Source organism: Bidens hawaiensis, unplaced genomic scaffold (genome assembly GCF_021521415.1).
Source record: "Bidens hawaiensis isolate Kalapana, Puna unplaced genomic scaffold, B.hawaiensis_p1.1 tig00025659_1, whole genome shotgun sequence".
NCBI lineage: Eukaryota > Viridiplantae > Streptophyta > Magnoliopsida > Asterales > Asteraceae > Bidens > Bidens hawaiensis.
The window spans coordinates 62751-114392 of NW_027494108.1; the positions used below are offsets into that span (position 1 = coordinate 62751).

Sequence of the window (51642 nt, forward strand, 5' to 3'; positions counted from 1 at the left end):
CAAGCACTTTTCATGGAACATGTAGTCTAATTTCTTTTTTATGAATCTACTTCAAATCAATTTTCTTTACACGGGGTTTTTAGTTATAATTGACGTGTCTTGTTGTGTGTACGTTTACATTTCAAGTTGAGAAAATCAATGTGTTTGTGACTTTTACATAATAGCCAATTATTTAAAATATAAATGGCCCATTTAGTTATATCTTATAAAAGAGGTTTTTTAGCTACTTCATTTAAATTTAACAAAAAATCGTCCTAAATCCTAAAGGGAAAAGGGATGCCCCTCTCTCAAGTACCATAAAATCCACCAATCTCACATTTGCGTCATTTACATCATTTACCACCCTAAAATCACCTAAACAACATACAACAATCCACTCAAATACCCTCAACACCCCCCTCCCCCCTCTCTCTTCACGCACACACACATGTCTCTCTCTCTCTTCCTTATTTTATCGGGTAATAGTACTCCAAGTCTCTCTCTCTAACTACCCCCAAAAGGAGGCGGCGGTGTACCCGCATGTACCATACACAGTTGAGGGTACCTGCATACGCCCATTCCCTCCTGAACATGTTATACAACCACAAACCCGTTCTTACAACCTTTAGAACTCAGATACTAAATATATGACTTGAGTTAATCTACTTATGTATGTAATAGTTGATGTTGTCTCATAGCAACATAGCTTATATTGATACTGCATCTTGATTACATAATAACAAAACGAAAACTTTTAGATAACCACGTTTTCATGTTTTCTATAAAAGTTACTCCAATTCTTTGTCCCTCTAAAATCATTTAACTCATATCAAATGTTCTCATCTTGAGAACTTTTTAAAAACGTTATTTATCTTTTAATTAAGAAAGATATGTAGCATTATGTTTATCTTTTTTATGTTTAATTTTTTTTAGTTTTATTTAAAATGAACAATTATGAAACTTAATCATTATATAATGAAATTGCTTTTCTCCTACTAAGTTAATTAAGATATATAATCACTCAATAACACCTTGCAATCTAATGACACAGGACGATGGATAAGGTTTGAGATCTAACTCAAGAGGGCTTTGTATAATTATGGGTTTTCTTTTTAATGATGTTCTTGAGTGAATAAGGCCTAGAGATCAGCATGGTAGACATCTCGTCTTAAAAAGGCTCGCCCCGAGTATCATGGATGATTCCAAATGCTTTTTTTTTGAAGGTCATATTTAACTATAAAAAAATAAACATAATAATTCACAATAAACAATTGGATACGTACATAATAATGATAGTGGAATACATAATGATAGCGGAGCCAGGAGAACTTTTATTTATTTATTTTTATTTTCTTTAATTTAGTGGAATATTGGAGAAACATGATTTCTATCAAATAAAATTGTTTAGAAAAAAACAAAACATACGCTATAAATTTGTATTTATTTACGAGGTAATGCATATTTATCTTTAGAGTATAAAAAGAACTTACTTTAAGGGGTGTTTGGGATTGTTTTTTTCAACAACTTATAACTTATTAATTTTTTAAAAAGAAATAAGGTGTTTAGGATTGCTTATATTTTAAGAGGAAAAGTTTCATAAGTTACAATGTTGTAGCTTGTTAATTTAATGAAAAGTTATAAGTAGGTAAAATAAGGAATCCCAAACACTCCTTAAATCTTGCCTGCTGATGGTAATTAAGTTTATAAATTTTAGTAGTTTTGCATCAAATCATAAACTTATAGTTAGATAAGTTGTAACGATATTTTAGGAAAATGGCTCAAATTTTGATAAAAAAGTTAATAAACATAAAATATATTATTTAACATAAAACGCCCATTGAATACGATAATTTATAATGCATTTAACCTTTGCAAACGAAAAGTTTGACTTTCTTTTAATATAACTGATAGTAGTTAGTTTATGTGTAATTGTGAGGTAAGTGTGAGAGGGGACTCGTCGGCTTGGCTACAAGCCTACAAAGGCACCACGCCCAAATAATATCACGTCCCATTTCGTGGGCGTGTCATGGGTATGGATTTCGTGACAAGGTTCATGAATCCACACAGATAAGTCACGTGCTAGCGGCGTTTATGTTTAATTTTTTATATATACATGTATTATTAAGTATTATAAAGAAAACTAGATTTTACCAAATACATAAATGGTGTGTTGAATTATATGGTATCCACCAATTATTTACATTATTTTTGTTGGTCTCTCTTTAATGAAAAATTAAGTTTAATTGATATATAAAAGGACCACACCTATTTTACTCGTAACTCCCATCCATACTTTGGTTGCAAATGGTAGAGGGGCAATAAATTGTCACAACTACACATATGAATGTCTTTAATGCAATTTCAACTACACTCAAATGAATGATAAGTATCACATTCTAAACTCCTTTCAGCACACAACTTTCTCCTAACAAGAAAAATTTCTTTTGCTTTGCCCTCTTTTGCTATTAACCGGTGATCGAAAATGGCACCCGAAGCAACGACAGAGGTGAAGCGTTTTAAAGTCGAAAGCATAAGCAAAACTCATGTGAAGCCACAAAAGTTAATAGGCAGAAAAGAGTGTCAATTGGTCACATTTGATCTTCCATATATGGCCTTCTACTACAACCAAAAGTTGTTGATCTATAAAGGTGGTGTGGAGGAGTTTGAGGGCATTGTGGAGAAGTTGAAAGATGGGTTGAGGGTAGTTTTGGAAGAGTTTTATCAATTGGCTGGGAAATTGGATAAAGATGATGATGGAGTGTTCAAGGTGGTGTATGATGATGATATGGATGGGGTGGAGGTGGTGACTGCCACCGCGGAAGACACCGAGACCGCGGATTTGTTGAAGGAGGAAGGGACCTTGAAGCTTAAGGAGTTCATTCCTTATAATGAAGTTTTGAACTTTGAGGGGCTTCATCGTCCGCTTTTATCTGTCCAGGTACTTTTACTTAATAAATAATAAAGAAATGTTAACATATAAATTAAATTAATATGATAATTGTAAACATCAAACAGTGTAATTATAGTGTAATTATGTAAATATAATTACACTACTAAAATACTACTAAAATGACGTAGAAATCGAGGTGGTGTATGAAAACTCGTTTTCTTTCTTAAACGTTCCTCACCCACCTCAAATTTACGTCATATCTCTTATAAAGCATCAAGTCAATAGTGCTTTCTTTTTATCTTTTTAAGTGGAACGAGAGAATTATTGCTATTTTGAAAAATGACAAATTGAATGTTAATAATCATAAAGTTATCGGCCGATAGTAATCACAACCGAGAATATTTTTGTTGATGATCTGAACTTTTAAAAATTTTACTTTTATTGGACATCCTTTAAAAAAACTTAACGGTGTTAAGTTTTATCCAAATTTCAAACTAATATTTTAGGGTTTTTAATCGGAAGGAGGATATAAGTCGATTGATGTAAACTTTACCTCGAAACGGTGCTTCAAATAACAAAACAATGATTTAATTTGGGTGTTTGAACTTCCGGTTAACAAAAGTTAAGCCGTTTGGACACCGTTTCAAGATAAGTTTTGTATCAATTGGCTTGTATCTTCTTTCCGATCAAAAGCCTAAAACATCAGTTTGTAATTCGAATAAAAGTTAATGCCGCTAAGCTTTTTTTTGGCATAGGTCCAACGAGAGTAAATGTTTTAAAAGTTTGAACCTCCATGAGCAATATTCTCAATTAGGATTATTATCGGTCAATGACATTAAGTTAGAATTAATAAAATCCATTTTGCCTTGAAAATTAGAACGGGTATAACCATATAACAAATAACATGAGTGAAGTTGAGATACGATTAATACAATACTTTGTATTCGTAATTTGATGTAATATTATATTTACCAACAAACTAAATATCAAATATATTCATTTAAAAATTTATAACAGTTATACCATTCATTTAACTATTGACTTACATAATATGAAAGTTTGGAGTGTAAAAGAGACAAGAAAAAGGTAAAAATGATTATATTCTAAATTATATTTGATAAAATGATTATATAATAAATTTCAAGTGTTTTGTTTAATTAAAAACTTTTTTTAATGTTGTCTTAAACGTATCGCCATTATTTTTGAATACTCTGTTAAATACCATTCAAAGAAGCTAATTATTTTTTTATTTTGTACCAATTAATATATTTATTTTTGTTGAAGATTGGTGAAGTGAATTAATACTCTATTAATACCATTCAAAGAAGTTAATTATTTTTTGTTTTGTAATGATTAATATATTTACTTTCGTTGAAGTGAATTAAATATAATGCATGTTAAATAAATGCAATTCATTAATTACATATATGTTAACAATGACTAGTTTCATGTGGGTCAAATAAATATATTTATTCTATTTTTTAACAACTAAATGTTACACTTAACGATGATTGAACCATTGACATCCTATGCCACAAAACCTGTTTCATAACAATTATTTTATGTTTTAATTAGTTTTTCACCTTTAATACTTATACTTCTATATAAATAACAAACTACATATAATAAAACCGCTTGTTTTTTTTTCCTTTATGCTAATTTAATCAATAATTCTGTTACTAATCATGCACATTAGACAACTAAAAATGTCAGAAAATCATTCTGCTGATTGTAAAAATTGCTAAAATAAAGTAGTGTAGATGCATACATTTTGAGGACTTAGAAAAATTAATGATTTGGATTTCAAAAATCCATTTATGAAATTCCTCAAAATTTAAATGTATTTACCATTAAGAAATTAACTAAAAATATATTGCAATAAATGTGTATTTTGACTTCTCACACCTACTAATTTTGTCTCAAACTAATTGTAATAAATGTCAATTAAAGTTACTTTAATAACTATACAGATAACCAAGCTCAAAGATGGGCTTGTAATGGGCTGCGCATTCAACCATGCAATCTTGGACGGTACATCAACATGGCACTTCATGAGCTCATGGGCCGAACTTTGCACCGGGTCCAAATCCATTTCCGTTCAACCCTTCCTGGACCGGACCCAAGCCCGAAACACACGGATGAAGCTTGACCTCACACCACCGGCCCAAAAAAATGGCGAGGGAGCGAAACCGCCGGCAGCCGCACCGTTACGAGAGAAGATCTTCAGGTAGGGGTGTGTATGGTTTGGTTTGGTTTGGTTATCAGCCTCAACCGAATTAACCAATCGGGTTTTGGTTATTGGTTTGGTTTATTCGGTTAGTTTGTCGATTTTCAGTTCGGTTAATAACCAAAACCAAACTTGGGTTAAGAATTTTTACTTAGAAATATTTGGATGCATAAATATATTAAATGGAGGTATAAGTACAATGAATTGATGCATATATACATAAAATGAAGGTATAAATACATGGAAATATAAATGCATGAAACGAAATGGAGGTATAAAATATGAAACAGAGGTGTAATATCTAGAAATATATGAAAATATGAATGGTTCGGTTCGGTTAATTTCGCAACCGAGTGTACAAAAAAAGAAAACGATAACCATCTGATGTTAATTTGGTTTCCGGTTAATTTTAGTTCGGTGTCATTGGTTTTCGGTTTAGTTAACGGCTCGGTAATCGCTAACCCATTCAGGTTCTCAGAATCGACAATCGAAAAAGTCAAAGCTAAAGTCAACGCCAATCCACCTGACGGAGCAACTAAACCGTTCTCCACTTTCCAGTCACTAACGCTCGTAACTTAAAACCGGAGGATTACACGGTGTTCACCATGTTTGCTGATTGCCGTAAACGAGTGGATCCTCCGATGCCGGAAAGCTACTTCGGTAATTTAATTCAGGCGATCTTTACTGTCACTGCTGCTGGATTGTTGCGGGTAGGGGTGTTCTTCGGGTTTCAAATTTTAAATATATACTTGAAACACGACCGAATCTTTTATTGTTTTTTTTTGGGTTTGGGTTGGTCCAGTTTCGAGTATATAAGAAAAAAAACAACTTGGATTTATAACTACAATATTATAATCGATTATATATAATATACCTGAAGAAACACTAACCGGACCCCGGGCAGGTTACTGGTAACCTGGGGGTTGGAGAGATGTTTCCCACGAGGGGTTAGACCCTTGGAAGATGGTTCTTCTGATAACCTGCAAAACAGACACCGTGAGCTCGTCACTGAGAAGGGGGGGGTTCCTCCTTGTGACCACCCTCCGGCGTGAGAATCAGACTAGATTGCTCTTTAAATATAAAAGTATATTAAGAGATTGCTAGAGCAGATATCAGGTATATATGATGATAATATGATAATGTAATAATGTGTTTAGATGATCATACCATTTGGGGTATTTATAGCCGAAGGTAGGTTTCCAAGGGGTTTAGCCGGCCCAACACGCTACCAACTGTAACCTATGCACGTGCCCTGCCTGTGAGTGGTGGATAGGTAGCGGCTGACACAGAGCAGGCGTGTCGTGCACTCTTCCTCTTCTGCCAACTACAGGCTAGGCACGTGGTATGGCAGGAGTTGGTGGGTAGGCGGCGGCTATTGGTCACAGTGCTGTGGCGTGCTGTCTGCCATGCTGCTGTCAGTGAGCTGTCGCATCTCTGATCAGATCTTTTGCCCATACCTCGTCAGGTACAGTAAAAGATCCTTCAGTATACGGACTGGCTTATTTGGGCGGGAGTATTCCCCCTCCCGCCTCTGTGCGGGATTGCTCCCGGCTTGGCTCATTCCTTCAGGTGACACTGAACGATTGAGAGCTAAGTGCCTTGTGCGTGTAGCCATGCTGCGCGGGTGGCCTTCCCTCATGGCTTGTATCCGAGGCTACGGGAACAGGCGGAGTCCTTCACCATGGGAGGCATTTCCTGCGGGACCAGCTTGCATACTGCGCGTAAGGACGTCACTTCTCTGAGCATGGTTGGTCCTGCGGATCCAGTTGGTCTCTGCGCAGACGTCCCTGTTTAAGGTGAGTCTTGCGAGTCCAACTGGGCTATGCTGGGACCTACCTCTTCAATACCATAATCGATTAAACAGTTAAGTAAAACAGAATATACCATAATCAAATTCAATTGAACCTACTAACAATATTATGTTTTAAACCAATTCATTCGGTGTTTGGCGGTTAGGTGGTTATGTTTGTATTTGGGGATTTTTTTCCCATTTGTTGTGTAGTCTAGCATCTTTCTAGGTTTGTTTTAAATTTTAATCAAAACTCCGCTTTTTTAAAAAAACTAAAAGTTTATTCAGGTTTTTGAGTTTAGGTTAGTCTTTTCTCAGGTAGGTTATTTGGGTTGGGTTAGTTCAGGTTTGGGTTTTTCTCGGGCTGGATTTCGGATAAAAGTAATAACCCTAATTGCAGGCAAACCCGCCGGAATTCGCGGCATCATTAATCCAAAAAGCGATCGATACGCACGACGCAAAGGCGATCGAAGCACGAAACAAGGAGTGAGAGAGTAACCCAATCATATTCCAGTACAAAGACGCTGGCGTGAACTGCGTTGCCGTCGGAAGTTCCCCTCGGTTCAAGGTCTACGATGTGGATTTCGGGTTTGGCAAAACCCGAAAGCGTTCGGAGTGGCGCAAATAACCGGTTTGATGGTATGGTTTATTTGTATTCATCAAAGGATGGTGGAAAGGGCATTGATGTTGAGATTAGTTTGGAAGCAAGTGCAATGGACAACCTTGAGAAGGGTAAGGAGTTCCTCCTATGCCAAGAATAAAGAGGTTGACATTGACATCGTGGAGTTTGATTTTATAAATAAGATGATTTGGTTCTAAAAATGTTTGATGGGTTGTTTGGTTATGTATTGATCTATTTGTATGTAGGTTTAAATTTCGGATTAACTATGCTTATCAAGTTTATATTAGTTTCAACGTGTGGTTAAGTTTGTAGCCAAATCATATCTTCTATTAATTGATTCAATTGTTAAGCTCTTTTAGGCAGTGCTACTAATCTTTGGTGGGATCCTTAATCCTTTTTTGAGCAATTGTTAGTACGCTAATAGTCTAATCTTTACTATTCATTGGTTCATAATATATTACTTTAGTATAATATTATAATGAGTGAAAGTAAATAGAACTTGATATAATTGAGACTAATTGCATTAGAAATTACCCAAGCAATTGCTAAAATAAGAATTGTATCATTGATGAACTCATGAAGCAATAGGAAAGAACAAGCAATGACATGATATCCGAATCCGAAATTTATTATCGGAACCTCATATACTTAAAACTTCAGATATCCGATTTTGAACATCCCTAACTTGCGTAACTAAATATATAAAAAAAGGGGTTTATTTTATTAGAAATAAGATGATAGAATGACTAACGACATACTATCTTGAATCAGCCTCCACACAAAACAACCAACTTTAATGGGACCCTATTAACCTAGACGAACTTCAAACTTGAGTTCGCACCAACTTCAATTAGGCACCGTCTTAGGAACTAAATTGAGAAACAACCCGATGTATTTCTTGACCAACTTCACCCGTCTTTTGAATTCATCCTTAAAACCGCAACATACAAAAATCACTAACGTTTTTTTCCTTTTTTCAGTGTTACTAGTTCTTGTAACTTTTGAAATGATGACTTAAAATAGGATACAAGTAAAACGTAGTAATTACTAAGTGATTACTTTATATTTAACATGAAATAAGTTGTAATTACTAAGTGATTACTTTATATTTAACATGAAATAAGCAATAGCTATAGAAAGAAAAGTTTTTATAGTTAAAAACACATACAAGTACATTAAAAAAAAAACGACAAAACATGGTTTCATTTAGGAAAATTTCCTAAAATAGTAAAAAAAACCCCAAATGACCCTTTAATTTGAATATTCCATATGTGTTCATCCAAATCCTGTCGATGAAGACAAGTTTTGAACCAAATCTGTATTCACTAACGAGTTTTGCTAGAGCCAATCAAAACCATCCACTTGTTTCAAATCCGTCGGCTCAAACAACTTTTGAGCCAAACTTATTAGCTTAAACAACTTTTATGAAAAAACCGGCTGATTTTCAAATTCGTCTTTTTTTAACACGTTGTCTTTGAACAAAGATTTGAAAATTATCTTTTTTTAATATTTCATTATTATAATTAATTTACTCATATTTAGTTTTTTTCATAACTTTTAAAACATACGAAATTTAAAAAAAAAATCGAATATACCGTGAAACAAACTTATTTTTATCGGCGTGTCAATATAAATTTTACTCAAAACCGAGCTGGGCCAAATTTTTGTCGAAACGTTTAATAAAACTTGACCCCGACACGGTTTTGAATAAAATTTATGTCGGCATGTAGATAAACATAACTTTGTCTCATCGATATTTTTAAAATTTTATGAAACTTTATAATTTAAAGTTAGAAATGAAAAATTAAATATAATTATATCATAGACAAGTTACAAACTTCAAAACATGAAAGTATGTTGTGAATGATGAAATTGAGTTCAAAATAGTCCAGGACCCTACCTTTTTATCCGACCGCCTCATCATTAAACGAATCAGAATCTCTTGTTCTGTTTTGTTAATATAACTCAATTTAATTTTACCAAACCAGAATAGAATAAGGGGACTGCTCATCTCCCCATTTAAACTACTAAAACTTTTAAAGCTTCCCACAACCTCCTCTACACACTTTAATCCCACTATTTACTCCTATCAATTTATGTCATCTTTCTCCATTTCAAACAACCATAATAAATTATCCCCTATCTCTTCATTTTATATATTGCATGGAAATATAAAAGGTGTCTTCGTATTATGAGATAAACAGTGGAAGCAAATACGTTGTACTGATTATTACCGTGCCTAAAATTTGGTTGATTCTAAACATTCGTTATGGGGTTTTGTAAAAGAATGGAAATCGATAACCAGAAATCTTTGAATCCAAAAAAAAAGATATTAATGGTCGAAGCAATTATTACTGGCTTTTGAAACTCGTCGCCATGATTGCAAACGCGTTGCTGCCGACAAGATTCGTATCAACATTTTAAGATTTTTTAAATAAAAAGAGACCAATAGGATTTCTTAGGGGGTGCTTGAGATTCCTTATTTCTCTCTTTTAACTTATTAACTTTTATAAGTTAAAAAAGTGTTTGACTAATGTGACTTTTTTAAGCTTTTAAAGAAGAAAAAATGAGTTTTTAATAAGTTAGGAATGAGTGACTTATCAAAAACAACTTATATAAGTTAAAAAGAAGGTACAAATAAGAAATCCCAAACATGGCCTTACTCTTAATATTACTAAAATGAGTTATTTTATGAATTTTTCTTTCCATTTATAATAATAACTAGTGTTTTACCCAGCGTGTTGCGCCGGGCATGACAGTAAACTCGGGCGTTGATAAATCCCAGGTATTGTAGGTCACGGCTTTGAGACGGTAAGTCGACACGAATTCGGTCAGTTTTGGTAATATGTGTTATAGTATCGGAACTAAAACAAAAACAATTTAAAAACTGAGGTGGACTAACAGTGTGCGTCGGTCAATAAAGCTCGAGCATTGGTAAAATCTGAGCGTTGTTGATCCCGGGCTTTGAGGCGATGAATCTACACAAATTTGATCAGTCTCAGTCACGTTCGTTACCATACTGGAAGTGAAAAACCAAAACTAAAAAAAAAAACTGGTATTCGGTCGGTTTTCGTTAACTCTACCAATACTAAAACAAAATCTGATGATTTTATGCAAATTTAGTCGTAAAATTTAACCAAAGCCATTGAACCAAATAGGTAGATCGAGATATGATTGAAAGTAACTATATAAAAAGCAAAAATAATAGCCTTAAAAACCTTTTATGAGACCAAGCTTTGCTTTTTATTAGATTCCAAAAAAGAGAAAAAGAAATACAATGTGCATGAAAAAAAAACTAATAAAAAAACCTATGGCAACATATATTGAGAGGTAACCAACCAAAAAAAAATTTTAAGTCATTATCATATAGACTTGAATATGGGCAAACTTGATCAAGAGAGTTGGAAAAGTTAACCAAAGCCATTGAACCAAATAAGTAGATAGAAATATGATTGAAAGTAATTATGTAAAGGAAAATAATAGCCTTAAAAATCATTTGTGGCACCAAGCTTTGCTTTTTATATCTATATAATAATAATAATAATAATAATAATAACATTTAACAAAAGTTGATAATACTAGGATGTTTGTAAAAGAAAGAAAGCCCCAAATTATCCACAGCCGCCAACCTGCACAACACGTTAAAGTCCATCATCTCTTACCAATAAAAAACCACATAAATACCCAAAATTAAAAAAAAAAAAACAAAAAAAACCCTAGCTTCAATTTTCAACTTCTATCAATTTCCCATTTTCCATATATATTTAAATTTTAAATCATCCTTGTTCACCAGATCAATCTCAATTCAATTGAAGGTATGTATATGTATATGTACGTATGTATCGATTAATTTCATTTTACTTAATAATTGTATCATCCCCTAATATTTTGCCCTAGTTTATTATTATTATTCACATTGTGCCTTAGGGATTTGTATGATTCTACGTCGACGGGATTTAACGGCAGCTAATCACTTACTTCACCAGCCTTATATTATATTATTATATAATAATCATTGTCATTCATTGATTAATTGATTATTATTTGAAGCGCATATTATGGCTATGCTGAAACCAGAGGTATTATTATTATTATTATTATGATTATGATTATGATTATGATTATTATTGTTGTTGTTGTTACTTGCTGTAACAGTTATATATAGTTAGGGCTGTAAACGAACCGAATCGAATCGAACGGGACAAGGTCTTGTGGTTCATGTTTGTTTGTAAAGGTTTTTATCGGACAAATGAACGTTTCACGAACACTTAACTGGATGGAAATTATTGATTGTGTTCGTTCGTGAGCAGTTCACGGACACGAGCGAACAGACACAAATTAACACAAATTCACTGAGCTTTTTTGACATTAAAGAAATTAACGGAATTTATGTGTTCGGTCGTTGAAGAAATCAGGAAATGAACTTGTTGGTTCAGTAAAGTAACGAACTGTAACGAATGGGCACAAATTAATGAGATTTATTGTCTGTGTTCGGTCATTAGAGAAATGAACTTTTTTCACATTCATGTTCAAGTGTTCGTTTTCCATATAAGTTAATCACATAATACTCATATATATTTTTGTTTTATAGTTAATAATTTTACGTAAACAACAAACATTTGCGAACATAAACAGACGTAAAATGAACACAATTGAACGGACATATCTTCTGTTTGAGATCGAAAAGTTTGCTGAACGTTCGGTTTGTTTACAGCTCTACCTACAATATCATGAATTCACTATATGGTTGTGGTTTGTGAAATCTTTTTTGTTGTGATTATAAATGTTTTGCTTGCTGGTTTTTTCAATCAAGATGAAGTCTTTTATTTGGCTGGAAACTTCGGATGGTTTAATTCAACAACTGGAAGAAGAAGTTGCAATGTTTTGTCCGATGATACGTAGAGAAGTCTTTCATAAAAGCATGGGATCTTTCAAAAACCATGCTATAAAACTTCCTGACAGAGTTAGTCCTGCGGTTTTAGGGTTGATACTTGATTACTGCAGGTTTCATCAAGTTGCAGGCCGGTCTAATAAGGTCTGTGAAACCTTTGGTTCGCTCTATTTGTCTTGTTTTTTTTGAGGTTTTTGATGGATTGAAGATTAAATGTTGAATATGTTATTTGTGTTTCTGCAGGAGCGTAAAACTTTTGATGAAAAGTTTATGCGATTGGATGCGAATAAGTTGTGTGATTTAGTGTCGGCTGCAGATAGCCTTCAGGTTAGGCCGCTAGTTGATCTTACTAGCTGTGCAATTGCTAGGATGATTTCAGGCAAAACCGCGGAGGAAATACGTGAGACGTTTCATATTGCTGATGATCTTACGGTGGTAAAAGATAAAATATTTTTTTTCCCCACAAAAGAAGATGAGATTAGACAGTTTTATCGGGCTTAACAGGATCTGTTTATTGCAGGAAGAGAAGTTGGAGCCCATTAAGTTTAAAACGGATGATTCACGTGTCCGTCTTTTGAACAGGTTGTATGCAAGAAAGAGAAAACAGTTGAAAGCTAGAGAAAAATCAAAGGTAAACTGATGAGTTTTCACATTTTGGGTCGACGGTTGACCAGAAAACTGTATTATGACAGTAATTCCTTTTTGTGTGTTACAGAATGTTGAAGTTGAAGAGGAGCCTGTTGAAGATCGGTCTGTTGATGATCTGTTATCATTCATAAACAGTGGAGATGAAGGTGAGTTGCTGTTTTTACATGCATCTTCTGTTCAGTTTTCCATCTGATTTTTTTAAAATAATTTCAGCCGTATGAAATTAATAAACTTTCTGCTGCTTTCAGATTCCAAAGGCGTAAAGCCTGCAAAAAACAAAAAGAGAAATCGTAGGAGAAAGCATCATCGCCAGGACCCTTCTCCCAACACTGAGAACAAGAATAAGTATAAGGTTGGTATCTAATCCTTAATTTGGTAGTAAATAAATTTTTCGTTATATAGTAATGCTTTTTAACACTTTTTAATTGCAGATGGTGAGATTGAAGATGCACGTAATCAAATCATTTGTTCAGAGCTGCTTGGATATGCTTCTGCCGAGTCTGATTTTGATGACGGATTGGATCCTGCACTGAGGGAACAGCTTGACAGGTTTGTTTATATTAAACGAGTCAAAGTTATAACAAGAAACTCGTTTTTTTTAAATTCTTTTCATTACTTTATGAACTGGTTTCTGGTGCGCAGGGAAGTAGAGGATTTTGCTCAAAGACTGAACTCGGTTTGGTCAAAATAGGAACCTTACACCATCTAGTAATTTATTAACAGTTATGCATTTTAATTTTTAATGGTTTAATCATATAGATGTTAGTTTTTATTGTCATTTTCAAGCTCGAAAATACTCTTTAACTGTTCAATGTTATGTTGTTACAGGCGGGTGAGATGCGGGGCCCATCATTCTCATAATGCATCATGATCTACTCATCTAGGGATGTTTTTATTAGGTTAAAGAGGTTAAATTTTGTAGGCATGCAAGCAGAAATTATATGCTCCATTGAAAGCATAGAGGAAAGTTAAGAGCTCGAATACATCTTTTGAACTTTCGTGATTTCTGTGTCGTGTTTATTTAAATGACTTTTGTTTTTTTTTTTGTTCGTTTATTCTTATTGGCTTGTGTTTATCGCGACTGCTAGTGATCGGGCACTTGCTAGTTTATAAGAGTTCAAATTATCCAGACTTTGAAACTCACCATGGAAACTGTAGTCTACTAGAGCTGCAAAACTTTAGTTGAAGTGACAGTTTTGATTCATTTGTTTTTATGTTTTATCTTTAATTGGTAGAATGGGATTACATTCAAATAGCGCGTTATAGTGTTAAATATGTTAGAGATGACACGCTTAACAAGTATCAAACATGAGTACGACTCGTGTAACTAATTTATATTTCATGTCTAGAACGCAGTTTTAAGTTTCATACGCCAATAAGAAAAATAATGGAGCATAGCCTACTTATCTCAATTTAAGAAAATAAAAAATAAAAAAAGTCACAATGTACCTTTTTTTTGAATAACATTCCTATCCGGGGATAAGGGTCCCTAATAGTGAGTGTGCTATTTGTGAATTTGGAAAGGAGATGGTAGTGTGGGATCACTTAAGTCATTGGTGTGAAGTTTATCCTATTTCCGGGTTTTCGGTCAGAGATTTACTTGAGCTTCATAAGTTCATCAAGCTCGGAGAGGTCGAGAAAGAGGTGTTCAATGGGATTGCTATCATTATGTGTTTGGAGTATTTGGAAAGCAAGAAACGAAAAAGTGTTCCGAGGGTAAGATGGTGAAAGTTGAAGAGATAAGTTGGCTTTTTTTGTTTTAAAAGTAGGACAAAGTATAGATCGATATAAAGCTTCTCTAGGGGTTGTGGAGGTCATTGCGGGTGTTTTGCTGTTTATCTGGTGTTGGTTGTTTATAAAAATATGGCTCGAAAAAAAAGATTAATGTAGCCCAAATAAACCGTGGGGCTTGTTACATGTTATGCGAATCTTTTTATTTATGAGATGTACTTTCAATTTGTTACATGTTATTTTCAAACCTTTTTACTTGTAGAACACCCACATTTTGGTGTTGAAAATAATGCTTTTTGTGTAGCTATTTTTTACAAAGTGTAATAACTTCAGTAGAAGTGAGCCAGGACCATGTATATAAATACAATTATGTGCTAATCTATACCATATATAATAAATCAGTGATGGGTAAATGCATAAGGTATATGTTTAACTAAAGGTAAAATTATCTTTTACATACATATCACTCACTTTCATTTGATTTCTATAAAGGTCATTACGAGTATGATACCCCAACTTTATTCTTTTTGGTTTTCTTCTTATTTGATTTACAAAAATGCGATTAAAAAAAATCCGGACGTACCCATTTAAACGGGCTTAATTTTTAGATCAATTTATTTTTTTTTTCAAAACAGATGGACAGTTTAAAATGTAAAGTCATTGCTGCATGGATGAATGTAACAACTTTTTAAAGTATAAATATTAAGTTACCCACGTTCTCATATAATTACATATCCAACCATTTATCTATCCATATTATTATATAACGCACAACTAATGAGCAAAATTAAAAAAAAGTAGATTTTAAGAGTTTTACAACTATAAGATAATTACAAGTATGACATTTCAACTTTATTAAAATTTTGTTAATTTAAAAATCTTACAACTTTGACCTCTTAGCTCAGTACGAAGTTCAAGTCGAGCTAGTTATTTATAAAATATAGATGAACTAGATTTTAGTAATTCAAACTAGGAAAATTGGAAATAAATAATCTCACCTTTTGTGTATTGGCCGATAATAATCCCATTTTTAAAAATCATTAGCAATGGTCCCACCTTTTAACTATTTTTGTCTCACTGGTCCTCCGTTAAAAAATACTTAACGTCGTTATGTTTTTTCCCTAGTTTCAAACCAATTTTTTAGGGCTTTTGATCGGAAGAACGATACGAGTCGATCGATGTAAAACTTATCTTGAAATGGTGATCCAAACGATGAAACAATGTTTCAATTCGGGTGCTTGAATTTCCAATTAACAAAAATCAAGCCATTTGAATCACCGTTTCGAAATAAATTTTATATCAGTCGACTCATATTGTTCTTCCGATCAAAGCCCTAAAACATTGGTTTGAAACTAGGGAAAAAACATAACGACGTTAAGTATTTTTTTAACGGAGGACCGGTGAGACAAAAATAGTTAAAAGGTGGGACCATTGCTAGTAATTTTTAAAAGTGAGAGTATTATCGACCAATACTCAAAAGATGGGATTATTTATTTCCAATTTTTCTTCAAACTATTACCTGACAATTAAACAGATAACACTCCTAATCCCTAACGGAAAAGTAACTCCGTATGCCCTTAAATTCTTATCAAATGAAAATAAATTAACATCATGATCGAACTATATCAACCGGTTTTCATTAGAGAGATTGCCTTAGACAAAGAAAGTGAAGATTAAGACCGTCAATAATCAAATTGCTAGTATGGATTACTATCGCGAATAAGCAATCAAGTTGCATTTTACATAGACCTTGTCTTAAGTTACAATTGGGCAGGTCAACAAACACACTACAAGGCAAACAAAACATAAATGCGCTGATAAAAATGACTTGATGCTACCCAAAAATCAGCGTTATACGACAACCAAACCGACAAAAAGAGAGCACACGAAGCAAAAAACCAACTAAGAAAACATTGCTTTCTCCCTTTTTATGGTAAAATCTTTCTGAAAAGACAAGACCAACCGGTACCTCTGACTAATAACAATGTAAACGAACAGTCTCGAAGTTAATAAATCAAACTACACATCATTGATTTTTCATTGGGTATATAATTTGACCAGCCTAAAAGAAAAAACAATTCAACACCTAGTAAACGGATCTCTGTTTTGGAATGTACTTGGTCTTCATACTCTTGTTCCTAAACTTGGGTTTAGCATTTGCATGAACCGAAGTATCCGCTTGACCTTTTGCAGAATCAGATTCCAGATGATCATTTTGCACCACTGGTTCAGGTGCTGTCGTTAGAACCAACTCCACATGGTCCCCTGTAACCGCCTCTTTCCATCCTTCATTTGTAATCAATCACCAGACATTAATAAATTGATAGAAAAACATAGACCCGAAACATTTTTGAAAAAATAGGGTATAAAAATTACGCTTACTCTGGGAAAGAAAATCTTTTGCTGCATCAACTGAAAGATTCACTAATTTATCACCGCCTTCCACTTGTACGTTAGTGACATTGGTATCCTCGCTGTCGTTTCCATTCAACTCCAACGACTGTTGACAACTCTCAGCAGTCAAAGTTTGGTCAACGCCTCTTGCTGATGTCACATCCTCTTCCAACATTTGACTTTTGCTAACATCTGCCAATTGACCTCTGTTGTCATTTCGGGCTTTCCAAAGCTTACGAGTAGTTCGGTTGGGGCCGTTTTGACCACTTTTTGTATAGTTTTCGTTCTTGTCCTTTTGTTGACATTCAGCAACCGAACTGTTGACGGGCTGCTGACTTGCACTGTTCCTCACAGTAACGGATATGGAACCAATCATCAGATGACAGCTGTTCTCCCCAGTTTGATTATTCGCATCATTGTGAACTCTGGATTTCACATCGCTTTCTGGTTTAGGTTTCTTAGTCCAAATCTTACCACCATTATTATTGTTAACCCTCGGTTCCCTGTGCTTGTGTGCTGGTTCCCATTTAACAAAACTGCCATTCTGATTATTATGACGACCATTACGACCAGCTCTTTGAGACTTCGGCACCTGCCATCTGGCAACAAAATGCTGTGAACTGGTATTCATCTTCTGTTGTTCAAGAGCAGCATGATCTGAATGATCTATGGCTTCTTCGTTGGTTGATAACTGAATATGATCGAAGGGAGAGCCTGTGCTTCCGTCTGGCATGAGAGGATCAATCTCTGGAGAGATCTGAGGGCTGGAATTCTCTGCTGATGGGATGCTCTCAGATAGATCAGATGCAGTGGATAACTCCACCTTCAGGCCATTAGACTGATCCCTTGCTCTCTGTTCTTTCTGCCTAATCTTTCTTTGTCTTTTTCTTTCTAACAACTCAGCTTGCCTATGCCAATATCATCAAAATATAAATCCAGTCTATATAATATTATACTGTACCGGTCATAGAGAATAAAAACACATATACACAAACCTCCTCTGAGCAGCTTCCTCTTCCTCTACAAGCAACTTCTGGCATTTCAATGCTTCAACATCTTTGTCTGCAAGCCATGCCTTTACCTAACAAGATTCAAAATATTATATCAATCATGAAAATATTGTAAGCTTCATTTTGGATCATAATCTTGATAACATATGATTGTCTTAGTGTGCTACTAACAAATGAGAAAATAAAAGAATATACCAATTTTTGTTCAACAAGAAAACTTGTGCAAGCAATTAAATTTTTCATCTCGAGACCGATTTTCCCAGCTTCCCCATCGAAAACATATCTTTTCAACGATTCTGCTGTTCCGGCACATAGGAATGTTCTCTCACTAGCATCATCAAGAACCCTGAATAATTCCAGAGAGGTGATTCGCGGCATGGAAAGTCTACCTTGAATAATATCCTGCAAGTACCCATATAAAGCATTAAAACCGTATAAAACTAGTAAAAGCAGCAGACAAAAAGTTTAAAAATATAAAGAGCATTTTACCACTAGTGCAGAGCCAGCCTTCACATACACTTGTGGAAGAGATAGAAAAATTGGTTTCCGTAAGTTAGCTGCAATATTCTTTACTATAGAAGAGCCTGGAACTTCCTAAATGGCATGGGCATTTAAAAACAATAGCACAAACAGTTAATTTATATAACCAACATGGTCCTATTAATATATAAAAGGCATATTAACAAGCCAAAATTAATAAAGATATAACACTGGAACATGGAAAAATTTTAAAGCCCAATACCTCAAGTGTAACATCCTTGAAAGACATAATATCCTTAGCTTTGTCATCATCGAGCTGCAAAAAACACATTGGTGAGCAAAGTGGAAGTGGGTAAAGACATTTTGAAGCCTTTATACAACAATAAAAGATTACCTTATCCCAAAATGCTCCTAGTAAATCCCTGTACTTCTGAGGCTCCTAAACAATAAAGAAAGAAAACTATATGAATAAGGGACTGCAAGGCAAACAGAACTATAATCAGGTAAGACATATTAGTGTGTGCATTCAAGTAAGACAATGAGACCTTATGAAAGTTCATGGACCGGCGATGCACTCTTATATGTCTCCGATAATTGATCGTTGAGCAGAACTCACGTGAACACTTATCACACTTCTGCAACTGAACCTTCATAGGAGTCAGCAAAGGCCAACCAGGAAGATCTACACATTAAATGGACACCACTGTCAGCTTATAACAATATTTCTTTTCAAGAAATCACAAACTGTAAGCGTAGAGATTATCATAGGTTTACTAATGCATAATAGCAACACATATGAATTATGAACCGCACCCTTTAATGCTGTTAACTTTTAGTGACAGATATATATTTTGTACCTGGCTGATCAAAGGTATGAAGCAACTGTATCCACTGAGTTGGGCTGTCCCCGGTCCTTGAGAATGAAAATAACGGCTCTTTCCCAACAGCTTGCCTGATAAAAGTATCCAAGGAATCGGTACCTTCATCTGATTTCATGGCATCTGGATTACTGGTGCCCAAAAGTTTTGCAACAGGCATTTATGCTAAAGGAACTCTTCTCCACACTGGGACTATATTAAAGAATAACAAGATCATACTAGCAATGTCAACCATGAATACGCTTGACAAAAAGTAATAAAAGATATATTGAACATTAACCAAGATGAGCATAATGTAATCAGATAGAAAAAAAATAAAAAAATAAAACTAAACTATTCCTGTGACAATATTAAGTATTTAACTAGATTTAATCAATTTTGTAGTTTGATTAAGTTACCTTAATAATGGATAAAAATGATTAAACTTGTTCTCAATATAATATAATAAATCATCCTGTCATGTCATGTTCAGTCTCACCAATACCAAAAAAACAAATGAAATAAATGCACATTTACTGTTCAGAAGGTATAGGTGGAAACGAGAGAATTAGGTTCATTTTACAAATGTGCTAAATAAGTACAAGACTAAAGTCCAAATGAGTTGCTGGTCATTTAAGACTGCTGCAGGAATGGATTCCTCCATTTCCCTAAAACAGAAACACAGTACGTGTACGTCGCAGATAACAAAATACATACATCCGCTGTTTACACAAAGAAGACTTGATGATGTCAATCCTATGTACCTAACACTATCACTAAAATACGAATGCCCAAAAATGCAAGCATTTAAAAACAGTTCAAGAACACCACCGAAAGATTTTCAAAACCCGAGTCATCAAACGACCTTAGCATATGACACATTGAAGCATTTTCACAGTTAAACAATTCTCCATACTCTAAAACTATAAACATAGAATATAATCACAACAGAAAGAAATGTGTCCTGATAAATAAAATTTCCCCACTGCCATCTGTCAAAACAACTAAAAACCGACCCTAAAAACGCCTTTCATCCACATCTACAAGACTACAAGCATTATCATTTGAGACCATTTTCATGCCAAGCAAGCACCATTTTATGCACATATGATGGAGCTGTAATGCTGTAAACCTATCCAATTGCACATCCTAATTACAACGCTGAAAAATATCGGATGTCGGTCGAGGACCGATATTTGAGATATCGGTTATCGCGGTGAGATATCGGTGGGATATCGGTAATTCAATATCATGCAAAATTTATATATATATAGCACTTTAACACTAACAATTCAGTATACTCTCCTACTATTAACAAATTATCCTTTTACAACTTGCAAAACACTAACAATTGTAGCAAGTAGGAACTGATTTAAGACTCAAAACACCAACATTAAACACTAAAAGTTGAAAATTCAGACTTAAAACCCTGTTTTCGGGAATATCGGTCAATATCGCCGATATTATCAGTCTAACAGATATTTCACATGAGGACCGATAACCGAGATACCACCGATAACCGAGATACCACCAAGATTGACAGCATAGCTCATTACAACAATTGATTAATTAGCACATTTATCCAACTACACATCCTGCCACTTGAATGCTAATAAACCGAAAAACGTCCTAATTACAATGCTGAACCAACCTAACCGATACGAGATCCTACACTTCTACTTAATTAGGTCCAATATATAGACTCTCATTACAACAATTAATTAATTAATTAATTTGATATAGACTCTCATTACAACAATTAATTAATTAATTTGATATAGACTCTCATTACAACAATTAATTAATTAATAACAAATTAATTAATTAATAATAACAAATTACAATCCAAAATGCTAAGGCGTTGATGAGATCATACAGAAAACAAATAAATTGTAATTTAATTATTCTCTAAGCAGATCAAACTACAAGTGGCGTTAACGAACATGCGTTAGGGTTAGAAATTAGAATCAATCACGTGATCTGTGATTAACAACACGTGAAGAGAGTTTAACGTACCAGTGCAGTTGCTGAAGGCGATCTGAGACGATCGTAATAATAATAATAATAATAATTGCGAAAGCTGTATGTATGTATGAGCTTCAAGCAGTCGGCGAAATTCGAGGGTGAATTGAAACGAGAAAATAATAAATAAATAAATAGAGAAAAATAATATAGAACGAGAAAACAGATTAAAAAGCCTGATATTATAAAATATAATGTGAATCATATGATATACGTTACTTAATTAACAATTACTATAAATTAATGACAAATTGGAAATAAATAATCTCAAAATTTTGTTTGTGTATTGGCTGATAATAATTTCAAGTTTAAAAATCACTATCAGCGGTCCCAACTTTCAACTATTTTTGTCTCAATGGACACCCTGTTAAAAAACATTTAACGCCGTTAAGTTTTTTTTCGAGTTTCAACCCGACATTTTAGAGATTTGGATCTGAAAAACGATACAATTCGACTGATGTAAAACTTATCAAGAAATGGTGATCCAAGCGACGAAACAATGTTTCAATTCGGGTGTTTGAATTTCCAATTAACAAAAATGAAATCATTTGGATCACCGTTTCATGATAAGTTTTACATCAGTCGAATCGTATCGTTCTTCAGATCAAAATCCCTAAAACGTTGGCTTGAAACTCGGACAAAAACTTAACGTCGTTAAGTGTTTTTAACGGAGGTGCATTGAGACAAAAATAGTTGAAAGTTTGGACCGCTGGTAGTGATTTTAAAAGTTGAGATTATTATCGGTCAATATACAAAAGCTAGGATTCTTTATTTCCAATTTGCCTAAATTAATAATACTAATAATTGTTATGGTTGTTTATTTTAACAGCTTATAACATGCAATAATTATAACACTTATTTGGGATTTGGATCAATAATTATTGTACGGTTACGAGTATTTAGAATTTTTTAGTTTGATTTCGTTGGAATTGAGTTATTGACGAAAACTATGCTAATTTATACTAATATAGATTCGAGAAACAACAAAGTAAACCAGTTGGTTTGATGGGTTAACCGGACCTATTGGTTCTACTAGCTTAAACCGGTATCAAAAGCACTCATTTGTATTTAAGTTTTAAGAAAATGACGGTGTTGAGGTTAAAAATATGTATGTAAATCGTTAATGAAAAATATTAAGGTGTTCAAAATCTGGTTTTGACGGTTTTTAGGTCAAACGGATTGCCAAACTATTAGTAAAGGTTTTTTTTTTATCGTTAAAAACAAAAACTGAATTGTTGAAATTTGAAACTCATAAAACCAAACTGTTACTAAGAACATCGATTTTGACCAGCATAGTCAAATAGATCATGTAAATCCTCTCAAAGATCTGACCACCTATTGTAATTTGAAGGTTGATATAATTATAATATAAAAGAAAATTGTAACAGGAGCCCAATTGCCCCCAATTCATTGATGGATATATGATTATATAACAGCAAACCAAACTGTACGTTATGATTTAAAGTTTTTGAAACTGACCAATATATATGAAAAGAACCAACTGTAAAACCAAATCAATGATCGGTTTGGTCGGATTAACCTTCTCAAACTAGACTGTGAAAATCCCTGCAATATATTTAAAGTTCCAAATCAAGTCATACCTTTAAAATGTCAAAGAATAAAAAGGACTTGTTTTTAATCGACGAGTTGAATCAGTTAGTGGTTTATAAATACCCATAGGGCGCGTTCGTTTCACGGAATGGAATTGGAATTGGAATTGGATTTGGAACTGGAGAGAATAGGATTTGGAATCTAAACATTCCAATAAGAATTGGAATTTGAGGGAATTGAAATCCAATTTCATTCTTGGTGTGTTCGTTTGACAAAGGAATTGGAATCAAGTTTCTTTTTTTTTCTTTTTTTTAACGAGAATAATGGCGGAAACATTTTAGTTTTTTTAGATTTTTTATTTTTTATTTATATTTTGTGTTATGATTTTTTTAGAGGTTTCTTATTAAGATCAAAAACCCCTCAAAAAAATATTAAAAAATAATAATAAAAAAATTATAACTTAAAATATAAATCGAAAACAAAAAACTAAAAAAACCAAAGTATTTTATTCTATGTTCTCGTTAAAAAAAAAACTCGAGAAAAGATTCCAACGAATTCACTTGAAATCCTTCACATATTGGAAGGATTTAGAATCCCATCATTTAAAGGAATTGAATTCCAATTCCTTGACAACCGAACGCATCAAAAGGAAATTAAGATTCCAATTCCAACTAAACGAGCACGCCATGTTATGGGATTTTAATTCCAATTCCTTTGAATTCTCACGAATTCTGTGAAACGAACGCACCCATAGAGTATTTGTTAGGTAACATATTTTCACGCTTTTCTTGAGTTAATTTGTTGTCATCTTACTATAAAAAAATTTCAAATATTAGTTATATATTGTATTATTTTATAACATGATAGTCAATTATTGACTGCACACAAAAAATTGGTTTACAAATTAAGAAAATGAAACACATGTTATTTACATACAAAATACATTATTTGAAATCAATAACGAGATTGATGCAACACAACATACGTTATTATTATATGCCCTAAACCTCATTACAAGTTTGATTAAAATGCAATATTATATTTGTGATTGAGCGGGTTTTATTTTTAAGTGTGTGCCTTAACATAGGTAAATACGATTGACATCATCAAATTTTCTTTGTGTAAACAACTGATGTATGTATCTTGTTACGCGTATTGTGTATATGTGTTAGAGAAATAAAGGAATCTACTCCTGCATTTGTGAAACAAATTCTAGAAAGATCTTATTTTTAATGAGCCTTATTTGACTCTCAATATACTCCAAATCATAATTTGACTATTTTTTTTTAATACGAGTCATTTCATGTATTAACTATTTACTATGAACTTTTTTTTAATAGTTATCATAACTTATTAACATAGCTCCATGATAGCAGTAACACATTGAAACACTTTAAAGCGGTTCAAGAACACCGCCGAAACATTTTCAGAAACCCAAGTCATCAAATGACCTTAACACATGACATGTTGCAGCGCCACTTTCAGTTAACTGATTTTCCATATTCTTAAATGCATAAATATATTTCTGATTTTAATTTTATAAGACGCAAAGAGGTTTAGACCGATATGTAAGAACATAGGATATATGGTTATAACTTATAAGTTTGTATATGGTTAAAAGTTGATTTCATACATACATAAACATGCTGACACGCATATACTCAAAATAAAACCATCTCAAGCAGTAACTTTATGAGACACAAAAGGTTTTTGACTACTACCTGACAATAGGTCCTAGCTAAAGAGATTAGCCGCGGCCTTTTTCATCATGGTCTTGACCTATACACAAACACGCACCGTAATAAATATACACTTTAGTAATCAAACATAATATCAAACCATACACACGTAGGAGTAGTGTTTACCTGTTTTGCTGAAAGACCAATTTCCTCTAAATCATCAAGCTGCAAAATGAAAAACATAAGGGCACATAATATATTAAAAGACAATAATTGCAAATGAAATATGAGTTTATATCATATAATTTATTTTCTTACGCATTTAAAAGGTTCGGGAGATTCTTCACGAAGTTCAAGTATGTATGTAGCTCTTTTCTCTCCAATGCCCTGTAATAACTATTGTTTTTAGTACTTAAATTGTATTAAACTGAACAGAAACTTCGACTTTTAATAAAGGTTACCGGTAGTCCCTTCAAGTCAGCCCTATTAACAAAAAAAAGTAAAAATGATATTAGTTTAATGTGTTTTTATCACTAAAAATGTACATTAAGGATGATGCAAACAAATAGAAATTTCAATATGAATATAATTAAAAAAAAAAAATACTAACTTGGTAGCTGAATTCAAGTACTGCAAGTAGTCTTGAACAAGTGATTGCTGCAACCACAACCGAATAAAATATGATTAGCAACTTAGTAAATAAAACTAAATTATTTCAATATGATATTTGTTACATATATAGTTAACTAACCTTCATCCCCGAGTTGTGTTTGCTAAATGTTCCCGAGTGACAATTTGAAAATTCTAACTTGTGTGTAATCACAGGTGTTTTTGGTTCCAGATCAAGAGGTCTGCTTACACTCGCAGACAAAGGAGTTGAAGAGCAAAGGGGTCTTAACTTCTCGCGTAATTCAATCAAACGCGTAGTTAATGATGGTGATTGACTTTCATTTGCGGGCAAATGATTGGCCTTTTCTATGTTATCACCTATAAATCAAGATTTATAAAATATTAAATAAAATATCTAGACAACGGTTATTGTTTTCATACACATCTTCAAAGGTCTTACCATTAACAAGATGAACGGGTTCCGCACAATTATTTGAGGTCTGTATATAAAAATATAATCCATAACTAGTTCTTTAATAAGGAAAATGTGATGAAATTAATAATGATATAACAAAACCATGAGAAAAAAACCTCATTTTTCAATTCAAGTGGCACGATCTCTTCTTTAGCATCTGATTCACGATTCTGAACATAAAAATTATGAAATTGCAATAAGTCTTCTTTTGCAAGAAGTATTGAAAGGTATCAATTAAATTAAAATAATTTGGTATAGAAGGGTAATTACAAAATACAAATTTCATGATATTGCAACTATATTATTGTCACATTTTAGGGGTGTTTGGGATTCCTTATTGTTAAAAGTTAACAAGTCACAATATCCTGACTTATTAACTTATAACTCGCAATATTCTGACTTACCAAACACCTTATGAACTTATTAACTTTTTAGCCTAAATAAGCAAATCCCAAACACCCACTTAATTTCACACTTTGTTTAGATTAGATAGTTATAAAATTATTAAATATAGATAGGTAATTACACAAGATAACATACTATACCTCCTTCACACAAGGTACAAGAATGGAACCACCACCGGAAATATCTGACTTAACCACATTTGAAGGATTATTTTCCTGCATTTACATAAATGCATACAAAACATGATATTAATTTCCTATGCAAAAATAGTACAATATGTGTACGAGATGTGACTAATAGAAGTTTACCATGCTCGATACTTGCTCCTTAATACCATTTGCTTCTTCCGTGCCATCAAAAAGATTCCTTCAAGTCCAAACAATAAAAAACTTTAAGAATCACACAAAAGTCTTATGATTCAGAAGCCATAAAGCATTCATTTTACCTTCCTTTTAGCACAACATTGGTTTTCTTTGCAAACAAAGGAAGCCTCGAGTTTGCTTGTTTTTTGGTTGTAGAGAAGACACTCGCACCAGAATTGGTTTTATTTGTAGATAAAAAGATACCGGTGTTGGAAAATTTCTTTGTAGAAGAGGATAATACGGATGCGGGTTTTATATTTTTCAACCTTGACGCTAAAGTTATTGCATGAATAGAATCTGGGCAAAAAAATGGGTTCTGAAATCAAACAAAAATAGGAATTAATAAATTCGAGCATATACAATACTTAATCAGAAAATTGAGAAGCGATGAATATAGTCTACCAACTTACCAAACAAACAATCATGGATATATGATTATTTCCACCAAGGGTATCTTGTAGCACTCTTGCAAGTTTGCTTTCTCGATAAGGAACACGCGTCTCACTGGCATTGACCGCATGGATAACATTAAGGAAGGCATTCAAAGACTTGTTGATTTGTGTACCCTCAATAAAGCTAGATCCATCGCTGCTATTTCGCCTTGCGTTTTCATAGCCTGACAAATACAAAAATTGCCACACACATGAAAGTAATATAAAATTGAGATCAAGTGGAAAAGACCGGAAAGTAAAACAATTACCTGCTAAGTCAACAAAGTTCATCTTTCCAATGCATTTTGCCTTTTCTCCTTCATTACAAGCTAAAATGTGTATCATTAGAGCTTTATGGCCTTTTCTTGGCAATTCAAGTGTCATCTTTTGTGTTGATTTGTTTGAAGTATCGCCACTAAAGTATAACTTTTGAAATTCTAGGATTGTCTTCACACGTACCTGTCAGAAGTTTTAGATGTTAGAATGTTGATATATTGTACCAATCCTATACATACACAAGTATAATCATTGTCATTAACATGATATTGTAACATTCGACTTGCCTTGGAAAGCCCTTTAAGCATTATTTTCCCTTGAGCACCTTCTAGTACATGAACTTCAGGGTTCTTGGAATTTAATACATCATAAACATGATTGTGTAAAACTTCATAAACTGATACTGCAACTGCATGCCTTTCTCCCACAGTTTTGAGAATTTCACCCATTGCCAGCATTCCCAAACCTGGATTTTCTTCAGAACCCTTTAAAGAACAAAAAAAGGACTTAAGATGAGTACTAACTATAGGTGACCAAAACTAAACATATACAAAATAGAAAACAAGACTATGTTTACTTGTAATGTGCATGTCTTTCCACTGCCTCTTGCTCCAAATGCAATAAAAGTTGAGTTTTCACCATCAAAAACCTTTGCAATTTGAGGCTTAATCTCCTTTAAGAACATAACAGAAGTATCTTCGTTTTGATGATAGCAATAGTCAACCTCATACTCGTGTTTACGGCTGAAAAAAATAACACAAAAAAAACTTACAAAATTGAAAAAAAAACATAAATTAACTAAAAACCTAAAATAGTAAATTTCTTAGCTTCCTATATGAAACAAATACAACTTCAACATAAAGCATACCTAGATGTTTGATCATCAAACGAAAGTGTAACTTTCTCAGAATGTTCACCATCACCAGCTTTATGAGCAGATGTTATAGCCAGGGAAGATGCCAATTCTTGATCCCTAAAGCCTCGAATCCTCGCAACAACCCGGACTTTGCCGCTAGGATTTGAGCTAGGTTTAGTTTGAGTTCTCGAGGAAGAAGCCATAGACACTGCAAATTCTCAAACAAGTTGCAACGTCAAGGTCTCAAATTGGAAAACCATATAACCCTAATCATGTAACTCTCTCATAATATCCTCTAAATTTATCACAAAATTACACAGATTGCATAAAAACCTAACAAAATCACTGTAAAACTACATACACATGGAGAAACAACAATTTCGAATGCTAACTTCAACTAACCGATACCAATACCTAAACAACTAAAGCTAAACTTGCCACAAACATATACATATTGTATAAACACATAACAGAATCACTGCAAGATTACATACACATGGAGAAACAACAACTTGAAATGCTGGTTTCAACTAATCCACATTAATACCTAAACACATAACAAAATCATCCTAAAATAAGAATGAACAGTTTTGAACGCTAATTTAAACTAATCGTTACTAAACCTAGATTAATCGGAGCTAAATTCACCACAAAAATATACAGACTGCTTAAACACATAACAGAATCATCCTAAAACAATAATGAACAGTTTTAAATGCTAATTTCAATTAATCGATACTAAAACCTAGATTAATCGGAGCTTAATTCGTCACAAGCGTACTTATACCGCATAAACACATAGCAGAATCATCCTAAAATGAGAACGAACAGTTTCAAATGCTAATTTGAACTAATCAATACTGAAACCTAGATTAATCAGAGCATAATTCGTCACAAGCGTACATATACTGCATAAACACACAACAAAATCATCCTAAAATAAAAACGAACAGTTTCAAATGCTAATTTGAACTAATCGACACTAAAGCCTAGATTAATCGGAGCTTAATTCATCAAAAAAACTATACAGGCTGCTTAAACACATGACAGAAGCATCCTAAAATAAGAACGAACAGTTACGAATGCTAATTTGAACTAACCGATACTAAATCCTAGATTAATCGGAGCTTAATTCGTCACAAGCGTACATATACTGCATACACATGGAGAACGAACGAACCAACAGTATTCGAATGCTAATTTGAGCGAATGGATATGAATAATAGATAGACTAATCGGATAGTTTAACTTGTAACATGCATACCAGAGTTACGAGATCTGTAAGCGCTCGTTGTAAATTGAAACGAATATTAGAAGGCTGGAGTGTGAAGAATGACCTAACCAGTAACCGTTGGTTATGATTTATTTATGAGTATTGGAATGAAGAAGAATAGAAGCGTGTTGAAGAATGGGAAGCAACCGTTGTGTATTTAAAATTATGAATACGCTCCTGTTTGAAGAAATTTCGATCCCACCGGTTGAGCTTTTTCAAAGCCCGGATTGTATTTAATACCTGGTTCCGGATATGGAACGGGTTTGGTTGGTTTGGGTATAACTGTATAAGCGTGCATTGGAAAATCGAGTAATGGTCATATCTGGGTTAGGTTCGGGTATTGTCTATAAAAACCATACTATTGCATCGGGTTCGGGTTGAGTATATAACCGGGCATTCTAAAACCGGGTATTTGAATATCCTATCGGGCATTGAAAAAGCCCTATTTTCGGGTATTTTTCAAGTATAGATTGAATTTTTTAAGGGGCTACACTTTTGTGGGGTATTTTTTGGATATGTTCTAGGTATTTTTCGGGTATTTGAAAAACCCGGTTTCGGGTATTGGAAAAACCCGGTTCTGGTTTTCGGGTATTACCTGTAACACCCCGACCAAAGGCGGATTATACATCGGGGCGCCACATATTGTTTCATTACTCGTGACACTATTGGGTGTCAATATTTAATAAATACATTCATTCGCGCACGCGCAAGTAGACATAAGATAACATAAATCATCATAAATCAATATATTATAAATCATAATATTCGAACAGTAATAACTTGTCTTGATACATTTTAATCTAGGTCCAAAATAAAGAAAATTTCCTACGTGTCCACAAGCTCCAAAACAGCTACTGCAAACCTGAACATGTGTTAAAATAAACGTCAAACACTTGCGTGTTGGTGAGAAATCAAGTTTAATACAATACATAGATAACCATAAATCTGCGCGCAACACGTGTATGTCTGGTGTTTAACAAGGGTGTAATCAGATTGTGATCAAGCCTAAATAGATCATAGCTCATAGTTCAATCCGTGCTCCCAAATGAGCACAAAAACAAGAAAACATCTGTGCAAGTGTAAACAAAGAAAACCGTAAACGATAGGTCTCCCGTGTTCATCTAATGGATCCATGAAAACTGCGGAATAGGCCGAACAAAGCGGTTAATGATACACACATACAGATAAACAGCCAAGTAAACGTCCTCAACACATGGGATACTGCGCGACTAAAGTTCATAAACAAGTTTAAGACTCCAGTTTGTACGAACACATGAACATCCCAAAACATTAAAAATAAAAAGGGATTAGGTACGAGATTACTCACTTGATAAACGATGCGGTGTAAGATAAAGCAAGAACCAACTCTAAACAAGCACAAGTTAACCTATAAATAAGATTATTGTTTTAATGATTTGTTTTAAGTCTTGATTATAAGTTAGCATAATTAATAAGTAAGTTATTATATATAATATATATTACCGAAAAGCAGGGCAGAACAGGGAGGAAGACGGAGGCAGAGAGGAGGACGGCAGAGAGAGCAAGGAGCAAGAGAGAATAGGAGAGTTTAAGTGCTTTGTGTGTGTAGTGTTAGGAAAAATAACATTATTATTTATAGAGAAACCCTAGGGAACACAATCCCTAGAAAAAGGGGAAAAGATCTCAAAAAGCAAAAGATTCCAAAAGCAAAAGATATCAAAAGATATGGCAGCTGCAGGGGGCAAGATAAAGCTGACAGGGAACAGTAAACAGGCATGGGCGGGTCAGATAAAGGTACTGGTCAGGCATGGAAAAAGCAGATCTCAAAAGATAATGTCAGTCACTTTTTCTGCCAACCAATGGGGTTGGTGCGCATGCTGCGCCAAAAGTGGCTTTTCAGACATAAGATAGGTCAGGTTAGGTCAACAGCACAAAGATAAGATATCAAAAGCAAACAAGCAAGTTAAAACAGAAGAAAGGACACAAGACAGCGCGAGAAAGCTTCGAGCGCGAAGGCAGACACAGAAGGTCAAGAGAGCGCGAGCACGAAGGCAGACAGAACCAACCTTTGCGCGCCGCGGAAAGAACTATATTTCTAAGCGCGCCGCGGGAAGAACTTCAATTCTAAGCGCGTCGCGAGAACTATATTCCTTAGCGCGTCGCGGGAAGAACGGGATCCATAGCGCGCCGCGGGAAGAACTAAAATCCTTAGCGCGCTGCGGGGACAGTTCGTCTCGCGTATCGCAGTAACAGGTGGTCTTCACGCAGGCTTCCTTGTAAGGAGTCTGGCGCGTGGAGCTGCGCAGACAACCTTAGGCGGGAAGGAACAAAGGACGGGTTCAAGGCTTAAGGGCGGGACGGCGACAAGAGGGAAAAGAAGGCGGAAAGAGAGGAGGGACGGAACGGCGGAAAGAAAGAGAGAGAAAGAGGCGGGAAGGAAAATATATTATTATTATTAAAAGTAAAATATAAGTATAAATAAATATTAAATCATAACAGAAAGAGATCGGATCAGAGAAACGGGTACCTGGGTCGGGTCGGATCGGGCAGATGTCACAGTCTCCCCTACTTTAAGGAATTTCGTCCCGAAATTTATCTCGAAGTAGGCTGCGCAGAGAACAGGTGCGGGTACTTGATCTTCATTTGATCTTCCCTTTCCCATGTAAACTCGGCTCCGCGCTTGGACTCCCAGCGAACTTTCACGATAGGGATGCGACTGCGCTTGGTTTGCTTAACCTCGCGATCCATAATCTCAACAGGCTTAGTTCATCAACTTGAAATTCATTGAGTGGAATGTGAAGGTTCTCGTCAGCTAAACACTTCTTGAGATTGGATACATGGAACGTTGGATGCACATTACTGAGCGCGGGCGGCAGGTCAAGTCTGTAGGCAACTTTTCCTACACGCGCGAGAATCTTAAATGGTCCAACATATCGAGGAGCAAGCTTACCTTTCTTCCCAAAGCGGACAACACCCTTCCAGGGCGACACTTTGAGGAGAACAAGATCACCAACTTGAAATTCGAGAGGCTTCCGCCTACGATCTGCGTAACTCTTCTGTCGGCTTCTGGCAGTCAGCAGATGATCACGGATCTTGGCGATTTTATCGGTTGTCTCTTGAACAAGTTCGGGTCCTGTGATTTGAGCTTCTCCCACTTCGCTCCAACAAATCGGGAAGCGGCACTTACGACCGTAAAGTGCTTCAAATGGGGCCATACCGATACTGGAATGATAGCTGTTATTATAAGAGAACTCGATCAAAGGCAGGTGCGAATCCCAATTACCTCCAAAATCAAGAACACAAGATCGGAGCATATCCTCAAGAGTTTGAATAGTTCGCTCAGACTGACCGTCAGTCTGAGGATGATATGCCGTACTCATGTCCAAGCGAGTTCCTAGCGCAGATTGGAGAGATTTCCAAAAGCGAGATATAAAACGGCCATCGCGATCGGATATGATGCTCAAAGGAGTACCATGGCGGCAGACAATTTCCTTGACATAAAGCTGCGCGAGTTGCTCAACACGGTAGTTTTCACGAATGGGCAGAAAGTGAGCAGACTTAGTCAAACGATCCACTATTACCCAAATGCTATCATGTTTGCTTGCTGTCAAAGGTAACTTGGTAATGAAGTCCATCGCTACACATTCCCATTTCCACGTAGGAATTTCTGGTTGTTCGAGCAAACCAGATGGGCGTTGGTGTTCACCTTTTACCTTAGAACAAGTCAGGCATTTAGCTACGAACACAGCAATATCCTTTTTCATACCGGGCCACCAATAAGTAATGCGCAAATCCTTGTACATCTTATCAGCGCCGGGATGAATAGAATACCTAGATTTATGCGCTTCACTCAGGATATCAGCGCGAAGATTCTCATCAAAGGGAATCCAGATGCGATTGAGATAGCAGAGAATTCCACTCAGATTAGGAACAAAGTGCGCTTCCGCGCCACACGCTAACTCGGCGCGAAGATTACCATTACTGATGGATGCGCGCTGCGCGTCACGAATGCGCGATTCAAGGTTGCTTTGAATCGGCGCGAAGTGAAGCTGCGTGCGCGGCAAGATACAGTTAAGCTGGCAGGGTTTTCGGCTGAGCGCATCGGCTACCACATTAGCCTTACCAGGATGATACCGGATCTCACAATCGTAATCTCTGATGAGTTCGTTCCATCGGCGTTGCCTCATGTTAAGTTCCTTCTGATCAAAGATATGCTGAAGGCTTTTATGGTCGGTGTAGAGGATATACTTAGTACCATAAAGGTAGTGTCTCCAGATCTTCAAGGCAAAAACAACTGCGCCTAGTTCGAGGTCGTGAGTTGTATAATTCTTTTCATGAACCTTGAGTTGCCTCGATGCGTAAGCGATAACCTTGCCTCGTTGCATAAGAACACAACCGAGACCTTGGTTAGAGGCATCGCAGTACACGACAAAATCATCATTACCCTCAGGTAGCGCAAGAACAGGAGCTTCACACAACAAACGCTTGAGCGTTAGAAAGGCTTCTTCTTGCTTCGAGCCCCAAATATACGGTTTACCTTTGTGCGTTAAAGCTGTTAAAGGCAAAGCGATCTTCGAGAAGTTCGAAATGAAGCGCCGGTAATAACCAGCTAAGCCCAGAAAGGAACGGATCTCAGAAGGAGTGGTCGGCGTAATCCAGTTCTTGATTGCTTCAATCTTGGATGGGTCGACATGAATACCCACCTTGTTTACAACATGACCAAGAAACTGTATTTCATCAGACCAGAATTCACACTTGGAAAGCTTGGCAAATAGCTGCTCGGCTCTAAGCTTTTGCAACACCAACAGAAGATGTTGCTCATGCTCGGCCTTGGTCTTAGAATAAATCAGAACGTCATCGATAAACACAATCACGAATTTATCCAAGAAAGGCCTACACACCCGATTCATTAGATCCATGAAAACGGCGGGTGCGTTGGTTAAACCGAAGGACATGACCAAGAATTCAAAATGGCCATAACGAGTTCGAAAAGCAGTCTTCGGAACATCTTCATCGCGGATGCGCAACTGGTGATAGCCAGAGCGGAGATCGATCTTGGAAAAACAAGAGGCACCTTGGAGTTGATCAAAGAGGTCGTCAATACGCGGTAAGGGATACCGGTTCTTAATGGTGAGTTTGTTCAACTCGCGGTAATCAATACACATGCGAAACGATCCATCTTTCTTTTTAACGAACAACACCGGAGCACCCCAGGGCGAAGAGCTAGGGCGAATGAATCCTTTAGCGGTCAACTCTTGAAGTTGGCTTGCCAATTCTTGCATCTCAGCGGGCGCAAGACGGTAAGGAGATTTAGCTACGGGGGAAGCACCAGGGACAAGATCAATACGGAACTCGACTTCACGAGCGGGAGGGATACCAGGAAGATCATCAGGAAAAACTTCAGGGAAATCACGCACAACAGGGATATCGCGAAGCTTCTTCTTTCCTTCATCGGGTTTAACCACATGGGCTAGAAATGCAATACACCTTTTCTGCATGAGCCTTCGGGCTTCGGCGCAAGACATAAGTTTAAGACCGCGGGAGGGTTTTTCGCCGTAGATATGAAGATCACCATTCTCTCGAGGTATGCGAATCATCTTCTTGGCGCAAATAACTTCGGCGCGATTATGCGTAAGCCAGTCCATACCAATGATAACATCAAAGCTTCCAAGAGGCATGGGGATGAGGTCGATTAGAAAATCGTTTTCGTTAAGGTTAAGCGTGCAATCCTTAATCACGGAGTTAATTAAAACAGTTTCACCATTAGCCAATTCAACTGAAAAATTTTCTTTTAAGTTATCGCGCGGTCGCGCAAGCTTCTGCTCAAACGCGCGAGAAATAAAACTTCGATCGGCGCCAGTATCAAAAAGTACAGACGCATAAAATCCGTTAAGCAAAAATGTACCATTAACTACGTCATTATTCGCTTGCGCTTGGTGCGCGGTTATGTTAAAAGCTCGTCCGCGTGTCACTTGGTTCGAAATCTGGTTCACCGGATTCGCTTGCGTAATCTGAACTTGTAGCCTTGGGCACGCGTTCCGGAAATGACTGGGATCACCGCAGTTATAGCACGACCTGGGTCGTGGGTTTTGGTATGTTGGTTGTGGGTTCTGCAGGTAGGCTGGTGGTGTTGGCGCAATTGGGTTGGCGGGAGGGACTCTACAATATTCGGCAGAGTGACCAACGCGGCCACATCGGTTACATTGTCGACACGGGGTTTGGGTTGGGTGGTGAAGTCTACAGGTTGGGCAAAAGGGTTGATTTCCTGTGTAAGGTTTCTTAGGTGGCGGGGCAGGGAGTGCGGGATTGGTTAAGGCATAGTTATGGACTACAGGAGGTGTTGGGTAGGTTGACAGTGGGTTAGGAGCGTGTACTAGGGGTTGGTAGGTGGGTTGCTGGACAATGGGCGGGTTGGTAAGCGCATAGGCTTTGCGCCTGCGCTTGAGGTTGTTACGGTTTGAGGGTCCTGGTTTGGTTTCTGTTGGTTCAGGGGCAGTCTTGGTGAGTTTGGTCTTCTCAGTTCCCCGCAGGAACAGGGTTCCTGCTCTGACATGGTTGTCGCTGAGCACAGCGGCCAACTCGATGGCGTCAGAGAGGGTTACTGGGTTTCTGGCCCATCAGAATCTTGAATTTCCATGGGGAGACCCCCAAGGAATTTCTCTATGGCTCGGCGGGAAGGGGTAACAAGGTGAGGGACAAGCAGGCTTAGTTCATGGAAACGCGTCGCGTACTCGCGCGCTTTACCGCTGTATTGCTTAAGATTCCAAAATTCTTCCTCCAGGCGCTTAACTTCGTTGGGAGGGCAGAATTCTCGCGTCAAAATTTCCTTAAATTCCTCCCAGAGCATGCTAGAAGCAGTTTCTGCGCCACGCGCATGAGCTACTCCATTCCACCATGTAAGCGCTCTAGATTCTAGGACACTGGAAGCATATAGGGTTCGTCTGTCTGAAGGGCATTGGGTGTGGAGGAAAGTGTTTTCTATTTTCTCAAGCCACTGGAGCATCACGGTGGCTCCTTCAAGACCTGTGAACTTTGGAGGGTTACCCGCGTTAAAGGACTTAATGTTGTAACCGGAGGTGTTGGTATTGTTTTGGCTCAAAGCTTGGGCTATTGCGGCGGCCATTTCCTGGGAACGTTGCTGCAAACGTCTGCGCGCGGCTTCTCTCCTCTGATGGCGGCGAGATAGCGGAGGCATTCTATAAAAGTTTTAATTTTAGTTAATATCTTGGTTTTAGCGCAAAGTATCATCTTAATAAGCTTGGTTTCGCGGAGTCAGTTACTGTCAAAAGTTAAAGTAAAATAAATGACCCTAAATGCAGACTTAATAAAGGTAACAAATTCGAATCAAGAATCGACAATTCATGTATCACCATGACTTTCCGAATTCCCAGTTTAAAATATACGAGCAAACGAGTATTGGGGATTGACGATTCATGTATCACCATGACTTTTCAATCCTCAATATAAAATATACAAGAAAATGAGTATTGGAGGTTGACAATTCATGTATCACCATGACTTTTCAAGTCTCCAACCTCAGAACATAATCGCAAATGGAAATTGAAAATCAACTATTCATGTATCACCATGACTTTTCGGATTTTCAAGTCCAACAAACGAATATGTAAGTAAAATCAATAAAAATCGAAATTCAACAAAAATCGGAATATCGCGGAATAAAACATAAAATCATATACTGCGTCTGCGCAAGCATATATATAAACAACGAGTAATTAACAATAAGCGTGCAAACATGAGATTTCTCTCATGCGCGAGAAGGGACTCTTAGGTATTCTAGGCCGTTACGTCTAACCACCTATCCTAAAGTCAACGAGCTCTGATACCAACCTGTAACACCCCGACCAAAGGCGGATTATACATCGGGGCGCCACATATTGTTTCATTACTCGTGACACTATTGGGTGTCAATATTTAATAAATACATTCATTCGCGCACGCGCAAGTAGACATAAGATAACATAAATCATCATAAATCAATATATTATAAATCATAATATTCGAACAGCAATAACTTGTCTTGATACATTTTAATCTAGGTCCAAAATAAAGAAAACTTCCTACGTGTCCACAAGCTCCAAAACAGCTACTGCAAACCTGAACATGTGTTAAAATAAACGTCAAACACTTGCGTGTTGGTGAGAAATCAAGTTTAATACAATACATAGATAACCATAAATCTGCGCGCAACACGTGTATGTCTGGTGTTTAACAAGGGTGTAATCAGATTGTGATCAAGCCTAAATAGATCATAGCTCATAGTTCAATCCGTGCTCCCAAATGAGCACAAAAACAAGAAAACATCTGTGCAAGTGTAAACAAAGAAAACCGTAAACGATAGGTCTCCCGTGTTCATCTAATGGATCCATGAAAACTGCGGAATAGGCCGAACAAAGCGGTTAATGATACACACATACAGATAAACAGCCAAGTAAACGTCCTCAACACATGGGATACTGCGCGACTAAAGTTCATAAACAAGTTTAAGACTCCAGTTTGTACGAACACATGAACATCCCAAAACATTAAAAATAAAAAGGGATTAGGTACGAGATTACTCACTTGATAAACGATGCGGTGTAAGATAAAGCAAGAACCAACTCTAAACAAGCACAAGTTAACCTATAAATAAGATTATTGTTTTAATGATTTGTTTTAAGTCTTGATTATAAGTTAGCATAATTAATAAGTAAGTTATTATATATAATATATATTACCGGAAAAGCAGGGCAGAACAGGGAGGAAGACGGAGGCAGAGAGGAGGACGGCAGAGAGAGCAAGGAGCAAGAGAGAATAGGAGAGTTTAAGTGCTTTGTGTGTGTAGTGTTAGGAAAAATAACATTATTATTTATAGAGAAACCCTAGGGAACACAATCCCTAGAAAAAGGGGAAAAGATCTCAAAAAGCAAAAGATTCCAAAAGCAAAAGATATCAAAAGATATGGCAGCTGCAGGGGGCAAGATAAAGCTGACAGGGAACAGTAAACAGGCATGGGCGGGTCAGATAAAGGTACTGGTCAGGCATGGAAAAAGCAGATCTCAAAAGATAATGTCAGTCACTTTTTCTGCCAACCAATGGGGTTGGTGCGCATGCTGCGCCAAAAGTGGCTTTTCAGACATAAGATAGGTCAGGTTAGGTCAACAGCACAAAGATAAGATATCAAAAGCAAACAAGCAAGTTAAAACAGAAGAAAGGACACAAGACAGCGCGAGAAAGCTTCGAGCGCGAAGGCAGACACAGAAGGTCAAGAGAGCGCGAGCACGAAGGCAGACAGAACCAACCTTTGCGCGCCGCGGAAAGAACTATATTTCTAAGCGCGCCGCGGGAAGAACTTCAATTCTAAGCGCATCGCGAGAACTATATTCCTTAGCGCGTCGCGGGAAGAACGGGATCCATAGCGCGCCGCGGGAAGAACTAAAATCCTTAGCGCGCTGCGGGGACAGTTCGTCTCGCGTATCGCAGTAACAGGTGGTCTTCACGCAGGCTTCCTTGTAAGGAGTCTGGCGCGTGGAGCTGCGCAGACAACCTTAGGCGGAAAGGAACAAAGGACGGGTTCAAGGCTTAAGGGCGGGACGGCGACAAGAGGGAAAAGAAGGCGGAAAGAGAGGAGGGACGGAACGGCGGAAAGAAAGAGAGAGAAAGAGGCGGGAAGTAAAATATATTATTATTATTAAAAGTAAAATATAAGTATAAATAAATATTAAATCATAACAGAAAGAGATCGGATCAGAGAAACGGGTACCTGGGTCGGGTCGGATCGGGCAGATGTCACATTACCGGTATAAATCGGGCCCGGTTATGGGTATGGGTCTTGGTACTGAAATGTTCACCCTATCCGTACCCTACAGGTAGGTTCGGGTATTAAAAACCCGGTTTGGGTTCTTTTTTCGGATATTGGAAAAATCCGGTTCCGGTTTCGGGTATTACCGGGTATAAATCGGGTCCGGTTCTGGTACAAGTTTTGGTACTACAATGCATACCCTATACTACGGGTAGGGTCGAGTTCAGATATTAAAAAGCCCGGTTTCATTTTTTTTTCGGGGGTTATGAGTTTTTTTGGCACCTCTAATTATATGCGATACAATTATTAATTAGCATTAACTTTTATTAAAAGCATAAAGATATTCTTCTAAACAAGGATATGCAGTATTGTTGTATAAAAAGTTTTTTGTTCTTTTCATTCTTGTCATGCACTCTTATGCGTGACTTAAATCCCGAGACCATCCAATCAAAAGCGTTTAAAGATTTTGTATTTGTTAATGGACTATCAACCCAATTAATTTATTATTGTAAATGTTAGGTTTTATCGTTAGTGTGCAAGCCAAAGGTGTACATGAAAGGTAATTACAATCGTTTTTATTATTGGTATGTTAATGGATCTGAATTTTACATATATAGTTAATTATGAAATAAAGGTACAAAAATGTATTGGATTACATCGAAACAGAAGGCAAGCGGACAACAAGCTGCGCCGCTACCTCTTTTTGAATCGTAAACATCATTGGTTTTTAGTTTGGAATTTGTTTTAGTTATGTAATTTATTACTTTTTCAACAATATCTTTTCTATATTTCATACTATACAATATTGAAAACTTAATGAAATCAGATCTCCTTTTATGGTAAATATTATGCAATAAACTTTATATTATTATTATTATTATTATTATTATTATTATTATTATTATTATTATTATTATTATTATCATACATTATAAGAAACAATTAATAATTTTCAAAAGGATAGTATATAGAAATAGTTAATTTTCAAAAGGAACATTGAAGACAAATATGTATGCATGATGGCGGTAAAAAAATTTAAAATCCGTTGGTTGCATATTAGAGCATTCTTATCCCCTCCATCAAAACACCCACTATCTTTATAATTTAAAAAAATCATTCAATTACTCACTCCATCCTATCCCCTATCCATATTCTTCATCTCTAAATAATGAAAATATTGTACAGTAACTTTTCATATATGAAAAGCTACTGTAGCACACCCTATCTCAATTCTCAACTGCTATCATATTCTCACCCGCCTCATCACTTCTTCTCCCGCTCATCTTTCTAGGGTTCATCGGCCTTTCTAAGCAAACCAAAGGCAATTGATTCTCTCTGAAGTAAAATCGTCAGCCCTCTTTACCATCTCCATTCCCTTTGAAGCAAATCAAACACCAAAATCAAAGAGTCCTGGTTCGAATCGAAGCAATTGGTGCCCTTGTGTTCACCGATACAAGCTGCAATAGGTACACCTCTCTCTATTTATCGCTCAATTTCATTATATTTATTATAGGATTCCAACTATCTTCATGTAATTTACCCTCACCCTTGTATACACTAGCAAGTTGAAGCCTTTATGCTGCAGATATTATTATTTTCGCTCATAAACATTAAATACACAAAATAGATTAATGCCCAAATTAGGTAAGATCAATTAAGTACCTGCATTTCATTCATTGCTATACGCATAGAGGGGTCAGGTATAATGTCCACTATTAGAATGTGCTCTATCATGTATCCATATTCTCCCATCACCTGATTTATTATAAATAGATAGCTTATATCATTTTAAACCCATATATTGATTATAATGTTTGGTTAAGAATACTTCACGAGTTTGAGCCGAGCTTTGGTTCGTTTAATGTTTAATTCGATTTTTCTAAATATTTAGAAACTTTTTAAAAGAAGAATATAATATGACAAAATAGCAAGTAGTTAATATTGTAAGTGAGTAGAAAGAGAAAAATTAATAAAAAAATAATATAGATATAGATTTAGAGGATAGGATGTGAGGTGTTTTCTAAAATGAAAGGTAAATTTTAAAAAGTAGTGATTTTTTGTTAAATTATAGGGATAAAGATGATGGAGGGGATAAGAATGCACTTATATATTTATATTGTATTAGTATTGGAGTTGAATGTTAAGTTGTTCTTGGTTCTTATCCCAAACAATTATTAAATTATTAAAATTTACAATCATTCAAGATTTATTTGGGCGGGACCCACACTAGATTTATATGGGCCACCCATTCACATGATTTTTAGCCCATTTATTTTGCTAACGATAGCTCATCTACTTTTGGGCTTAACCTATTCCTAAGTCCTAATTCCTGTAAAATTCATTATGAAGCAATTGTTGTATGAAATAAACCAAGATTAATATATATTCCAGCTAAGCCAAACCTCAAAATTGAACATGCGTATTATGTTCCCATGTTCAACGAACTTCCAGCTAAGTAACAGATTCTTTTGAGAATGAGGCATGAAGTGATGAAGCATGTGGAAACTGTTTTTTTACACTTGAACAGTAGCTTCAGTTTCTCAAATACATTGAATTGGTACACATTGGACTTATGGATGAATATATATAAAGAGCAAAATGAATGTACAATGCTAGTTAATAACAATATTATTAGTTGTATTTTCTCAAGTGTCATAAGTTGTCATGTTCTCTTGTCTCTTGCATTGACTTGGAGAAATCCAAGGAGTTCATGTGCATTTACGTGTTTTCTTACCATCCACAATGAATATGACCGATGAAAGAGGCCGCATTGTGTGGGTCCACCATAAAATAAAAAGTGGACTTTCATTTGTGTGGACGAGCATCCACAAACATAAAAGAGTGGGCCCTCCACTTGCAAAATACAATATTCGTTAAAAAAATGGGACATAGTCAGAAAATAATTTAATAACCATAAAATATATGCACTATAGGAGTTTGTCCATAGAATGCAGTGATGTTTAAAAGCTTACATGACAGTGTCATGGACAAAGTTGTCTATAATGTTGTGGATATCAAGGAGTTCATGACTTCATGTGCATATGTGGGCTTTCTTACCATTTGCTAAGCATAGTGACAATTAATTCATAGAAAATGTGTATTGTATTAGATTGTTGTTGTTTAGGGTTACATCATAGTGTTTCTAACTTTCTATAGAACACTAAATTATATGTCTAGTCAATAGACTATATTACATGTCATCATGATCTAATGGTGTCGATGAAAGAGGCCGCATTGCACAGGTCTTTCATGAATAAAAGATTTGGACTTTCATCCATGTAGAAGAACAGCCACAAACAGATAACTATGTGGCTCCTCTAATTGTAAAATACAATCTTTGTTTATATAAAGTGGGACCCCCTTATAAAAAAAATTAGTATTCATCTCATCTTCTAAAGATCGAGTTTTGCAATTTAAAAGAGGCTTACAGCGCAGCTTGTTGTCAGTTTGTCTTCTGTCTCGATGTAAACATTATAATTGTTATAGAAGAATAAACGAGTTTTGAATATAAAAAAAAGAGTATAATTTTAAAGGGTACGCTCTTTTGTTTGTTAACAACACTTTATAATAAAAAGAAGAGCCAACATTTGACAAGGTGAGAGTTTACATTCAAATCTCCACCTTTCTAGCCTTGTGCTTCCCATTGCTTGAAATTCTTAACTAGTTTACAACCCTATTGATCATTGACCTTGCACAAAAGTCCAAACAAAAAAAGAATCTTTTAAAAAAACTGCCAAACTGTAAGTCAAACCTTTTACATTCTTTGCCTCAATAACGGTTATACTTACAACTAGATGCTTGTTCCCCAAACTTGGCATGCTGACATATAAACAAATGAGATTAACTTTATATTATATACATTGTTGATAAAAAAAATCATGTAGTATATGAAAATGGCTCTTGAATAACCGCAAATGCTCCATAATCTCTATGTAAGTTACCCTCTAGATATACGTGTTAGATCATAAAGCACCATTTTTAACGCATTTTATTATAAAAAAGTAAACTAATCAACACGTAAAGTGGGCTGAAAGTTGCATGTCTAAACAAGTAAAACATGTTATATACTCTATATTAATAAAGATAAATCTGAGTTATTGACTTATTGTTATAACTTATAATAGTAGTTACTCATGTATATTGTGTATTATTTAATCAACTATTTATAAATAAAAAGTACCGAAAAATATTATAGAGGTAAAGCTAATGGTCTTTATTTTCTTTTGAACTAAAACTTTTATTCACACAAAAACCAACAAGCCCGCAAAGGGAGAGGAACACACTTCCAAACCAAAGAACTTATAACAACACAAATTTACGCCAATTCAACCATTCTGAAATTCGATATATTTTTAATCTATTTTGAAATTGGATTCTTTTATATTTCTATGAAGGTAATCTACAAAAAATAAGGCAAATCTATATTTAAATTGCAAAAAGCCCAAAAACTTTAAAATAACAAGGCAAAAAAAAAAATAAATCTATTTTTAAATTGCAAAAAGCCCTAAAACTTTAAAATAATAAGGCAAAAAAATAAATAAATCTATTTTTAAATTGCAAAAAGCCCAAAAACTTTATTTCATAGATTATCTCTTCAATCTTAACTTCTTTACCTTCGAAAATATTCTCGTTTCTAGCTTTTCAAATACACCAACAAGCTAAAATAACGGTCTTTATCAACTCATCTTCTACATTTATTTAATACTTAATCATGAGAAACTTATGATCTATGGTCCCATATTATATATATATAAAATGGATTAAGAAATTAAAACTTGGTACAATGGTATATTAAATTTAATTACAGTTGTTATATTATAATCACAAACTCTGTTACAAACTACAAATGGGCTTATAAGTTTCATGCAAACTTAACTCATTTGTTCATCAAAGTTCACCATGCTTGCATCAAAAACTTCCATACAACTGCCTGTTTTTGATGTATCTAAGCCCTTACCGACCTATTGTGTTTCATCCCTATCAGTAGCCTGTGAAGAATGGGGCTTCTTTCACATAATCAACCACGGAATCTCGAAAGATCTTTACAACAAGCTTCGGTTCTTATCGAACGGGCTTTTTGATCTGCCTTATGAACAGAAACTCAAAGCAGGCCCATCATCAAGCATAAAAACTTACACTCCTCATTTCATTGCCTCACCTTTTTTTGAGTCGATTCGTGTTTCTGGGCCTGATTTCTTTGGGTCAGCCCAGAGCTCTGCTGAAGTGTTCTTGAACCAACCAAAGTCAGAATTCAGGTAACTCAATGTAACTAATTAACACATTAATTAGTCATTGTTAGAATGAAAAACAAAAGGATTTTACAGGTCAACCCGGCCCAACATGGCCCAGTCCGGCCCAAGCCCGACCCGTGAACCGTTTTGACATGTTATATATGCAACTCAACATTTTGCAATAGTAAAATGATTGTTAACGGGTCAACCCAACCATCAAGGCCCGTCTCCGGGAATCATGAAATTGGGTCGAATGTGAAAAAATTTGGGCCTTAAATTGGTTGAGTAATTGGGTTTAAATATTAAGAATACATATTTGTTTTCAAAAGAATATATATAATTTAAAAAAAAGATCGGGCCTGTCGGGGTGTTGGGCCTGGGTCGGTTGACCAGCCAGCCAAGCCCAACTCCCCATTTCAACCCATGCTAGAAAAGGCATGTTTTAACCTGAACTGTTTGAACATATGCTTTACAGCTCACTGTCTTGCCACAGGAAAATGATTGTTAGCAGGTCAACCCGGCCCAACCCAACCCATTTTTACGCATGCTAAAAAAAAGACATTTTTCAACCTGAACCGTATTGACATGTTATACAACCCACAGTAATATGATTGTTAACGGGTCAACCCAACCCGACTCATCTCAACATGTTTTAAAAATGACCTGTTTCAACCCGAACCGTTTTGACATGCTATACAATGCAACCCACCTTCTTGCCACCTCTAATTGCATAATATATGTTTAGTGTTATTCTTAAAAATTTTAATATATTTATTTTCTTTTGGTGTTTGCAGTGAGGTGTTGAGCGAATATGGGATGAAAATGAGGACTCTATCTAACAAAATCATTGAGATGTTATTAATGTCTTTAGGAGAAGATTTTGAAAACAAGTTTAAACCCGAGTTTTCAAACTCGGAGGGGTACTTGCGGATTAATAATTACTCCCCACCCAAACCCACTGAAAAAAACCATGTTGAAGGGCTCGGTATGCACACCGACATGAGCTGCATAACAATTGTTTACCAAGACGAAACCGGCGGGCTTCAAGTGAGATCCAAAGAAGGAAAATGGATGGATATTAACCCGTGCGCGGAAACACTAGTTGTGAATATTGGAGACTTGATGCAAGCTTGGAGTAATGGGAAGTTAAGGTCATCCAAGCATAGAGTTGTCTTGAAAGAACGAAAGAACCGGTTTTCGCTTGCTTTCTTTTGGTGTTTTGAGGATAATAAGGTTGTTTTTGCACCAGATGAAGTTGTGGGTGACAAAGGTTTGAGAGTGTATAGACCTTTTTTGTGTGGTGAGTATATGAAATTTAGAGAAAACAGTGAAAAAGGGAAGTTTGAGAAAGTTGGCTTCACTGTTAAAGATTTTGCAAGTATTGGATTTGTCTAAATGATTGAATATCATATTGGTGCATCATGATGATAAATATGTTAATAAACAGGTACTATTATTATTATTATTATTATTATTATTATTATTATTATTATTATTATTATTATTATTATTATTATTATTATTATTATTATTATTATTATTATTATTAAGAAGTGCATGGATATTGTGAAACTGTGATTCTTTGTAACAGGTTCTCTAGTAGTAGCAAAGTCAAAGTAGAACTTGTTTTTTCTTTTTTCTTTTTTGTTCATGTGGGACAGTTTGGTTATACATTTCATGTGCAAAGTGTCCATTGGATTAGGTGCATAAAGAGTATAAATTCTTCAAGTGTAAGTCAGTTGCAACATGTGTAGATTGACCTTCTTGTACTCCACATGATCTACACTGAGTAAACATAATGTTGCTTCTTCCATATTTTATTAGGTGGTTTGTGAGTAGTGACTACTTTTGATGTTTAATGAAAAAGTTGTTATATGTATATTATTATTACTTTTTAAAAAATTTATTTGTTTAATGGCCAGTATCTTATTTCCTGAGTTCCTTGAATTTGAACACGGGACTTTTAGGTGCATGTTTAAGAGGTTTTGCCTTTCTAGGCCACCAACTCTAGATAATAATAATAATAATAATAATAATAATAATAATAATAATAATAATAATAATAATAATAATAATAATAATAATAATAAAACTTAAAGTTAAATGCGGTGCAACTCAAGGGCGAGTATATTGCTTATAATGCCATTAAAGGAATAGGAATATAGGAGACAAATTTGAACAGAAAATAGGTAGGAAATAATAATAATAATAATAATAATAATAATAATAATAATAATAATAATAATAATAATGAAACACATGTGGTATTGTGACTCGAAATATAATAAAAATGAAACACGAGTTAGGGAGCTACATTAACCGTACCACAAATATACGCTAATTTATATCTACTCTGCATTTTCAATATTGTAGAAGGCTCGAAATAAAACATGAAAGTGAATTCAAAATGAAAATAAGTCAATATAAATAAATATTAAATAAACCAAGCCGAAATATTAAAGCGTCAAGCAAGCCTGCTCGAGTTGTCTTAAGTTAAAGGAGGCTAGCTCGAGTTCAATTCACCTCGTTGGAAGTAGGTGTGGAGGTCGTTTGTGGCGACAGATGGTGGTGTGACGACAACGGCTTTTGTTGTTGAGGTGGAGGTGGCTGGGTGTGTGGGTGGCGGTGGTTATTTATTAATTGAGGTTAGGGTTAATAAAAAAGAATATATGAAGTCATGGTGTGGACTTACACATTTTAAAAAAAATATTATATAATCATTCCACATCATTAAAAAAAATGTCATACTAGCAAGAATGCTAACAAGGTTTGTGTTCGAGTGATAGTTGATGATCTAAGTTGAACTAAAGCGTCAAGCAAGCCTACTCGAGTTGTCTTAAGCTAATCAAGCCAACTCATGCTCGTACTTCGCTATATGAATACGTTTTGAGGCATCTAGTTTAAACAAGGTTCTCGTTTGAATCTTTAAAGAATAAACAAGAGAGAATATAAAGTAAAAAAAAAAAAGAAACAAGAATGTTTACTAACATCCAAAAATAATAGGCAAACTCAAGAAACAAGATTAACGCATAGAAAAATAAAAGTGACATGTAAGTTAATAAACTTCAGAAAAAATATAATCTAAAAGAAAAAGATTTTTAATATATTACGAGTAGCAGATCACAAAATGGACTTCTTATGCATTGATATTCGCTAGTAAGTTGATAAACTCCATCACCTGTTAATACCAAATTTATACATCTATTTATTCATTCAAACAATAATAAGGTTTAAATAATATAGGCATGACAACATACAAACCTCTGATGTATCCCTAAGAGAATAATATGCACTGCTTTCTTTCGGAGCAGGAGTCACCAAGATCCCATAACTTGACCACCGTCTTTGAAATACTGTTTTAACGGTTTTAAATAAGATGATTTAGAAGGTTTTATGCATTGAAAATATTATTATAATAATGTTTCTTCATCGGTTCTGTCATCCCCTATGTATATAGGGAGCACATCATCACGGTTACTTAAGCCTGCAAAACATGTCACGTTTAGCTATTATGCTATAAAATATGAACGATTACTTTCATGATAATTGAACTCTTTACTAACAGAGTGATTCAAGTAAGAACTCAACAGCCTTCCTCTTGTCCCACTTAATCACGGGACGGACCTCTAAAACCTTAAAAATATAAAAACAATACAAAAGTTGAGCAAACTCAATTTCATCAAATTTATTCGTTGTTAAGTAGAAGCCTTGTACCATCCGCCCATGTGTCAATCTCAGATGTGGATAATTTTTCATAGTGTCTTTAAAATACTGTGCTACTGTTTTCCAATTTTGTAATTATAAAAAAAACAATTAGAGACTAAAAAACTCTAGATAAGCTAATAATAGCGAAGTGTTACCTTTTCATCCACGTTGCGGTAGTGCACCGAGACACAAAACTTGTTGTCTTCAACCTTTGCTCCATCTATGTTCTTCATTATCTCAACAAGTGACACAAAAACCTGTTTCAAATACGCACGCGCTATAAGTATTATAAAAACCATAAACTATTGCTGCAAAACTTAAAGCAAGCTTGAAAATAGTTGAAATATTAACCTCCTTGATCATTGGTAGAAATTCACTAGCAGGCTCGTACAATCAGTAACCTCGGTTGTTTGATCGGCTGGAGACTGGACTGGACGCAATATGTCCATGCCATGACTGCCCGCATAATATAGTTCTTTCAATCCTACAAAGTTGTATACCTGAAAAAACATATAACCAATTAAAACCAAAATTTTTATTAAAGTTATAAAGCTAATGACTTTAAAGTACGTACCTTTTGCGCGGCTTCTGCCACTAACAATTGCTGTTGGAATGCACTTCGCGACGTTTCTAACAGCAGCACGCATCTGTTTACGAGTAGGTGTTAAAACATTATATTAAATGAACCAAACTAGATATTAGATTCTCACATCATCTGACACAAAGGCATGATCTGGATTGTCCACAATCGGGGCTAACGTTCCATCATAGTCTAGAAACAACGCTATCGGCTTTCCCTTTGCATTAGTCACAATCTGTACGATTGAAGTAAGCGCAGACGGATACTTAACCTACAAAGCAATTAAAAAGAAAGTTAACATGTAATTTATTAACTTGTGTCATATATTAAAAACGAACATGACGAAACGAAGTATGAATACCATCCAGTCGCGGTAAGCAAGTTCATTCGAAAACTCAGAGCTGCTGGTTTTATTAACATTTTTCTTTGGTGAAGAAGATTTCATGGCATCCAACCAGCTAGAAGATGAGCATGGTTTGCTAACGGGTGTCGGGTCGGTTGGTATCGGGGCAATGTGATTAGCCTTAAGATCCATTATGTTATGTAGCTGTTCAATATAAGAATTTAACTAGATGGTAACAACTAACATAACAGCATATGTAAGTATGTAACAATATAATATAGACAAATAAGAACAACACATAAGTTTAATTGAATCAATGGCAAATACCAGAAAAATAAAATAGGTACCGAAATTGTCAGATTCTAACCAAGCAATTGTTTCATACCATTAAAAAAATCCAGGAATAACTCAACATATAAACATTTTATGTTTAGCATATATTTATTACCTTATAGTTATTGATTTACTGTCTCGAAATAATTACATATTCCATGAAACATATATAAAGATACAACCTTATTCTAGCTGGTGGACATATATCTCTAATTATTACTATTATACATAAATACAAAGATATACAAAAATATGTTCTAATAATAGAGAGAACGTGTGATATAATTCAGTATCTACTAAATATATGTCCTATTAATCAGTTCAATATTGTTGAAAATATATGATGTATTATTTTTTATTATACTTTCAATTTGTATCCAAAAGATATTGTGCTTACATGTTTACGTGTGTTTTTTGCATATGGTCTGTTGTGCTTATAAATGGGAGATTAATGGCTAGAAGGATGGTTGGGCTTATGCGCGATATGGGCTTATGGTTTCGCTGAATTGGGCTGAAGCTGAATTGTGCTGAAGATGTTCGTGTGATGGGCCACAAGTTAATAAAAGATACTTGAATTGATTTATATAATTGGACTGCCACAAGAACTGTGTGTGGCTTCTCTCGTTCTTCGTCTTCTTCTTTTTTAGGGTTTCAACATTCTTGATGAAACTCATCTTAGTAGCAGTCATTTTTGTGTAATTGATGTTTGTTTCATTAGTTAATTTCGAGAATATTTGTTGATTGGATCTGTAATTCGTAATATACCATTTGTATTCGTTGATTCTTGATTATTGGTGAATAAACGTTTTTTGGTTTGAGGTTATACAGTATAATTTACTGTTTGTGACAAATATAAACCTACTCAACACAGTAAACAAATCAGGTTAACATAATTAGGGGTGTAACGTGTAAATAGAGAGGCATTTATTACCGAATACGCTACGGTGCCAATACCAACCGAACACAGTCTGTAGCGGTATTGGTATTCTTTTTTCATGTTTTCAGTATCGGTACCGTTCGGTTTAGGTATTTTTAATGGTACCGGTATTGATCTATTCCGTAACAAAGAATCGGTACATATTTGGTAGATGGTTTTACTCGTTTTTTGGTACTAGTATGGATCAGTTTCATCCCTAGGTGTAAACGAGCTTAGCCGAGCTCAGCTAGACTTGAGCTCGGCTTTTTTTGACATACGAGAGCTCGAAGCTAACTAACGCATCTCAAACCGGTACCAACCAAACACAATCGGTTCCTGCATATACTGGTATTTGTCTTTTCATGTTCTCGATGACGGTACCATTCAGTTTTAATATTTTCAATGGTATTGATGTCTATCAGTACCGAACCGAAAAAATCAATACGGTATTTGTATATGCCTTACATGTTTTTGGTATCGCTATTTTTTTGTTACGGTACCGGTTTGGTACTGATCTCATCCCTAGTACCGTATTGTAAACAAGCCAAGCACAAGTTCAATTAGAATTGAGCCAGACTCGTTCGAGCTAAGTTTGGCTTGTTTTGATCAATAAGAGAACTCATGCTCGACAAGCCATTAAGAAACTCAATTTGTAACATCCTATTTGAAATGTTTCAAAATATGTTACAAGGCCCCACAAGTCAATTGCAAGAACATTACATTTACCATTTCAAATTTAAAAAAAAAAGTGCATTACAAATTATGTCCTTCTTGTTTAGAGTGACATGCAGATTCAAATAGTATTGTGCAAATTCCACATAACTCAGGATGAACTTACACATAACGATATAGTGGCGATGCGTTGGTTTAGCCGAGAGACGTAGCATGCTTACTAGAGTTGTGGCCATGAGAATGTGCCAAGAGTATGTGAAGCAGTCGAGGTTTTATAAATAATCGTTTTATAAACGTTTGTGATCTTAAAGTTTCATTAAATGGGAAATCTTAAAAATTGAGATGTTATAGTGTTGAGTAAGAAGGTAAAAAAAAACGTTAACTATCCGAATTGCTTGTATGTGTAATATGTTTGACATGTTGATTATTCGTTTGAGCAAGTTTGTAATAGTTGCTATCAATAACAGGCTGAAAAGTTGCTATCAATAACATGTTGATAAAGCTATTGTTTTAATGCAATGCTTTTAACTCTAAACTCACCGGCATAAGCAACGTTTTTATTATATGTTTAACATACATGACAAACTTGATATTTATACTCTTTCCTTTTATATTTTAACTAGTGTT

At 35.2% G+C, this 51642-nt stretch overlaps 4 protein-coding genes and 2 pseudogenes across 5 annotated transcripts; 3 read left to right on the forward strand and 3 right to left on the reverse strand.

Annotated features, from left to right (window-relative positions):
• Positions 1 to 2430: 2430 nt before the first annotated feature.
• On the forward strand, positions 2431 to 7874 carry LOC143571977 (BAHD acyltransferase DCR-like; annotated as a pseudogene). The gene is made up of 4 exons (XR_013142189.1): positions 2431 to 2917; positions 4840 to 5096; positions 5567 to 5806; positions 7286 to 7874. The product of XR_013142189.1 is annotated as a BAHD acyltransferase DCR-like (transcript).
• A 3691-nt stretch (positions 7875 to 11565) lies between these two features.
• LOC143571990 (SKP1-like protein 20) lies at positions 11566 to 13762 on the forward strand. The gene is made up of 8 exons (XM_077057269.1): positions 11566 to 11586; positions 12321 to 12542; positions 12642 to 12833; positions 12919 to 13029; positions 13114 to 13192; positions 13295 to 13398; positions 13486 to 13595; positions 13689 to 13762. Exons 1-8 carry the CDS (start codon positions 11566 to 11568, stop codon positions 13735 to 13737), a joined length of 888 nt encoding a protein of 295 aa, XP_076913384.1. The 3' UTR covers positions 13738 to 13762.
• A 3067-nt stretch (positions 13763 to 16829) lies between these two features.
• On the reverse strand, positions 16830 to 19918 carry LOC143571989 (uncharacterized). The gene is made up of 9 exons (XM_077057268.1): positions 19519 to 19918; positions 19207 to 19343; positions 19056 to 19100; positions 18924 to 18977; positions 18671 to 18775; positions 18377 to 18583; positions 18167 to 18252; positions 17160 to 18079; positions 16830 to 17063 (listed from the first exon to the last, which is right to left on the reverse strand). Exons 1-9 carry the CDS (start codon positions 19697 to 19699, stop codon positions 16864 to 16866), a joined length of 1935 nt encoding a protein of 644 aa, XP_076913383.1. The 5' UTR covers positions 19700 to 19918; the 3' UTR covers positions 16830 to 16863.
• Positions 19919 to 24825: 4907 nt separating this feature from the next.
• Positions 24826 to 29527, reverse strand: LOC143571994 (kinesin-like protein KIN-10C). The gene is made up of 17 exons (XM_077057273.1): positions 29449 to 29527; positions 28197 to 28392; positions 27906 to 28071; positions 27616 to 27813; positions 27322 to 27511; positions 27032 to 27237; positions 26705 to 26937; positions 26568 to 26625; positions 26400 to 26474; positions 25941 to 26024; positions 25840 to 25879; positions 25522 to 25757; positions 25381 to 25427; positions 25232 to 25253; positions 25089 to 25157; positions 24957 to 24995; positions 24826 to 24870 (listed from the first exon to the last, which is right to left on the reverse strand). Exons 2-17 carry the CDS (start codon positions 28385 to 28387, stop codon positions 24826 to 24828), a joined length of 1899 nt encoding a protein of 632 aa, XP_076913388.1. The 5' UTR covers positions 28388 to 28392; positions 29449 to 29527.
• Positions 29528 to 44134: 14607 nt separating this feature from the next.
• Positions 44135 to 45861, forward strand: LOC143571978 (gibberellin 20-oxidase-like protein). Its single transcript, XM_077057262.1, has 2 exons — positions 44135 to 44490; positions 45261 to 45861. Exons 1-2 carry the CDS (start codon positions 44135 to 44137, stop codon positions 45859 to 45861), a joined length of 957 nt encoding a protein of 318 aa, XP_076913377.1.
• Positions 45862 to 47586: 1725 nt separating this feature from the next.
• LOC143571995 (trehalose-phosphate phosphatase A-like) lies at positions 47587 to 49286 on the reverse strand (annotated as a pseudogene).
• Positions 49287 to 51642: the final 2356 nt, after the last annotated feature.

Bases quoted from the DNA above. Each gene is read 5' to 3' on its own strand.
- LOC143571990 (XM_077057269.1), top strand. From the start codon at position 11,566: ATGGCTATGCTGAAACCAGAG. The intron at 12,834-12,918 runs GTAAAAGATAAA...TGTTTATTGCAG, and splicing joins TTGCTGATGATCTTACGGTG to GAAGAGAAGTTGGAGCCCAT. The intron at 13,399-13,485 runs GTTGGTATCTAA...GCAGATGGTGAG, and splicing joins AGAACAAGAATAAGTATAAG to ATTGAAGATGCACGTAATCA.
- LOC143571989 (XM_077057268.1), bottom strand. From the start codon at position 19,699: ATGCCTGTTGCAAAACTTTTGGGCACCAGTAATCCAGATGCCATGAAA. The intron at 18,776-18,923 runs GTATTGGGCTTT...CATGCCATTTAG, and splicing joins TCAAGGATGTTACACTTGAG to GAAGTTCCAGGCTCTTCTAT. The intron at 18,253-18,376 runs GTATATTCTTTT...GAATCTTGTTAG, and splicing joins TTCTTGTTGAACAAAAATTG to GTAAAGGCATGGCTTGCAGA.
- LOC143571994 (XM_077057273.1), bottom strand. From the start codon at position 28,387: ATGGCTTCTTCCTCGAGAACTCAAACTAAACCTAGCTCAAATCCTAGC. The intron at 27,512-27,615 runs GCAAGTCGAATG...AACTTCTGACAG, and splicing joins TGCTTAAAGGGCTTTCCAAG to GTACGTGTGAAGACAATCCT. The intron at 25,758-25,839 runs GTAAGACCTTTG...CTTGATTTATAG, and splicing joins ACCCGTTCATCTTGTTAATG to GTGATAACATAGAAAAGGCC.
- LOC143571978 (XM_077057262.1), top strand. From the start codon at position 44,135: ATGCTTGCATCAAAAACTTCCATACAACTGCCTGTTTTTGATGTATCT. The intron at 44,491-45,260 runs GTAACTCAATGT...TGGTGTTTGCAG, and splicing joins CAACCAAAGTCAGAATTCAG to TGAGGTGTTGAGCGAATATG.